Raw genomic sequence first — 72,089 nt, 5'->3', positions numbered from 1 at the left:
AGAAAGACAGATTTTTAAAATTTTTTCACCTTTACCTAGACATTTAATCCAATTATCTTTTTCACAAAATAGCTCTGTAAATAGATGTAAATATAGATTTCCATTTCAAAGGTTATTCCTTGAAGGGGCAGGTCTCCAATGGCTGAAAGGAAATGTGCTCATCAAATCTATGACATATAGGTCTTTCCTGATATCGCTGTAGGTTTTATATTCCAAACCTGGAGTATGTCCTTAGACTTAATTTACTACATGAGCATAGCTATCTTACTGTCAGTTTATTTATTAACAGCTACCTTTCAGTCATTTGGAATTTGGCACAAGTCTAGTTTAGACTGTTTTGCATAATTTTAAAAATAAATTAGTTTAATATTTACAGCCAATATCCTGCTTCTGAATCTGAAGTCTTAAACTAGGAACCCTAGTTAAGTCTCAGGTCTTAAGATAACGGTACTAAGCCAAGTCTAAAGTCTTTTATAGTTTTTTGCGGCTTAATTCAATCCAAGTCAAGTCTCAGGTCTTAATAGCACAATATTTACTCAGGTCTGAGTTCTTAAACTTTTTTCTGGCCTAAATGTAACTTGTGTGGAGTCTCGAATTTAAGTGACCTCTCTGTCATGTTACCATGGCAAGCTTTAGAATTACTTCCTTTAGTTTCACTCTTACTGTAGTTTTACATGTTTAAAAAAGATAGATTTTAAAATAGATTTTTTTTTAAATGAATGGAAGATAGATTTTTCTGTAGAGACAGGATATTTTTCAAACCTCATAGCCCTTTTTATTAGCCTCTGACCTAGATATAATGGGACCAAAATGTTTTCTGTCCGGCACAGGTATCACAAATACTTGAGTCGTGTCAGTTCTATATGACCTGCGCTAATAAAGCTCTATACTTGCCCTATCCAGTCTGCAGCCTGGACACGGCATGCCTAGTCTGGGAAAGTCAGGAAATCACAGGCAAATCAGCCCCTTAGCTGATGACTCTCACCAGGAGGGGACATCATGGCCCGATGAAACCTATTTCTTGGCAGAAGTTTTCATTCACCAACCCATCAAAGAATCCTTGTGCACTCAAATGTTGCAATTGAATGGTAAAACTGGCAGAAAAACACACAGAACAGTTTGCTTCTTTTCTTTTTTGTTATAGTTTATGTATGAGCTTTCTTGCAACAAATTTAATAATTTGTAAATTGCTATTTTAAAAGGCATAAGCAGAACTCTGAGGCAATGTTTTTAAAATTGAGAGCTTTCCTACGCTGCTTTGTGATTCATCCCAGGAAATCAGACTGGCTTTGTGGTTTGGTGTGGCATATTGGAGTCCCACTGCTTTCCTTTATCTGATAATATTCAGAGGGCACCAGGACAAGAGGTGTAGCATAGAAATTGACTGAAACACCTCATATGTTCAGAGGCTATTAGAAACAGTAAGGAGTCAAGATTCAATTTGATATTCATTACTTAACCCTTAAATTTTGTTTCCTAGTTTTGTAAAAGACTTAAAAATGTTTCAGGCTAAAAAATGATAGTTTTGATAAAAAAAAAACAACAACTTGTTTTTTCTATACTTATTGATCCTCACCTATCTGCATGTGGACCCGTTTGGTGTTAGGAGGAAAACAAGCTACAGCCGGCCATGTACTGTACACTATTTTCAGTTGTTTTATTAAGCTATAGTTCAAACTGTACAACGAAACTGCACAGTTTAAAAGTTCACAGCTCATGATATATGTTCTGCACGGCCCGATGTCTGATGCAATCTGCTTGCTAACTCTGCACGGCGCTGGTCTGACTCATCAATTTAGAAGAAGAACCCCCTTGTTTGGACATGCAAAGTGTGTGAGGTTCTGGTAAATTAGCCCATAGACACTTGTAGATCTGCTTCAACAGCAGTATTTGCCTACGAACACCTCACAAGGGCCGATATGCTTGATTTTGTCTTGACCACAATTCCGGATTGGGAATGTGTAATACACAATGCAGGACGATTAGGCTGGAGCTTGGTAGCCTGGGTGCCATTCCGAACTTAGTCCCGCCCACAACGTTTGAGGTCAGGAAGTTCGGTCTGGCATTGTTCAGTAGTAGTGCGACTATGCTCGCACAATATCTGGCGGGCCAATCAGATTGTCAGGGCGGGCTTTATACGATGATGGACAGATGATCAACAGTAACGTAATCAACCACGTGACCAAAGCTTGCATGGGTGACAACAACAATGGCTGCTGCTGGAGAGTTGAGATGTGTAGATTCTGCTATTAGGTCTGTTCTAGAAGATATCGACAGCAAATTAATTTTAAAAGAGGAACAGAGAAACGCAATCAAGGCTCATCTTCTTATTTTCTTATTACCTTTGATTTTTGTTGACAACAACTGTGCCTGGCTTAACATACCTCACGCACTCTGTCGCTCTTATTGGTTGTAGGTCTATCCAATTGAGTTTTTCCTGGTTCGTTCAAAACACACCCCATAATCACATCTCTATGGAGCAGTATCAGACTCATATTCTGACTAGAATTGAGTAGGACTACGTCAGGCTAGGAGCTTGGCCCAATTGAAAAAAAATTAGCGCACAACTGGAGAATTGACCCTAAAAGGGCAAAAAATCTTACAGTGTATGCCTGCCTTAAGAAAGTATATATCCTGTGGTTGGTTGCTTTCAAGGAAATCCTTCCTCTTGAGAAGGCCCAGTTTTCCACCGGGTTGTTACTGAAAACGATAGAAAAGCATCTTTAGCCTAATATCTTATATCTTCAAGAGTAGAATCCTAAGCTCATATGCAATAGCAATCTCTATAATTATATGTAAATTTTTTGAGGCAATTTTGACGCAAAATAAAACATGCTTAGCAGTAGCTGCAAACTATAAACAAGCTCATTTAAGCCTAACTTTTGCGTGATAAAATAAGTAATTTAGTGATGATTTCAGAAAAACAGAAAAAAAAATTGTGGGCTAATGAGAAAAATGTCAATCACAAAGCCAATTTCTGGCTAAATGTCAGGCTAGCATTCGGTGTGAACGCATCATTAGAAAAAAAAATCCTCTTTTTAAATTCGTAGATTTTTTTTTGTGGCTTTTCTGTTACAAAAAAAAATCACTGAAAATGATTATGTTTTTGGGATCCTCAGGCTTGCCCACCAGAGGGCGCCGAGGATCCCCTTCTGCTCTTTGCTATTTTCCCTTAGGGCTGGAGTTACTGTGGGGATCTGGAGATTACCCTCTGTCTCCAGCAGAGTGCGCCGTGGGTCTTCTGGAGCTGGAACCTTCCAGCACACCTGATTTCCATCTACTCATCAGGAGACCTCCCCTTTATAAGCTCCTGCCAGACCTTGCTTCCACGCCGCAGTGTTGATCTTAGTTGGTTAGCTTCCTGAGCCTTCTGTTACAGATTAAATCTTGGTAGTCTCTAGAGTGAGATCTGATTCTAATCTCTCCTTTGTCTGTGCCTCACAGGAAACCTGTCTCTGGTCTGAAGCTCAGGAAGAGCTGCCTCACTGGAAACCTGTCTCTGGTCTGAAGCTCTGGGAGAGCTGCATCACAGGAAACCAGTCTCAAGCCTGAAGCTCTAGGAGAGCTAACCTGCTAATCTGCCCTGGTGAGCCAACCCTAAGGTTCCTATGTGGAATCACCCTGAAGAATCCTATGTGGATTTTCCCTCTTGTTCTCTGCAGTGAGCTGGAAGCTCAGATCAAGGTCTGCCATGCTAAGCCTGAAGCTAGATGCTTAGCTTCTTATAAACTCTGCTAACCAACAGTCTCCAGTCCCAGTCAAGACTCTAGTGAACCAGCCCTGAACCTGTTCCAGATTAAGTTCTTTATCGTGTGTTTTGTGAACCATAATAAACTCTGTTGAACTTTTACCCCGTTTTCCGTGTGTGTTCTGCATTTTGGGCTTAACTCTAAGAACCCATCATGACAAATGTGGTGTTTAGTTTTTCTGGTTATAAAACATTTAAAAGTGAACTAAATAAAAATTCACAGCTTTGTAATTTCCCTTAAGCTATCTAAAACCAAAAGTAAATTTAGGGCCTTTGTTTTAATTTCTTGCGGTACCCTTTTTCTAACAACTTGGCACTGGGCAGTTTAAAATTCAACCAATCAAACAAAGTTAACAATAAAAACATTAGTTAGACTGGACACATCAAGCTTTGTCTTCCTGTTTAGAAAAATAAAATTGGAAATGAAGATAAAACTAATAGGGTTAAGATAATGTAATTTATAATAAGGTAAATAATAGTGCCAATAGAGGGGCAAAATTGGTGCACTTGCTCTTAGAAGATGTTGCAGCTGTTAGAAATTAGGCACTTCTAATGAGTTTTAGCAGAAAATCACTTTATTGACATATGATGGATCTCACTGTGGTTATGAGATTGAATGAATCATCAATTTCTGCAATGGCTGCTTTGAAATACATCAATTACCAAATTGTTTGACGATGGAAAACCTCTAAAATTCACTCTGCTTTGTATGTTTATGAAGCTCTTCATTAGGCTGCACAGTGGAGAAAGTTTTGCATCGGACATTTTACAATAAAGCAATCCTTTTTTAAGTTTATAGTGTTACCTGTATGCTTTTACTGTGAAGTCTTTATTCAAGATTTAAGACAGGAAATGCTGTGTGGTTCCTTGGGTAATGGAAGGAGAAATTGGAGAGCCTGATTTTGTAGCAGTGAATGTGTCCAGTTTGATATTGAGATAGGATACAATAGGACAATGGACAATGCTCATAAGCATGCCTGAGTAAAACAAAATTTTCTGAAGTTAATTTATTTTAAAAAAGGGTTAGCATTTCTTTGTAATGCCCTTAGTATCATATAAAGTTGTTGAGCTGATTCTGACCACAATGTGTTGACAGCTACAGAAGTCTTTGGAGGCTCAGCAGCCGTGCCCTTTTACTACGCAAGTGACTCAAGAGATAGATGGAGGCGAGTGAGTCCTGTTGCTAGGATACAGATCATGGCTCCTAAAAGGAGCTCCAAGGAAAATTAAGGAGAATGAAGTGGACGATTTTCCTTACAAACAAACTTGGCTTTTCAGGCATTTCAAATATGTACCAGCACAATACTGTTCAGTCGAAAATGATTTATTTCTTCATATCTGCGCTGCTGGTGCATTGGGATTATCGAGTTAACACAGTGTAATTAACAGAGAGAGAGAGAGATATATATAAGTAATCAAGTTAAAATTTAGAAAGTCATTATTGATATTGACAAATTAGGGCTATCAGAGCAGCAATCATTAATTATTAATTTAGTGTTTGTTAACAAAGCATCAAACTTTCATCTTGATCCATGTCAGGTGGTTAAAGTTCACATCACTTTGTTAAAGTGGCTTTCTCTTGCCATCAATCAGCAGAGGTACTGACCCTAAAACCCCACACTATAATTGCCTTTAGGATTAAAATAGATTGGAGCCTTGGCATGCATTTTCCATTAGTTTTCACAAGAAGAAGCTCTGCAGATACAGGCTGAAAGTAGGAGAGGGTAATAAAATTATGGAACTTGTTTTTTTATGTTTATTAAGATTGAAGAAAGGGAGCTCATGTGATCTCTGTCTCTTTCAGCGTCAGTGTAATTATTTTGCTTTACAAAAATGTGCAATGCCTCAATCGAGAGAAACAATCCTTTTAGGCTTGTGTTGTTTAATAGATGTAATTATATCAGACATTAGATTACACACCATTAGATTATAGCTTGGTGCATATTGTAGGTACAGAGAAGGTCAAATGACTCACCAGATTGCTTGTAATATGATTACATTTAAGTCAGTGGAGGATAAGTATTCAGGAAATAGAAAATTATGCTATCAAACGCATGTTGAAAAATGTGTGCGTTGCCATCAGCTGACCTTGTTGTTGAAAGCCAATTTGTTTGCATATTCACAATAAAAAGAGGTGTGTGGATATTGTTAACACATTTGGTGGGGCTGGTCTTACTTAACTATGCTTAGAAACACATAAATTATATGCAAAATAAAATTGTCAAACCTGTATATGCAGATATTTTTCATTTATGCTCAAATCTGAAGCATGGTGACAGCATGTCTACAGGTATCCAGTGACACACAGTTCACCCGTGAAGGTTCCAAAAAGACAGGCTGTGGTGCTGTGTGTTTTTACTTTGGGTGCAAACCCACAGAACATCGGACAGAGCTACAAACTAGCGTCCTGCACGGTGTCTGGAATATTATCCGAGGTGTTCCAGGCATTGTGAACGGGACTACAGCCAGTTTGTTCCATTACCCACACCAGCCATATGGGAAAACATTGCGGCTGACTACTGGAGATTGTGGAACTTCCCAATCTGTGTTAAAAGTACAAATGGCAAACAAGTTGTTTTCCATGACGGGGTTAAACAAACAAAACAAGCCAGTAAGGAACCAATCAGGAAATATGCATAGTGTAGAGTGGATGTAGATTTGACCAATGAGAGGCCCCCTTTCTCTCCTCCCTGCGACGCTATCTGTGGCACTGTATGCGGTCATCTACAACTTTTTGGTAGGTGCACCAGAGTGTCTGCTTTAAGGGGGTGGGGTGGGGCATATCTCCATTAACTGTGACACACACGCAGACAACCTGGTTCATAAACCAGGCTGAAGAGGAAAAGACTGGTGAGGCTCTTGGGAGTAAAAGCAGCCTTCTGCTATTAGTAGACATTTATAAGTGGGGCTGTGTTCATTTTTCAAATTATGCTGAAGCAAACCTTGCTTTTGGGCTTATCACAGTCAAAGAGGCATTAGCATTTTCCTTGCAAAAGTCTTGACATCACTGAACAGTAAAAAACAAACAAACATGTCTTTGTATTTTCTATGTGAGGATTGAGGATAACAGACAAAGACCTAGTGCATTATTTTATAGTAGAAAGAATATATAGGTCATAACAATAACTTTTTCATCAGTTTTTCTTCATTTTAATTTACAAAAACAGTGCATCCACTGAACATCTAGAGCAGTGGATAATAAAATTAAAAATTTACTGTAAGAAAGTATATTTTATATAAATATTTGCTTTATAAATATTGTTGTGTTCAGAATATATTAAAATATATTGTAAACGCTGCAACACCATGAATAGTAGATTAAAGTCATGTGAGACTTAGCTCAGGTATTGCCATACACTAGTAACTAAATAACTGAGCTGGGAAATGTCTTCATATTGGTTGCATTTTAAATACTTACAGGTATAGTGGAGGACTTTCACTAATTTTTGAAAAGACCTGCCCTCTCAAAAATGCACATGCACAACCCTGTTCCCGCTCCAGAGAGGGAATGCCCATTAAACAAGTGCAAAAGCTCTTTTTAAAAAAATGCTGTGTGCAATGCTCATACAAGCTTACTTTACAAAAGAAGATTTGCAATTTTTCTACTATGTCATACTCACCACCGGTAATGGAAAATGAGGGCGACCACGTAGGACCGCCTTACACAAACATATCACCAGAATGATCGACCTCTTATTTGGATGATCCACCCAGAAAAACAACATCCTCCAATATACCATTAAATTAAAAAAACAACAATATAAAAAGCTAAAATTAACATGCTAACCAAAAGGTTAGTGTTTGCATTAGCTGACATGACAAATAGTACAGCACGAGAGCAGGTGAGAACGAATATACCGTTTAGTGGCCAGAAGGAGTTAAACTTGTGTCACCTTAAAATTTGGCTTTGATATGAATGGATTTGAATAACTTGCTTTTGCAACTCAGTTCTGCTAATTAGTACACAAGGTCTAGCTTTGTGTAATAAAGATTCTGTATAAATACTGTTTTCCTGCCACGGCCTCAAGGATTGCAGAAAACCTAATTAGTCTTTAATCCATCCTGACCACCCCCAAAGTATTGTTGGCAGTATCAGTCTTTGTGGAGGGTGATCTGCTTCCACAGCTTCGCTTGAGTTAAATGCTGCAAACTGATGGCTGCTTTTTCTCCTTTTTCTTAGTGTAGAATTTTTTTTAAGGGAAGGCCAACGGGATCAGTTGTCGTGGGCCATGGTGGTAAGAGGGAGACCCAAAGTGGGACCTCCAAATGTCAACTTATTGACCAGAATATTTGGAGAGAAAATTGCATTTAATGCAGACCTAATGTTCAGATCACAAATGTACGAAATTACAATGGTAAAATATATGTTCTTTCTAATAGTTTTTTAAGTAGTTTTCAGCCTCATTCACACCCCCAACCCCCACCCCCTCTGGCCGCTGATGTAAATTCTGACATAGGGCCTGATCTTTTTGTAGGCATAGAGTGGATCTTCAAAGAAAGGGCAAACTTGAGTTATGTTTGCAATTCGTCAGACAGCTTTTGCAAAGCTTTTTGTGGGAATGTACCTTAATCAATATGCGGATCAAATTCTAAAGAACAAACCGCGCCATTTCATTGTTGTAGGATATACAAATGTAAACATCTATCAGGGGCCCACCACTCTTCCAAATAGGAGCCCTACTGCCTTTTTTAGTGCCTCTGATAGTGAATTGCAAACTTACATGCAAAGATATATGTCATTGTTGCCAAAAGCGAGGCATTGTGCGATGTCAGATATTGAGAGATATTTTGGTCGCATGCTTAGACCATCAAAAATAACTATAGTAAAAATAATATAAATTTAAAAAGCATCTACAGGCCAGCTAAAATTAATGCAGCAAGACTGGAGAAAATATTTACACATTTTAACCCCCGAAAAAAATGTTAAAACCCTTATCCGTAAGGTATGTTTATAAATAAATTGAATATCAAAAGAGGGAGACACAATGGGGTGTGTGGGGATGCATCCAGGATAGAATAGCCCAGCAGTGTATGAAGCATGGTTGTGTTTTATTTTCTTTTACCTTTACTCATATAGTTTAAATTTGGCCAAGAGGTGCAAAATATTATAGAAATATTGTATTTTTTTTTTCTAAGCGACTATCACCATTACCTCCTTCCTCATGGCTTTGAGCATCATCTTTCTTCTTACACTATCAAAGTGTCATTAGAACATGCAATGCTCATTTTGATGGTGAGAACCAAATTGGCATGCCCATCTTAGCAAGTGATCATCATACCAAAGGTGTTTTACACAGGTTGTCTTTATCTGATATAAAAATAACCCAGAAACCTAAGGAAAATTCAGAAGAAATTTACAGGGTGCCATCCGCCTTTTTGTTCCTCCCATGAGTCTTCTCATTCTAATGTGTGATTCGTCCATCAGTCTGAGATAATCAATATAAGACCAGAAGGTTCTGCAAGTCTTTGAAGAAAACAGTAAAGTATGCTCACAACCTGCTTGTTAGTCAAATGTTCCATTCTGCTGCTCTTTCCAGATGATTCAGTCGTGTTTGTGTGCCTGCCTTGCTCGTTGTCTCTTCTGTCTTGCAATAATTTCAACATGCCAGATCAATGCCTTTCTTTCAGAGACAGAGAAAGGAAGAAAAATGAGATAATATATCACATAACCATGAGGCAGCTCCACAATAAGATGTCTTGATTTCATTCCCCTAACTCAGGCTTGAAGGATTTTCCTGATAGCAAGGTACTTTAAAACATCCCCCCTTCACAGGAAAATGTTTAATCTAATACCCTTTTACCAAGACAAACAACAGTTTGATGTTTCCAGCCATTCCCCACCAGGCTGTTAGAGTTATATCAATACAATCTGTATGATGAATAACATTTATGTAAAGTGCATCTGCCAGAGTTGAGATGATCTGGTCTACTAACCTGAGCCTGCAGTCAAGTCTCTGCATATACACTGCTTGTTATATTATCACCACAGTCTAACAGCAAACCTGAAAAAACAACATTTTCTACATGCAATTCAGAAAACAAACTGATTACAATGCAAAGCCTTGGTATGTGCGTTCATTTTGTATGTTTTCGCCATTGCTTGCACACAGTTGAAGGGTGTGGTAAGGTGAGAGAAAGAAGCTGAAAAAGGCAATCTAATTCTTCTGTGGGTTAGCTTTATATTACTCCTGTGGGGGAAAAAATCCTGAAACAATTTGTTTTTTTTTTGTGTGGGTTATTGAGTGTCAGCCATAATGCTCCCATTTTTCTGTCGGAATGACAGCGAAATTTATGCTACGACATAAAAGAAGACAGCAGATCCAAGTGGGTTTGGTTCTTGTTTTAGGTAGAGCAACATTCATTATATTTGGAGTCAAAAGGAATAATAATTTTAATATTTTTATACCACGGATAAATTTAGCAAAAAGTCTTGTGCATTTTCATTTAAAGTTTGCAAAAATTGGTCCCCATTTTTAAGTTCATCTCTGATTACAGCTTAATTTCCCCCATTACTTTCCAGTGGATTTATAGGAACATTTTAACAACCTTTATTGCACCCTTAAAACTATCTTTAATTAGTTATGTGACTAAAAAGCTCAACAAAAGTACTTCATGTTCTTATTGGGTCTTTCCTTGTTCTTTTTGTGCTCCTACTTATTTTCACATTTGGATTTTTTAAACATTTATTTTTATCCTGTGCTTAAGGGCTTTCTTTTGTTAATTCTGGCACATTATAATATGTGTTTTGGCAGATCACCCTACCAGCAGGAAAGTTGTTTAAATGTGGGTGTAGCTGATCTTTCCAAAGACCCCCTAATGTTTGAAACAGACCCTACATACAGGATAAATACTGAAACTATAGAGCAGAGGCAAAGTAGAGAGAAATGAGGAGGAGGCTTATGTAATTTTTCTTCTTCGAATTGTTCATGACAAGTCATGGGTAATGAACCCAATAATATCTTGAGTTGATAAGGTCACCTTTTTTTTTTTTTTAGAAATGCAGTTGTTATTTCTATTAAACTGAGACATGGGTGAAAAAAACCCATTTACATTCAAATGCATCTCTGGAGACAGCCTGTAGTGTTTGAAGAAAACTAGATTGCTGCCCTTCTTTTCTGTGTTGTATGTAGACTAACAGTAAGTTACAGTCGGCTTATCAAGACACTAAAACACACCAATGAAATAGTAGTATCACCAAGTATAATGTTTGAGATCCGGTTCTCTCCAAAGCATAAATACTCTGTGTGTATGTAAGTACAGTATATGTGTATCCATAAAAATGTTAATAAATGGTCATGGTGGATCACTGCAACTGACAAGTGGGCAGAGGTGTTCTGGAGCAAGATTGGTTGATAACAAAGAGGGGTTGAATGATATGGATGAAGAGCATGAATTAGTTGCATGATCAAAGGCAGAGATTCATGTCTTTATGGTTTTATTTGTCAGTTTGTCTTCGCTCCATGTATTAGGTGAACAGGCAGGTGAACAATCCTCTTTGTGCTCTTGGACAACACTGTATGGGTTCCAGGTACATCTTTTGTAGAATTTGGCCATAAAACTATAGAGAGCTCCGATGGTACATTATTCAGATTCCAAGTTTGATGTCCAAAGCACAGATCAGAGTAATGGAGAACAGGGTTATAAATAAGTCTGACTATAGCAACATCCATCCATCTTGAAACACGCTTATCCCAAGTGGGGTCGCAAGGGGTGCTGGTGCCTATCTCCAGCTGACAACGGGCGAGAGGCGGGGTACACCCTGGACAGGTCGCCAGTCCATCGCAGGGCAACAGAGAGACAAACAGGACAAACAACCATTCACACACTCACTCACATCTAAGGAGAATTTAGAGAAGGCAATTAACCTAACAGGTTGGAGTACCCGGAGAGGGAACTCAGGGAGAACATGCAAAACTCCATGCAGGGAATCAAACCCAGACCCTTCTTGCTGCATGGCAGCAGTGCTACCCACTGTGCCACTGAGCAGGACTATAGCACCAGCAAACCAAAAAATAAAAAATAAAATAACAGCAATTTAGAAATGTCCTTCTAGCCCTCTTACAGAACCTGATGAGATGATTAATTAATTAATTAATATGTTCAATCATTGCACTCAGTTAGACTTCAAACTTTAAGAGGAAATTGCAGGGTTTAAAAGTTCACAGCTCATGTTGTATATATATGGCCCGACGCTCTGATTCGATCTACCTGCTCACACTGCACATCCAATACCAACATGTCGCACTCAGCGCTTAGAGATGCTGCATGTCGGACTCGTCAAGGTTGAAGTAAGAAGAAGAAGAACTCGCTTTTTTGCATATGCGTAGTGCGTAAGGTTAGGTAGATTGGCTGGTAGATGCTCGTAACCCCGCTTCAACAGAAGGATTTGTTCACGGACAGCTCAGAAGCTTTAACATATTTGAGGTTGCGCTTAATGGAGCCTGGGTGGAGGATTAACTGAAGAAACTGATTGCTCTCCTACATCCACCTGTGACACAGCCAATCAACTTTGAACCACACTTCCGTGAAAGCCAATCAGCATCCAAAGTTCATCTTAAAAGGCCTCTGATCTGTAACTTGTCTGCTCCTGGTGCGCAGGAGGTGGTTGCGCTCAGAGGCGCACCTTGTCAACAGGCAAACCAAGCAACTGCTTGGAGCCCCGAGCCGCTGGGGGGCCCCCGAGAGCCAGCTACTGTACACCCGGTAGATAAACAGCAACAGGCGAGCATGAAGTGGCAATGCTATAGTAACTGAGGAGATGCTCAACTGCATATAAAAATTCAGATTGGATGGAATGTTGATTGACATTGGCTTTGCCCAGTCAAAATCCAGCCCAGCCCAGGTGGATGACTTCCTTAATGAAAATGAACGTAGCCTAGCGAATGGGTGACGTTTTAGGCCTATCGTTCAGTAAATTGGAAAGCAATTATGTAACTAAGCTGAAGGAAAATGATTCATTTTCCATGTCTCAAGAGAGACTTTCAGGACTGGCGCTTATTTCCATAGAGTATAGTGTGTGAAGGTCTTTGGATCTGGAGGACTTATGTCTGCATTTGCACAAGCCAAGGCCCGTAAGCAGAAATTCTGGAAGCAGTATAGGACCCCAATAATTTCACTACACTTACTTTATATTTTGTACAAAGTTTATATTGGGTTTTTAAAGTAATTTACAGTTTTTTTTATTTTATTATACATTTATTTTAATTAATTAGTTTATTCTTTACTTTTATTCTTTTATATTCTCCAAAACAACAAGGTTGTTCATGTTTAGAACATTTGGAATAAAAAAAAGGTTTTATTTAATACATTTTTCATTGGTGTCAGATTATTTATAGCCTAACATAATAGTGATGAACACTGGTCAGTAGGGCCCCCTAGGATTTTTTGTTTGGGGCCCCCACAGACTCTAGAATCGCCTCTGGTTGCGCTGTCTGACTTCAATTAGATGACCCCGTCTCAACTCGAAGTGAGCTTTTGATCCTCTGCCCAGGCTGCTGCTCAGATCCGATCCTCTGACACACTTGTCAATCCATGCAATGCTGCAGAGATTCATGGCTCCGCCAACGCTGTGGGCAGTTGTGGTGCCCTTTTCCCATCGCTGCAGGTGCTCATGGTGCCTCTTCCTACTACTGCAGGTGCGCGTGGTGCCTTCCATCTTCACGGCGGGCACCTCATGGCACCTTCCATCTTCGCTGCAGGCGCCTCATGGCACCTATCAGTGTAGGTGTTTATGGCGTCAGCATCGCGGTGGGCATTCTATGTCATCTTCTATCATCGCGGTGGGTGCTCCATGGTGCCCATACCCATTGCAGCAGACGCATCCTACTTTTATCTTAATGCGGCGGCACTCATGGCCAGTGTTGGGCCCGTTACTTTGAAAAAGTAATTAGTTATAGTAACTATTTACTTCTCCCAAAAAGTAACTGAGATAGTAACTGAGTTACTCCATAATAAAAGTAACTAGTTACCAGCAGAGATGGCAAAAGTACTCACTTTCCGTACTTGAGTAAAAGTACAGATACTTGTGTTAAAAAATACTCTGGTAAAAGTGGAAGTACTGATTAAACTTCTTTACTCAAGTAAAAGTAACAAAGTGCAGGCTTGTAAATGTACTTAAAGTATAAAAGTAAAAGTAGAAACCACTTTTTTCATGCCGTTGCCTACATTTTAAATGGATTTTTTGCCAATAGGACTAGATCTCCGTTGTGTTCATTTTCAATCATCTCGTCGTCCATACTACTATGCTAACGCCACCGCCACCAAGCTGCAATGATTTGCCGCGAATGAATACCGCCGAATCTGTCGATTCATCTTGTAGTGGTGCGTCAAATGCAACGTAGATTCCCATCCAATTAGATTGAATTTGGTATTGATGACATGAAAAATAATAACGGTAACTCCATTGAAATGATTCAAAACTAAAGTAACAGCCAATTTTTTAAAATGTAAAGAGTAGAAAGTACAGATATTTGTGTAAAAATGTAAGGAGTAGAAGTAAAAAGTTGCAATAAAAATAAGTAGTAAAGTAAAGTAAAAATATCAGAAAAATCTACTTGAGTACAGTAACGAAGTATTTGTACTTCGTTACTTCCCATCTCTGGTTACCAGTAAAAGTAACTATTGCGTTACTTTTGCGTTTTTGCCCCCGTAAACCTCACCACCCGGCCCCCACCTTCTCGCCGTGTGTTTCAAAAGCCAGCTGAATAGAGCGGACGACAAAGACAAGTACCTGCAGAGAGTTTTGCATTTATTGCAACTCAACTTAAATGACATCAGGGGGGAACGGTATCTGATGGGCTTGGTCAGCAATTCTGTCATTGTGCATAATCCAAGCGTCACTCTTTCATTTCCAGGATGCTTGTTCTGGCAAAAGTATTTCCTTCCTCCTTGTCCAGGTTCACTGTTTAAAGGCTGCCTTCTGACTTTTCTTTTGGTCCAGACTGCTTCTCAATTGAATCTGAAATCTTTCTACTATCTCATCATTCCATCTGCAGCCATGCTTCAATTTTAGGGATGTGAAGCATCCATAGGCATCCAAAGTTTATCTTAAAAGGCCTCCGATTGTAACTTGTCTGCTCCTAGTGAGCAGGCGGTGGATGCGCTGTCTGACTTCATTCAGATGACCCCATTTCGACCCACCTCCAGCTTCTCCTCCACCATCGTAGCTAAAGCTTTATAAGGGTTTCATTACTCCCAGACTTATTGCATCCCGCGTCTCATTTCAACCGGTCCGGCAGAACACTGCCATTTTGAGCCTGGTTCTGCCAGAGGTTTCTTCCCAATTGGGAGTTTTTCCTCTCCACTGTCGCTTAATGCTTGCTCATCATGGTCAGGTTCTCTCAACCTGTTTTATCCAAACTGGACTTCTATCTTCCAGGTCCCTGAGTGAAGCTCTAGTATCAGCTCACGCAGTCCACTGGATGTCCCCATAAAGCTCAGCAGACCGTCTCGCTAACCAGCAGTCTACAGACTGACCAACTTCATCTATCTCCACTCCACCACCAGTTTCAGGCCTGGGGTGGAGACAGCCCTATTCTTTGCTCCTGTTCATGCATATCTATCAAAATTAAGTGCTTTATTTCCTGCCGAGGTCTGAGCGCCAAAGACAAAGACAAGTAATTGTGTCAATACATTTCTTCTAATTGTCTTTTCTCTTCCTGTGAGTTTTTCAGATTTAATTTATACGTTCGTTCCACCAACTGAACACTGACACATTTTTGTACATGTTCTTTATCATGCCAACACAAAGTACTGTTATTTAAAATAAAATGGAGGAGGTTTGTTTTTTATGAGGCATGAATGAAATGTTTCAGGGTTTGAGAATGTTAAACTGTCTGAAGTTAAAAAGCTAGGAGATCTTGAAATAATCAAATTATTTTGTCTTGTTCCATTTCTGTGCTTCTTCTTTTCTGTTCAGCAACAATGCAGTAAAAGCTACACTGTACATGTGGCATCATTTTTTTCCATCATATCATATATCCACATAACAATTGATTGGACAGATATCTAGGCCTTTAGGCCACAGAGAAACAGATTGGTTTTGCAAGCAACAAGCAAAGGACAGTAACTACAACAGTCAGCCTGACAGTATCTCCATCAAAATGCAGTAAATGTCCTTTATTGTGTACATGAACATGACACCACCTCTAACAGAGGCAGAAAGGAGCAAACCCCTTATTTTTTATCATTCTGCTGAGAATGTCTAATATTGTTTTTCATGGCTAACATAAAATCTCAAAATAAGAGAAAAAAAGGAGAATCTGTCATATTCTCCTGTGCAACATCTCCAATGCCCTTGGGGGCCCTTAAGGGTTCTTAGCAGCTCGTTTTGTTTTAGTTTCATGAAAGCATGAAGGTGTTTGGGAGGGGCGGAGCATCCTAGGGTTAGGAAGCAATAGTAGAAGTACATGAGGTCTCAAAACCCACAGCTTGAATTTGGTGATAATAATGAAATATTGCATCAAATAATAAAACAGAGTAGAAGGACATCAAATAGAACAAAACTGATTAGAACAGAACCAATGCTGTGCTTAAACATCAGCTGTGCTATTTTTTCAGCAACATTGTGTTTATTTGTAATAATCCATATTAAATTGTTTGTTTCAACAGAAAGACCAACAACAAAAATGCATTCATTGTTGTGTTTTAAAAAAAAAAAAAGGAAAAAAGAGGCACATCTATAAATAAATATTTTAAAATCCTTCCACATATTCTCCATCAATGCAGAACTGGACTTTGTCTGGGGCAGGGGTGTAAGTCTCAACTTAAACAGCTGGTATCTGGCAGTTGTTGAATGCGTCTGTTCTCCACCACACCTGGTGAAAGATGAACTTCACGTGTGTAACAAAAGTAATTTTCCTCTGCGATTATTAAAGTATTTCTGATTCTGATTTGCAGCCTTAAACATGGCTCCCTCGAGGTCTCCAAAACATGATGCTGCTACCATATTATTTCACACAAGTGTTATAGTTTTATCCTATCACTTCTATTTTGCACGTTTGCATAAAAAGTAATCTTTACTCTCATTTGACTACATAAGTTTTCAAATTTGTTAATGTCAAGATTGTTATCCTGAAGATTAGACTTCACAGATATATATAGATTTATCCACACCTTGATTACTCTTAATTACTCTGCTGCATTTTTTGGTCTTCATGTTGATATTTGTTTGCTAATGTTCTGTTACAAACCCCTAACATCCTCAAAGAAAAGCTGAATTTCTCATCAGGTTGAGCTAAACACAGGTGCACTTTGTTCAAGAATTTAATGAGATCTGAAAGCATTGATTGCATCGATTTAATTTTGGGGCATCAGAATAAGGCTACAAAATGCAAATGCAAAATACACTTTTCAGCTTTTTTTTACTATGAAGAAACATCTCCATCTCCACAATTGAAGGAACATTTCCACTTCCCTTTTGGAACTGCCTGCTAACATAAAATCACAATAAAATAAATTGAATTTTGAGTATGGAATGTGATAAAATGTGAAAAAGCTTCCAGGGGTATGATATTTAATGGACTAGTGTGTCCCTAATGTGAATATACCACATTAGGGCTTAGATCATTGCCATACTTTCCATAGACAGATTACCATCTTTTTGAGCCTCTCTTTAAGTCAAATTGCATGACACTGGATTTAGTATGGCAGGTGCCAATTCATTCATTCCTAGAAAATATAAAGGCAGGCAGCCAACGAGGCTGTAGTGATTTAATTGGAATAATGTATGAAATGAGTCAGCGTTGCAGGCAGGGAGCGTTAACTCTCAGTGGTGCCAGCTTCGACAGAGATCAATGCACCTAACCTCAATTCAAGAAAACATTCTTTAATGGATCCCCTCGGGATGTGCGCCAAGCCTCTTTCCTCTCCCCCACTTTATTTATTTATTTTAATCTTTCTTTTTCCCTTTTCCGACAGTGGCACACACTTTTTAATTATCCGCCCGAGGATTACCAGGCCGGTGAGAGATGATGATTTTTTATCCTGTCACACCAGACAATGCTGTTTTTCTCCTTTCATCCAGGAAGCTTTTTTTTTTTTTTTTTTTTACCTTTTTCTGAAGATTTAAATATGCAACATTTTTTTTCATCTGACAAAATGTGAAGGGTGCTGAACCTTTCCTTCATTTATCTTGACATTATGTTTTAGTCGACATGTAGCTCAAACATAAGCATAATTCTCTGTCAAATTTAGTTCTGAATATTTCCCTTTGTGCACATGTGCTTGAGTAGTTTCAAATTAAATGTTGATTGGATGTCTTTTGTTGGCTATTTTACTTTCTAACAACTGCACACTTGAGACATTGAAGAAATAAAATCTGTCACATAAAAAGCCATTCTGCTAGATTCACATTTCTATAATGCTAAATATGAAACATTTTCCCACCTGATAATTTCTGTGTGGAACCGAATTAGCTCTATTTGCTGGAAGTAAATGATACAATTACATTTGAGAGCTTCTACACACTGAAGCAGCAGGTGTATTTTTCTCCTTTTGGTGTCTACTTGTTAAAAAACACGTCTGAACAATGCAAGAGACGAGTAAATCTTTTGTGTAGAAATGATATAAACTGATTTGCCACCGCCTCAAAGAGAAACAAAAACAGAAAGAGTCAACTTCTTTATCCCAGTGGGATAAAGTATTTATTTATAAGTTCAATGTAGGTCCCAGGATAGGGATCTTAAAGAATACCAGGATCCCTTTTTTCCTCCTTTGTGATCCCTTCTGTATGTCCTTCACATCATTTTAATAAAAGCGCCACAGGAAAGTATCCATTCAAAGATTTCAATTTCTTTTTAATTCCCTCATCTGTTAAAACAAAAAGAAACAAATGGCTTTTAGCAACAGAGGAAAGCAACTTAACACTTTTGACATTTACAACAATTAGACCTCTCTGGCTGTCAGGAGGCTGGATGATGCTGTTTTAGAGTCTTAAAGATATGTCAGTTTCTTTACTGATGAATACAACTAGGGTGACCATATTTTCATTTGGGAAAACCAGGACACCTTGGAGCGGGTTGGGGGTGGGGGGGGTGGGGGGGGGGGGTTTGATTGAAAGAACAAATGTCTCATCATCGGGATTTGCTCCGTGATCAGAGGAAATGTTACTTGCCGCAGAACAGTGGTGAAAAAGGGAAGTTCAGTTTAATATAATACAACTCTGTGAATAGTTTCGTCTGAAATGAAGATATGCAGCACAGGATTATATATTAGACATAAGATCCCAGTGGTCACTGAACGGTAGTGCACCCTGAACTGATTGCAGATCTGTTTTGAGAAACACAAAAGACAAAGAAACAATCAGCCACGCACTTGCACTCTTTATATAACTTGTTAGCTTGTCGTTTGATTTTTGGGGGAAACCCGTTTTTCAACATTTTCTAATTTGCTAAATTGGTTTTGCATGAGCAAAAAAACTGAATTATTCAATTTAATTACTACAAAATTTGATCTAACCGTTACACGGCTTGAATTATATAACCAAAAATTAATTGTTTTTAATAACTCCTCCAGATAAAACATTATTTTATCTTTTAAAATTGCTCTCATGGCAGTTGTATAATTCAATATAAATGCAATAACTGCACCTACCAAGAGTTCAGCGAAAAGGACTGTTTAATGTTAAATTTAAGTACCATAAGAAACGACAGAACCTTTGTTTCAAGGTTCTCCGGTCACTTCCCAATCATCCATTTTTTGTCACACTTATCCCTGCTGGGGCCGCGAGGGGTGTTGGTGCCTTTCTCCAGTGGTCAATGGGCAAGGAGGGGGGTACAGACTGGACAGGTCACCAACCTATCGCAGGGCAACACTGAGACAAACAGAACAAACAAGCACTCATGCACACACTCACCCCTAAGGGAAATTTAAAGAAGCCAATTAACAGTAATGTTTTTAGACTGTGTTTTCCTTTTTGGTCACTTCCAAAAAGGAAAACAAAACCTAACTGCAGACCAACAGGTAAACAATGTTAAGTGTGATTTAAATTTCCAATAAAGAAGCATTTTTCTCTAAAGAACATATGACTGAACACATATGACTACAAACTCTTGGCATGTGCTACAGTTTATATGAGCAACTAAAACAGTTCATTTTTTCATGCAATAACAATCCATACTTGTATGGTTTGGATAGATCAGTGTTTGGTCGTAGCAAAGTGTACAACCAAAGTGATGTTCTTAGAACAAGGTAAGACATATACAACCACAAATAAATAATAGATAATATGTATAAAGCTGTATAAGTGGTATGGCAGGTGTAGAAAGTTGGACCCATGAGTAGCATCTATCCATGTAAACACAAGATTAAAACAATGGCTTAGGGTCATTTTTGGTCTTTCACAAGACTGGCTTTTTATTTAACAGATATTAAAAAAGGTTAAAAAGCTACAAACAAAAAAAAAGAGAGAAAATTTTAATCTCTTTAAATGCGGAAATTGCTGTGGAAACATAGGCATAGTGGAATTTGACCGCTTCTCGCACTTTCTTTTATTTCATTTTAAATTGGAGGTCAAACAAAACATTTTCCCACTTGCTTCAAAGTGCACTTTAGAGACATTTGATTTGTTGGACAGTGTAAAGGTATGTGTGACAGAAAGGCTTGCATAAAATGAGCTGAAAAAGTGTTAGTACTGTACAATAACAAGGGGGATGTTAGATGTTAGGAGAACAGGAAAAGTAAAAAATAAGACGCAGACCCATGTCATGCTCTAATCTGGTCCTTTTTCTTTTTGTGTAAAGGTTTTGATACTTTCTTTTGCAAATCCAATAAAAAGTTTTTAATAACTAAATATTGACCCTGCTTAAAGTTCAACAAAAAAGGGGCAATTGTAATGTATTCATCGTTTAAGAAAATGCCTGCATTTTTTATTTGTTCTTTATTGTGGTACTATTACTGAGGCACTTTATTACAGGAGACCTCAACTGTAACTGGTGACAAATTCGAACACTATCCTCTAAACAATTTTCAAGGTTGTATTAGTCTACCAAAAAAAAGGAAAGTTTCTACATTACAAATAAACACTTATACATTTCATGACATATAAGATGTTTTTTTTTTTTTTGCTTTTTAGATCTGATGTAATATTCAGACAATTAACTTTAGGTTCTCATAATCTTTAAGCCATAATCACCACATTTAATGCAAAAGGCTTGAAATATTTTACTCCACTTTCAATAAATCTAATGTAAGGTTTTTACTGCCTGTAATTGTCAAGGCTCAGAAAATAGAACCCATAATTCAAAAGTTAAATGATTTATTGAGTGCTTCTGAATTGCGAGGCTCGTCAGCTGGAACCGACTTTCTTGATTCTCTGTAGAGACAGACACACACGTGAGTCACTAACCTGGTTCTTAGTTCTGTCCATGTCCAGAGAAAGGAGTGGTAACCAGTCGGATGACTTATCCAGAGATTGCGGCGGGAGCCGCCCAGAGAGTTCCGGGCAGAGCAGACGAGCAGAATAGTCCAGAGGTAGAATCCAGAGCAGGTGACGAAGCAGATGTCTAGACCACAAGACCAGAAATACACAGAGGCACCTAAGGGAAAATCCAAGCCGGGTTCAGGGCAGAGGTCCAAGGTTGTTAACAAGCAAATTCCAACCAGAAGTCCGAACACAGGAGCAGGCAAAACAGACCAAACAGGGGCAGCCAAAACTTAGGAATCCAGAGGCAAAAACAGTTCAGGATCAGGCAGTCAAAACACAACATGGTACGCCAGATAACTCACACACTAGGCTCAAATAATCTGGCACTGATGGCTGGAAACAGGCAGCATAAAAGGAGCTGGAACAGGTGGATCAGATGAGGGCAGATGAAAACTGCGCGGAGCTAAGCCGGTGGAAGGAATGAACTAATAATCCTGTCTTCAGTACTAAAACCATGACAGTAGTGACAAGAAGATAAACCTTTTAACCATATTCTATTTTGCAAATGTGTTTTATAAGTAGGAGCTTCACTTGTTTAAAAAAATGACTACTGACTTTTATTTTTTTCTTTATGTAAAGCGGTAATTTACTTTGGATAGGTTAATAAAAATTAAACCATCTCCTCATCCTTATCTTCCATTAAAAAACATGTATTATTTTTTAACTTTCCTGCTACTTTTAATTTTTGCCCTAGCAACATAGATCAAAACTCCCAAACAAAATAGTAAGGAATTAAAGGCAATGTTATTGTGACATAGTTTGATCGCTAATATGTGATGGCTCCATTTCTTTTTTCTCATTGTCCTTCATGAAATATTATGTTTATGCTTAAGTTATACTTTTTAATCCATTGTGTTTTCTTCATTATGGTGTTTGCATTGTTTTGTGTGGTGCCTGTATTTATGGGAAATAATGGGATTTGGACCTCACTATTAATACGATGCATAGCCTCATTAACTCTCAAAGTAATCATTATTGTTATTACCAAGTTTAAAATGTGACTCTTCCAAAAAAGTGTGTATCCTAAATTATTGCTTAAGATTAGATATAAAATCAATCATAGAAGCTGTAACCACCTGGTATAATAAATACCTTTAAGATAAATTTCTGTGAGATGAAGTTCTCATGAGGTAATGATTATTGATCAGTAAAAGGGACAGGTATAAAATTACCCAATCAAAGGTTGATATGGCTCCCTTGCACCAGAAATTCAAACAACAGGCAGGGTATTTTCTTTTTAAACTGATTGAATTATTGCTTAAGCTGTCATGTTGACCAATCATTTGCCTGCTTCCCCTCACTGTATATAGTAGAGTAAGTAAAACTTGTTCAACTCACATTGGAAGAGATTTAGTAAATAATGACTTATCTTGTGAGGAGAAACAATAATGTTTAAGTTGTATTAGTTATATTACATTTAATTATTTGTTGATTACAGGTGAAAGGACATATTTAAGTTAATGTCTGTTGTTTACAAATGCTTCAGACTTTGTTTAAATTATTTGCCAACGATGTTAAAGTACAAAAACTGAAAATATATTGTTATCTACTCCTTGTGGTCTAATATGGTAATTAGGCTGATTTTTAAGCCCATCTGCTCCAGGACAAGATCAAATCCAACTGCTGAACAAAGTGTTCCGTTGCCTTAGGTTGTTTTTGCTATTCTTTTACTCAGAAAATTGTGTGAAAACTGAGAAAATTGACTAGTCGTTGCTGCTATGTTGGTCATAATGCCTAATGTCTGTTGCAGTTTTAGTTCTCGTCTCACAACACTGCGGTGTGAAAACCGTAAAAGCAGAAAATTGGTCCTTTTATTTTCGGAAAATATAATAAAGTTTTGTTATATCTCAAAATTATGTGTTTTGTCAAAATAAGTCATGTTGCCTTGAGAATCAAATAAAGGTTTAGCGAGTGAGTTCCCTATGCAAATCTATCATGTCAATTGATCTCTTCCAAGAAGATCTTGTTACAATCATGTTACTTAAAACTATCTTCAGTTTACTGTGAGGATATCTCTTTCTGGGAGCTCATAAACCAATTTATAGTTATACTTGGCACATACTGTTCCTTTAAACCTTTTTTTCACACCTTCTCTTTCTTGGCTTTCCAAAAACTAAGCACACATACCCCAGTTATGTATTTTGCTGCCATATCAATCTACATTACTGATCAGCAAATGTATTTAACCATTTATTTTCAAAGCTCTGCAAAAACTTTAAAACAATTAAGAAATAATGACTTAAATTTTATTTTTTTTGTCGCAGAGCTTATCTTCCCCCCTAAACAGGACAATGTCCTATAATATATTACATTTTCAATAATAAAGATAATCTATAATATAGATAATGTGACTCATGTCCTGTCATCTCTGGACTGGTTAACCTTAGGCATCAGCAAGAATATCAAGATAGCTTGTTTTCAATTCCTATAGTTGAGTGTTTTAAGCAGAACCATATTTGCCTCAGTTTTGTTAAACAACTACTGTGCCCACTGTGGCTTCAGCTGAATAATAAGCCTATAAATTTAAAGAGCTGTTTTTGATATATAAATCTTAGAGTCATTTTTCCATAGTTTTTTTCTTTTTTTTTTTTTTTTATAAATAACTTAATGGCCGAAGGACAGCCTTTGGGGCCATACTGCAGTGTGTGCTTTGGAACCTCACAGGTGTCCTTGGTCTTTTAACAGAAAACGGGTTGCATTTTTGAAAAAAAAAAAAAATAATTCTCCTGAACAGGAAAGCGTTAAAGAAGAAAAAAAGAATAGGATGAATTCAGCTCAATTACTTCTTCAAAAACCCTATAAACAGGATTTATACCCACTAAGCAAAAATTTGTTTAAAAGACATTGAAAAGATGGAATGATTTCCATCCAGAGAACATGTGCATTTGGTTTACAAAGTGCAAGGTGAAAAGCCGTAATTCTCAGATCGTTGAAAAGACGAAAACTTTTCAATGTCTATTATTGGACTAAAGTGGGACAAAATCAGACCGACCAAATACAGACCAATTTTCAGAAACTATTTCAGCCAAATTTTCAACAACTTTCTCTGGACTAAATCAAGATTATGATGGACCGACCAGATTTATCCTAAAGACTATCGTCTAAATGACGTCTGGTGCTTGGGGGATAAAAAACACCCCACCTTAAAAAATAATATGCACTCTCAACAAACAGGTTTATCCACAGAAACTGCTTCAGCAGTGGCTATATTTTTTCTCAGTGTCACATTGGTGTAGGTCATAAATGTGTGGTTCAAATGAATGAAACCTATGTGTGAACATGTTAGACTAAGACTCAATTTAATTTATCCCTTGGGATCACTCGTTTAGGGAAATTCTGGTTCCAGGAGCTTATATAGACTACAAAGGGCAGAGTTAAAGGAAGATCTCATTAAAGACACAGTATAGTACTAAAAGGCCCTATAAAAGCTGTGATGTTGTGAATATGTTTCTTTTAGATATAAAAATTTCTGCACATTAGAGAGCTATGGGAAGACTACACAGTAGTTGAATTGGATTATTGCTCTTGCACTGCAGAGATGTACTTACCTTATAAATAAGCAAAAAGCGCAAAATGTTTTGCACAAAATGGTAGACATGGAATGCCCTAAGTCTCCTCAGGAAGTACATCCTTCTCTGTGTCTTCCTGTGGAGGTGGGGGGTGTGTGTTGACTGGTCCAGTTTATTGTCCAGCCACACTCCAAGGTATTTATATGAATCCACAGCCTCCACCTCAGCCCCCTCCAGTAGTACTTAGGCCCAGTCAAATTCTCTCACTCGGTTCTGAGAACACTCCATTGAGTTCCCTTCACAGTAAAGTACACTCATTGAGGGAAGTGCAAGTGAAGATTTTCTCCCTAAGAAAAGGGACACCACTATCGGTAAAATTACATCCCAGCCCAGTAGATGGCGGTAATAAATAGCCTGTACCCTTCAGTGATGTGTTCACCTCGTCATGCATAAACACAACCTGAGTTGCATGGAAACTCTGCCATACTCATAACTTTTCACCAATCACATGCATAATATTGAACAACAAATGTATAACAAAACGTAAGAAGTCCATTTATGAGCCAGCATGGATAAATAAAGGTATCACAACCATCTCTAAATCAATAGACTATAATTGTAATATAATTAGCTATGACAACTTTTTGATGAAATATCAGTTTTCAATAAGATACAAGGAATACAAATCCATTATACAGTGCATCCCCACTGGACTCTAACAATTATTAAAATCATCACAATTTACTCCAACTTTTACCACCAAATTGATTGTCAATTGACTGCATTTTCTTTGCACTAAATGCAATAACAAAAACATACGCAACACATTTTAACAATCCAAATGCCTTCAACCAAGGGGAGTTCCACTGGAACTCCATTTTTAAAATCCTGGTCACTACCTCATCAATACCCCATTAACAATAAAATCTATAAAATTAATTTCAAAATCCTTTAAAACATCTGTCCTATAAATAATGAGCTAAATATCTTGAAATAAATCAAAAATATTGAACCTGAAATAACCTCTTACCTATTCTTCTTATGTCCTGTAACCAAATCCTTCATAAAAAGCAATAGAGCAGTACTTATCTCAAAAATGTAACTCTAGTATAACCCTCTCTGGCCTTAGCATTATCACTTTTTTACAGACCCAAACAAGGAACTGGTCAAACTAATTAATCTATTATGTATTTTGGAAATTTTGGGAAATTTTGCATTCATAGAAGTATATTCAATAAAATGAAACCCTCTTTAATCGCATTAGATACTGAATTAAAGAAATACATCCAATCTGTATCATATCAACAAAAGGCAAGCTAACTGCATAGTTAACACACAACTTTACTTGCCCTCAAATGCACTTATCATTATTGGTTTTGCAAATCTACTGCCTTTTTTTACTATGTACTTGAAATTACAGTAATATGATTGTCTATTCTTCTCTAAATATTGTAAAGATCATTTCCTGTATATTTTCCTGTATAAATTTCCTGTATATTTCCTCCCATGCTATTTTGCCTTATTAAACCATTTACTGTATGTTGAATCATTTATTAAGACAATAACTTGCATTCATGTTCTAGAATTCTTTTTTCTTTTTTTGTCACGTGGATTGGCCCAGGAACTGCAGAGATTTTAGTCATAAACCTGAAAAATCATGCCTTATGACAATTACCGTGTGTGCGCGCTGTGCAGTAAAAAAGCGCTTCATGATAGAAATGGTGATAACGTGACTTTGTTAAGAGCTCGTGCATAATCCTACCACGGTGAAGTTTATTAGAAGCCCGACACCAGACACTCAAGCCCCGCGCAGCCAGCTGGATCCAGCCCAGGGCTGATCCGACAGAGAGGGCCAGTGCCTCTATCAGCAGCTGAGAGACGCTGGCAGAAATCGGTGTACCTCTGACATCTGATCAACCGTGAGCTAGATCCCTCTGACCCCCGAACATCCAACCGCCAACCAACTCCACCACGGCCCTAATCATCTCACTTTACGTAAAAAAAAAAACTCTCGGTAGATTTGTGCATTACAAAAAATAGTGATTTTAAACACAACAGTAAGGAATTAATTTGTATCTACATCTAAGATATCCAAACCTTTTTTAAAATGCGTAGTTAATTGTAAAAATATATTTACTTTTGTGCAGTTCTTTTCAACAACCGGACGGCATTTTTACTTTCACTGGATGAGTTCTGGGAAGCCACTCCTTCCTGAAGTCTGCTCCTGACCTCACTCAGTCTGCAGGGATAATTTTAAAGGTTGAAGGGCACTTCCCCCTAGCTCTTAATATTATTAGGACACACTAACCTTACACAAGAACACAGAAAACCGAATGCTAGGGTCCAAAACGGGTGCAAGTGAGAAATGGGACTGGGCCTTAGTCTTTGGTCCATGCCTCTCAAAGTCTATGACCAGCTTCTTTGTCTTGGAGATGTTGAGCTCCAGGTGATTGGTGCAGCTTTTCCAAAAGAAACAGGGAAGTTCTGCAACAGGGAAGCTGATATGCAAGCTTTCAAGGTCATAAAAAAAAAAAAAATGAAACCCTGCGCTAGAACATCTACATGGATCTTACATGTTAGCACAAAGGAAAATCAAAATAAAATAGCAATTCCAATTTTGGTTTAAAACAAAACAAAACAAAAAAATCCCATTTTGGAGTTTTTGGTAAAATTATCCAGCCTTTGTTTGATCTGTTATTTTTTATTGGAGTTAGCTGGCTGAAAAGGGGAAATGAACGAAAATAAATGGAAACTGATGAGGCGCAGTATTGGGATATTTGAGTATTTCATGATTACTTTTTCCCCAACTGATATCCAACTAGAAAGGAAAAAAAGCCCAAATGCAAAATTTTAATGTGGGTATAATGGTTTGTTGATGGATACCAAATGGAAGTAGAATATTAGAAAATAGCTGTTCATGGGTACAAATTGGCATAGAGGAGAATTGTTGATCTCAGCTGGCTTTTAGGTAAGAATGGTTTTATTTTGTCTTTCACCTCTCTGGCTGCTGGTCGCAGAGGCCATGGCGTCAGCTTTTTTTAAAGTATGACAGAATTTGTTTTTTTGATGTTATTTGAACACGAGGCAGTGCTCAACAGACACAACAGACACTGGCAATAACTGCATATCCAAAGTTAGAAAAAGCAGCAGCTGTGAGCCATTAAACAAAACAAGTGAAATTATGTTTCCTGAATGGCCGTGTAAAGCTTCTTTATATTTTTCATCATTAAACGTCTTTAGAAAATGTTAACACTTGAAATCTCATATTATATCACATTCTATGTCATGTTTATAGCTGCAATGCAGTTTATAAATAAATGTCTTACAGGAAGTGATGATAACGGCGTGTGCATGCACAGGAGTACAGCTGGTGAACATCTCCATATGAGGGCTTTGAGTACCAGATGTGACAATGCTTCTCCCTGCTGTTTGTGTATGCATGGATCCCTTCCTGTCACTCGACTCACACATCATCAGCTGGCCACAAAGTGCCACTCTGAGATCCTATGATCAAAAGCCAACGCTGTCACCATATCCTGACATTCTGATTCCTGTTTCCTACATGCACAGTGCCTTGTCAGAAGGATACAAACCCTATAATAACCCCTTCCTACTGTTTGCATGAAGTAAATAATTAAAAGGTGGATTTGGAAAAATCTTGTCTTTTTTTTCTTTCACATAAACTCTGTTTATACTGTACTAAATGGAGGAAAAACCCAGCCAAGAATTTACATTAGTTCGGCAAAGGGTAACTTCATTTGAATTACACTACCAAAAATTGAATTCAGGTAGTGTCTCATTGCTCAAGTTAGATTCACCCTCCGTGGAACAAGGCATAAATGGTTGCTTTGTCCTCGAAAATTAAGGAGCTGAACTTCTCCCACTTCTCGCGTTTCAGGTGGCTGCCTCTATTGTTGCTCTATTGTCAGTTTATGAATACGCTGATTACACCAATCTTGACAGTCGAAGTATCTGCTCTCTGCATATCCATATGGGACTTTTTATTATAGCGTTCAGACTATATGCTACTTTCTTCTCCTCCTTCTTCCTCAAATGACATAATGGGAAGGGTTAGAGGGGAATTGCAATGACATCACATTGTGCAGCATTTTAGATTTATTTTAAAACTGAAATAAAACACATTACATTTAGAGATTAGACACAATCCAAGGTTAAAGGTTAAAGAACTGTGTTGTAAATTAATGATGAAAAACACCTTTGAGAAACATCCAGTACTGAAATTTGATTTTGATGTCACTTTCCCTTTCAAAGAAATAGCTTTAAATTCAATTCCCACAGATTAAGACTGAATATTTCATTTTCAGTGATCATCACTTAAAGATTTATAGCTAGATTTGCATTCCAGAAAAGAAGTTTCATAAAGTCATCTAAAATATTGTGTACAGTGTAGCAATATAATCGCATACAAAATTTGCAGTCTTAGTCTCCTACTATTCACATTTTTTATATCTTCTTATTTCCTTTGTTTACATTTAGTAAATTTATATTCAACTAAAATTAAAAAAAAAAACAGTACTTATTCTCTCCTATTTCTGTTATTGACAGCTGATTTAACATAAAACCTAATAATTTAAAGATAATGGGTGTGGAAACTATTATTTAGCTATACTTCTATGTGCAATCGCTATTTAAGAAAATAAGAAGCATTGCAGTTTCTTTAAACTAAAATCCGTTTTTAGAATCCCCGTTATAAATGCATGCAATATTTACTGCTAAATGATTAGCCATAACATTCTGATAAAATGATTGTGAATACATAGTCTGCTCATGTTGGCAACATTACTTACCAAATCCCTTTATTTTCGGATTTACAAGCAAAACATGGCTCAAACCAGCTGTGATATTACATCAAGCTTTCCGCTCTGTTGTCCATGAATAATTGAAAAAACAGCTTTAGTTGAATTTCAAACTAAAACTCCAGGTTTATCTGTCGAGTGCCACCGGGATCAGTAATAGGGCCAATTCTCTTAATTATATATATGTATTTAAACAGTCATAACACTCGTTACACTTAATTTCTAAGCAGCCAATCACCAATCACATGGCGGCAACTCAGTGCATTTAGGCATGTAGACATGGTCAAGACAATCTCCTGCAGTTCAAACCGAGCATCAGTATGGGGAAGAAAGGTGATTTGAGTGACTTTGAACGTGGCATGATTGTTGGTGCCAGAAGGGCTGGTCTGAGTATTTCAGAAACTGCTGATCTACTGGGATTTTCACGCACAACCATCTCTAGGGTTTACAGAGAATGGTCCGAAAAAGAAAAAACATCCAGTGAGCGGCAGTTCTGTGGGCGGAAATGCCTTGTTGATGCCAGAGGTCAGAGGAGAATGGCCAGACTGGTTCGAGCTGATAGAAGGGCAACAGTGACTCAAATAACCACCCGTTACAACCAAGGTGGGCAGAAGAGCACCTCTGAACCCACAGTACGTCGAACTTTGAGGCAGATGGGCTACAGCAGCAGAAGACCACACCGGGTGCCACTCCTTTCAGCTAAGAACAGGAAACTAAGGCTACAATTTGCACAAGCTCATCGAAATTGGACATTAGAAGATTGGAAAAACGTATCCTGGTCTGATGAGTCTCGATTTCTGCTGCGACATTCGGATGGTAGGGTCAAAATTTGGCGTCTACAACATGAAAGCATGGATCCATCCTGCCTTGTATCAACGGTTCAGGCTGGTGGTGGTGGTGTCATGGTGTGGGGAATATTTTCTTGGCACTCTTTGGGCCCCTTGGTACCAATTGAGCATCGTTGCAACGCCACAGCCTACCTGAGTATTGCTGCTGACCATGTCCATCCCTTTATGACCACAATGTACCCAACTTCTGATGGCTACTTTCAGCAGGATAATGCGCCATGTCATAAAGCTGGAATCATCTCAGACTGGTTTCTTGAACATAACAATGAGTTCACTGTACTCAAATGGCCTCCACAGTCACCAGATCTCAATCCAATAGAGCATCTTTGGGATGTGGTGGAACGGAAGATTCGCATCATGGATGTGCAGCCGACAAATCTGCGGCAACTGTGTGATGCCATCATGTCAATATGGACCAAACTCCCTGAGGAATGCTTCCAGCACCTTGTTGAATCTATGCCACGAAGAATTGAGGCAGTTCTGAAGGCAAAAGGGGGTCCAAAAGGGGAGCACTTTTTTTTTTTTTTTTCCCCAACATAAAGTCATCTAAAATATCTGAGCTGATGGCTCAGTTCGAATGTGTAATCTTTAAAGTAAATTTAAGGCTGCCTTCTTGACTCTTTAAACAACAAATGTTGTTTGTTTGTTGATTCCCTTTAGAGAGCAGTAGTAACATAGATCTTCATTAGTTAGGTTGACCAGACGGTCGACTACAGCCCAGCACTGACTGGACTGGACCGGGCATTCGAACCGAGCTGTGAGCTCCAGAAGCCATATTATAAATCCAATCTTCAATTGTTTTCACTCCATTCATCCAGACGGGTCCAAAGATTAATAGTTAACCAGCTTATTCATAATAAAAACGTTGATGAAAATCACCACATAATGTCTGTTTTTGACATCAAAAAAGTTAGCTGGTCATAGCTAATGCTTAGCATCTTGCCAATAAGAGTTACTTCCTGCCTGTAATGTTGTTTTTTTTTTTTTTTTTTTTTTTTTTTACATCTTCTTCCTACCTACAAGACAAAAGTATCTGCATGTTTGTATGACTCTATTTGATTCAGGGACAGCTGATGAGTTCTCACAAGCTTTTTTTTTTGTTCTTAAAAGCCCAATGAACAAATTATTTAGCTAAAAGAAAAAAAGTGGAAAAATACTTGCTTCATAAATGTTTTGCGGCCATCAAAATTTGATTGCATCCATTTGGGTATGCAAAATAGGTGAGGATTACTTAAAATTAGGTGGGTTTTAAGAGTCTAAGTTAGTTTGGTTGAACGTTTTATTTCCCCTTTAAGGGCTTTATTTTCACTTTTAGAGCATTAAACCACAATGCTCTCAAAGTGGATTGCTAGCAAAATGACATTGTGTTCAAACTTTACTTATAATTATATATTATTTATTCATCTTTTTTATACAACCTAGCACAGAATTAGAAAAATAACAACGATATGTGGGTGAACCTATGTCAAACTGCTAAAGCAGAGTAAACTTTATTATTTAGGCAGTATTATTCTGGATTTCCCCTTATATTAGCATTCACATAGCTGATTAGGAATATCTCATTCTGATTTCTTTCCTTCCAAAGAACCTTAACAAGCTGGACCACCACAGGCCCTCATAGCATCCATGGCTGCTCAATAGTGTATTAAAGAAGAAAAGAGAATAATATGCATCTTGGACACCAAGTGCCTTCAGTAAAAAAAAAATGGTAAGAGTTTCATATAAAGAACTGTAAATTGTGTATGTGTGATTACTTTTTTAGAGGATGCACAGATAATTTTGTAAACTGCTTTAGGTTTTGATAAAATATAGCTTTCTCTGTGCTGTTTCTGATTTATGTGGGAGGTCTGATTCAGTTAGTGATGATACAAACCAACAGCTAGATATAAAACTGAAAAAAAAAAAAAATAGATAAATATATTAATCTCTGTGACGGTGGCTTTCATTTTTGAAGTGCTGCCTGTGTGACACATCTTGCTTACAGCAGTGTTACTTGATGCATCTCATAAAAAACAACTGTTTAGACGGATGCGCGGGATGATGGGGCAGAGTGCCGCATCGTCTTCTCCATTTATGTGTGAATGTGCATCATATAAATCACTGCTACAAACATTATCCTTTGTCTCTTGGGTATCACACAGGTCAGAGATAAACTAATTATTATGGACAACAATGAATCATGCTGTCAGTCAGCAGCTTTTTTAACAGGTGCCACAGGCCAGATCATCCTGAGGTCAAAATACAGTAGGGGAGAGAGAATGAAAGAGGGCACCAAGGTGTGACTAACTGCTTATTATGTCAAAATACTGTGTGGTAGCTAAGGTGAGGCCAACTGGTCACCATTCATTTTATACATTCACCATAAACCATTAACAGGATCTTCACTGCAGAGGTAAAAAAACAACATATAAGATATAAACACAGAGCATGTTAAAGTGGGAGCATCAACAAGCTCAGAGTTAATTGTGCTGTTATCACAGGGTTCATTATGGCACCATAAAAATGAAATGTATCTTTAGTGGTTATTGTTCTATTTGTGATTTTCTCTTTTATAGGTAGCTTATTATTCCCTAAGAGGTATCCTGTAAAAAGTTGCTATCAGCACGAAATGACCTGTAAACATTCTCTTTTAATGTCATGTCACATACCAGCCCAGCAGCCAAGCAAGCAGAAAATGTTAGTAATCAGTCTCTTTCCCTCTGCCCAGGAAACATCCCTCTGTAATGAACAGAAACCAGGCCCAATTTCCTTTCCATTTTAGTGAGCATGCTGACTTTCCAAACTTCAAAACAATAAATATCACGCATGCATATACATCTATAAGAAAATTAATTATTACTCATTTTACATAGCTGTATGCATTTAAATCCTACAGACAGAAATAGTACACTATATTGCCAAAAGTATTTGCTCACCCATCCAAATTATTGGAATCAGGTGTTCCAATCACTTCCATGGCCACAGGTGTATAAATTCAAGCACCTAGGCATGCAGACTGTTTTTACAAACATTTGTGAAAGAATGGGTCGCTCTCAGGAGCTCAGTGAATTCCAGCGTGGAACTGTGATAGGATGCCACCTGTGCAACAAATCCAGTCGTGAAATTTCCTCGCTCCTAAATATTCCACAGTCAACTGTCAGCTGTATTATAAGAAAATGGAAGTGTTTGGGAACGACAGCAACTCAGCCACGAAGTGGTAGGCCACGTAAACTGACGGAGCGGGGTCAGCGGATGCTGACGCGCATAGTGCGAAGAGGTCGCCAACTTTCTGCAGAGTCAATCACTACAGACCTCCAAACTTCATGTGGCCTTCAGATTAGCTCAAGAACAGTGCGCAGAGAGCTTCATGGAATGGGTTTCCATGGTCGAGCAGCTGCATCCAAGCCATACATCACCAAGTGCAATGCAAAGCGTCGGATGCGGTGGTGTAAAGCACGCCGCCACTGGACTCTAGAGCAGTGGAGACGCGTTCTCTGGAGTGACGAATCGCGCTTCTCCATCTGGCAATCTGATGGACGGGTCTGGGTTTGGCGGTTGCCAGGAGAACGGTACTTGTCTGACTGCATTGTGCCAAGTGTAAAGTTTGGTGGAGGGGGGATTATGGTGTGAGGTTGTTTTTCAGGAGCTGGGCTTGGCCCCTTAGTTCCAGTGAAAGGAACTCTGAATGCTTCAGCATACCAAGACATTTTGGACAATTCCATGCTCCCAACTTTGTGGGAACAGTTTGGAGCTGGCCCCTTCCTCTTCCAACATGACTGTGCACCAGTGCACAAAGCAAGGTCCATAAAGACATGGATGACAGAGTCTGGTGTGGATGAACTTGACTGGCCTGCACAGAGTCCTGACCTCAACCCGATAGAACACCTTTGGGATGAATTAGAGTGGAGACTGAGAGCCAGGCCTTCTCGTCCAACATCAGTGTGCGACCTCACAAATGCGCTTCTGGAAGAATGGTCAAAAATTCCCATAAACACACTCCTAAACCTTGTGGACAGCCTTCCCAGAAGAGTTGAAGCTGTTCTAGCTGCAAAGGGTGGACCGACGTCATATTGAACCCTATGGATTAGGAACGGGATGTCACTTAAGCTCATATGTGAGTCAAGGCAGGTGAGCAAATACTTTTGGCAATATAGTGTATTTTGGTCCATCTTTTACGCTGGCAGAAGTTACCGAACATCTAGTCTCCATAAGCTCCCTTCTGAGACGACATTCCACACCTATATTTGTACATTTCTATGACACATATAATTTAATCAAGTACTTAGAAGGGTTTCTGATAGGTGGATGGTGTAATAACTGGTGTGGAACACACAATGACCAAGCATTTAGATTTATGTTATAATTTTGGTATTCTTGAGCTACAAAAATACTGAGAAAAGAAAAATGGCAGATTCATTTGATTGTTATTCTGATTTTGTTGACTTTATTCAGCATTTCTAGTGCAAGGTCTGTGATGTAGTAGTTGACAAATGTGACCCAATTGTTAGGCATTCTGTTTCTGTGATGTTTTTCTTTTTAGTGTTCAGTTGTGCTTTACTCCTTGTTTTCTAGTGTTAGTGGTTTTATTTTAATTTTTGCTGTGTTCTCTGGTTTATTCTTAGTTACTGACTTGGTTCTGTTATGTTTTCTTTTGAGTGTTTAGTTTTACTTTGCCCCATGTTTTATGTTCTTAGTGGTGTAATTATTATTTTGTTGTGTTTTCTAGTTATTTCCGGTCTTCCAGGTTTTTCATTTGTTCCCCTCTGCTGCCCTCTTGTGTTCTCCTTTTTCCCTAGCTCCTGTTTTGTTTCTGCTCTGTGCTCACCTGTTCCCAATCTGCTAATTAGCCCTCCCTTTGTCTCAGTCTCCTTTAAAGGAGAATTCCGGTTTTTAACACTTTTAGCCCATTTTCTGTAGTGTCCAGGATGAAATCGAATGATCGACACCAAAATTTTGACAATTGGTCCTGTCTCTGCTTTTTGGCTCATGCAGAATCCCCCCCTGGCTGCTTCAGAATGGCTTCCATTGTGCCTGTCCGAGAATGTCCTTAAAACAACCTTAAACGTTCTTTTTTTAAAATATGCTACTCACCGGGTCGTCAGCGCTGTTCAATGACGTTCCAAAAAAAGTTTCGTAAAGAAAAAACGTTCCTGTAGTGTTTTATTTAGCATTTTGTAAATCCCATTGAGTTCTGTTGGAATAGTCAATATCCCTCCGCCACCGGAAACGGAAATGGGGCCTGTTTACACTTAGTTGTAGTCTTTTCGCAAGGCCCAAGTGTTTTTGCTTCACTCTGTGTACTCCGACGTCGAGGTGCTAACGTCTCTGTTAAACACTTTAAAAAACTCTGAAAATGGAATACAAAAGGTGGATTCTTGAGGAGGACATATTGGACTTTGAGTTTGACGGTAGAGGATACCGTCGCCAACTAGTGGTCTGGAGTGTGCAACGCTTCAGATTCAAACGGGAAGCGGAAGTTTATAAGCGGTTGTGATGTATCGGAAAAAATAGTTCTGGGATTTACAAAATGCTAAATAAAGCAAGACAGGAACGGTTTTTCTTTACGAAACTTTTTTTGGAACGTCATTGAACAGCGCTGACGACCCGGTGAGTAGCATATTTTAAAAAAAGAACGTTTAAGGTTGTTTTAAGGACATTATCGGACATGCACAATGGAAGCTAGGGATGGGAATCGAAAACCGGTTCCTGTTCAGAACCGGTTCCGTATTTTCCGATTCCATGGCATCGTTTGGCAGCTCGCTGAACGATTCTTTTTTCGATTCCCGCAGCAACAGAGCCTAGAGCGTCGGCTCTGGGGAGCACGACTTACGTCACGTTTTTTACGTAAGTTACGCAAGTTGGAAGAACTATTCGAGGAGGAAGACAACGAGCTGTGGTCACTTTGTGAATCAAAGCCCCGTCTTTCCTTAGCCCAGAGGTTAGATCAGGAAATCCAGCTCTATAAAAGCTTGCCCTCCATCCCCTGCAGGGATAGCGCCACACTGTGGTGGTGGAACAAGCAAGATACGCTGCCCTTGCAATCTGGACTGGCTGAAAACTACCTCTGTGTGCAGGCTTCCTCCACCCCATCTGAGAGGGTGTTCTCCACGGCTGGAGACACCTTAAGCACTGAAAGATCCTGTATCCTTCCAGAAAAAGCAGATATGCTCGTCTTTCTGAAAAAGAACTGTTAATTTTCCCTACTACTGTTTTATAATTAGTATTTTTTGTTATTTAAAATAGGTTATTATCCAATCATTTGTTATTAGACATTGTTGGTTATTAAGTTTGTTCTTGTATTCATTTTTCATTTAAACACAGATGTTACTCCAGTTTCACATTTCCTGTGGACATCTTGATCTTGTTGAGTTTGTAACATTGTGCAATAGTTAAATAAACAAAGTTGATGCTGATAATCAAACTGTTTGTTCTCCTTTTCCCCCCAAATTGGAATCGAAAAAAGAATCGATAAAGAATCGAATCGTTTCATAGAATCGAAAAGGGAATCGGAATCGTGAAAATCTTTTCAATTCCCAACCCTAATGGAAGCCATTCTGAAGCAGCCAGGGGGGGATTCTGCATGAGCCAAAAAGCAGAGACAGGACCAATTGTCAAAATTTTGGTGTCGATCATTCGATTTCATCCTGGACACTACAGAAAATGGGCTAAAAGTGTTAAAAACCGGAATTCTCCTTTAAAAGCCCTTTCTCTTCAGGTCCTCTTTCCTGGGTCCTCGTCTAACCTCATCAGTCTACCTCCTTCTCGTCTCTCTGAGCCTTCCTCCTGGTTACAGTTATTCCCCTGATGACTCCATCGTTTTTTACTTGTGTTTTCATGTTTTTTTAGGTTGCCTGTTGTTTTTTGGACTTTGTTTTCAGTACTCATTATTAAATCTACTATGAATTCACCTCTGCGTTCCTGCCTCTGCTTTTGGGTCAACAATTCACAAACAAATCCTGACACCAGTGAAGACAACTGAACATACTGAGGATTATGACTCTCAACAACAAAAACCTGGTGGGACTATATTTAATGTTCGTGAACTTTTAGAGACTCGGTACACACAAAAAACGTACTTACAAACTAAAAGAAGTGGATTTTGCATTATATGTCCCTTTTAGTGCTTCTTATTAGATAAAGGGGCATTATATGGTAGTGTTTCACAAAGTTTAAAAGCCTAATAACCTTTTTTGTTTAGATATTCTGTAACAAATTCAAAAATTCAAATTCAATAGTGCCAATTCACAACACATGTCAGCTCAAGGCACTTTACATTTCAACCAGATCATACAGTCAAATTGATTCAAAGTTTTCTATCTAAGAAAAACCAGTTAATTGCATCAAATCATTGACTCAAAGGCAATCCCTCACACCAATCAGGGTTGTAGTGACAGTGGAGAGGAAAAACTCCCTTTTAACAGGAAGAAACCTCCAACAGAACCAGGCTCAGTGTGAGTGGCCATCTGCCGAGGCCGACTGGGGTTCAAGGAGACAGAAGTAGAGATGCAGAAATAAGCAGAGATGCAAAAGGAACTTGTCAACCAGCTCCACAGGTGGCCCTGTTCAGGAAAGACACAGCCAAGCAGACGAGCTTCAAGCCAGCCCCCACGTCAGAGGACGAAAAGAGCTCATCCAGTTGTAGTGGCAGTTTTATTGTCTTATATCAGAAATCAGAATCAGAATATCATGGCCCTATACTTACTTAGCAACAAAACAGTACATCTTGAAGTTCAAGTATGAGTCTTAGCAATAATAAAGTCTCTAATGCTGGCTGGCTTGCCAAACAAGGAGGCAGTTGTACTGCGTTATGTAGTCCTGTTTCTGACCTTATGCTCACTTAGCAACACAGAGATTGCAACATGTAAACAGGGAGTCTGCAAGCTGGGAGTCACGTACGAATCTTGGCAAAAACAGGCTTCTTACTGGCTGACTCGCACGCAATCGGGTCACAGGCCAAGAACTTCCAGAAAGGTTCTTCAGAGCGTCCAGTCGTGCGCGTGCATCCACACAGTGCATTGTGGAGCCTATAAAAGGCCGCCCTCAATGGATTGAAGGTGGGGGAAAACTACAGATGTGAGGACATAGCGCTGAATGTATGAAGTGTTTAAGACAGCTGTATGAATTCGGTTTTGTAAATAAATGTTTCCCCCCTCCGGAGACAATGGAGTGAATCGTCAGCCTTCTTTCTGTCATAAGAGAATTCTACCAATGAGCTTCCACAATTGGTGCATTTTGGCCGGATTGAATTGAATCAGGACCTCCCGGGTGAAAACAAGAAAAAAACGAAGGAAAAGGAGAGGTGAGTTAAATTTACCCTCCTATTTATTAATTAGTATAGGCAGAAAGCTCTTACTGGCCACTGAATTAATTTAAGCGATTCACCTTTCTGTCACCGGATGTGCTGCAGCATAAATTGGCATCTTGAGATAAAAGTAGCTGTCAAGAACTGGCTCGGATTATTTTTTTTGGATGATTAATAGTAATCTGCTGAAGCGAGATTGCACCATAACTTTATAGAAATTGGTGGAAACTGGCGGTCACGGATTATAAGTGATGTATCATTATGAATGATGCAAATAATATGTATATCTCATTCTAGTGAGGAATTCTATTTCCTAGAACATGTCGCCGAGTTGCAGTTCGACTGAGCCGAAGGGCTGTTGTTGTTGAAAAATAGGCCTGAGTCCAGAGGGACTGTATTGAGATCTCGTATGTTGCTGTTGTTTATCTCCGGAGAAAGAAGCAACAGAGAGCAGTTTGGCTCTGTGTTGATGATGTTAGACCAAAAGTTGTTAAAAAGAGTTAAAAGTGCATGCAAATCAGTTTATATTGGCTGCTTGGGTCTTTGAAGTTAAAGAATTATGTGCACAAATAATTAATTGCCATGGCATTTAATGGTATGAATGTCTAAAGAACTCTGTGTGATTCTGTCTGACCGGTGCCGTTTGAAATGTGTGTGTTTGAAATCTAAGTGTACACTAAAAACATCTGTTTAAATTCAAAACTCCTTCCAGATCTGTAATCAGATCTGCTTAATCACTGTAATTTAATCAGACTGAAAACAGTGTAAAGTAAGATCTAGTCCCTACAAAATGTAGAGATGTTTAATAACCTCTCCTAAGTGTCCCAGAGGACATAAGAGGTCAAAATAAAAGGAGGTAATAAAAGTCATTAAATAAGGAAACAAAACATAAAAAGTGAAAATAATTATACAAATAAGTCTAAAAACATAAAAGACTAAACAAAAGAAAGAAAGTGATCACTTTATGTCTGCAAAAGACGTCTGCTTTCACTTCAATTGTAACTGCGTCACATTTTCTAATAGCTGACCTGCATGAAAAATAGGTGTCCAGTTGTTTGTTCTAACAGAAAAGGCTTAACTGTGCCCAATGTTTAAACATACTTGGCCGAAAAGTTGTTAATTATTACAAAACAATTTGTTACGTAAACAGTGGATATAAGAGAAGTTTCAAAATTTGTAAGACAACATCTAAAAGTTTCAAAACAAGTTTTTCTTAGCAAAAGCCCCCTCCCTTCTTTTCTTCTCTCCTTGTCCTATGAGCCTGTCTGTGTGTGCGCTGACACACACATGCGCTGGAAGCTTAAAAATGCCACGACGTTCTGTATCTGTTAAATAGGACTATATATTAATATAAACAAAACTATGTTAGAAGCCGGCATGTGTCTGTCTGTCTTTATGGTCTTTGTCTGTCTGTCTGTTCTATGTTGTTTGTTCAATGTCAACTGTCTTTCTGGGGTATAAAATATTAGTTCTATTATGTTTCAATATAAACAGATCAATAGGATAATTAAAAAGCAGATAATTAGATTACAGTTATGTTAAACCACAGATTAATATGGCAATAAGCATAAAATCCCATGAAGAACTGGATTCTCTCTATGCATCCACGTCCGGACATATGATAAGAAAGGTATGCAGGAAACCTGTTGCTGAAAAAGTCGAATTTCTGCACGTTCTATTTGGATGCGTTTTGAGTAATTCAGTAATGAGTGGGACCAAAGTCATCAGAAAATACTACAAGACAAACAATGACAAAACTTTCTAAAAAAGAAAATACAAAATGAGCACAAGAAATATGATCTGGTCTAGACAACTTCTATTATAAAGTGTTTGGTTTTAGTTATATTTTGTTTATGCTGTTTTGCAAATGCTATCGATGTTGCTGTGATTTCTGGAGGTGAACCTTTAGAGGAGCTGAAATTTATGCAAAGTGTTGATCCTCTTTTTCAAATGTTTATAAAAAGTGAAAAACTATGGTCGATTTTATAAGAAATATATTGATTAATACATTTACATCTTACTATGTCTTGAAATTAACATGTTAAAGGTTAGAAAATCAATTTGTACTAAAAGTGCTGTAAACTCCCCCCCTCCCACCTCCCGCCCAAAAGTAAGGTCCAAAAATGGTTCTGAGGTCTGTCCCTAGGCAAACGGAAACTCAACACACACACATTTTTTACACACAGACATTATGCCTGACACACACACATTATGCCTGACTCACACACAGCTGCTTGTTTTCGCTGAGAGGCAGAAGGAGGACAGCACAGTTACCAGAGTGCACACAGGGGCGATCATCATAGAAATGGGGCCCGAGGGTTTCGAAGCATTTTTAACTGAAAACAATGTACAGATTGTTACACTAGAATGATATTGTGTACGGCATGTAAAGTGACTGATTCTGCAGCTTATATTTGATTATGATAAACCCCACATGATTAGACAAATCCTTCCTTTGCACATAGATTACAGAATTAGAGCACTCCTGAGTTATGTTGATCTTACTGTAGCAAAGTGAATAAGTGAAACACTAATTATTAAGAATACTTAAAGGTGAATTTTCAAAAAGAGCAAGTTACATTTATGCTAAGGATTTCTTAATGTAATTAACTTTTGATGAAACTTGATAGAACAAATACAACTCAACAATTATTAGGGGTAAGAGATAAATAAAATGAAGTCCATTTAACACTTTGAAGCAAAAGTTGGAAAGTTGTTTTGCTATGGGAAAATTATGATTTATAAATAGTTTTTTCATAAAACAATTAACAAGGCAAATTATTTTCCATGAATATAATTAAACTTACCTAACAGTATTGTGGTTGTCTTAAACATAAAATGTCATAAAAAACATGCATTATTATTTACAGAGTAATGAAAAATGGTATGTAGACATAGGAGTTGGATGAGTTTGGCTGAAAGGTTAGGATACGGTGCCCTGAGCCCAGGGGGGCTCGGAGCTGCATGAGAGTCGTCCAGAGTTGTGACCAGCTGATTACTAAATGCCGAGGTAAGCCTGTTGAACTAAAGCCGTGCAGCCGAGACCGAATGAGGCGGAGACTGGATGAATCACGGTCATCCAGCCGAAGCGGCTCGAGCAAAGAACACTGGCAGAACTAGAAAGTGCTGCAGCTGACATGAAAAGCTTGGAGGGAAGTGCTGGCCTAGTGGTTGGGGCATAGAGCTTGGAATCCTGAGGTTGCGAGTTCGAAACCCTTTTCCACAGACTGCCACTCTGGGTCTCTGAGCAAGACCCTTAACCCTGATTGCTCTCTGGTGCCCAACAATGGCAGCCACTGCTGAGATCAATAAAAACTTAAATTAATTATTAAGCTCGGCCAAAATAGGAGATGGTTTCTGTCGCTGGTTGCTGGACGTGAAGAAAATACTGCAAAAAGCCAAACACATCAGATACTCAAATTAACACAGCTTTATGGTCAGAGTAAGTGAATTATGGTTTATTTATGTACAACAGCAGAGATCAGCAAAACATTTACATTTACATGGTGTCTAAAATAATTTCTATTCTGTCTTACAAAACAACCTATAGGTTTAACTGTACTTCTAATTCTAAAGCATCTATTGCAAACTAAATACAATCAAAATTTGTAATCAACGTCTTAGAGCAGTTGTGATTATCTTAATATAAAATTACATTCCAAACCTTGTCATGATTTTCTTTATAGCAAAACTATTTTGTAACATCATAATGCATTACGTTCTGGTTCAGATACTTTCCAAAACAAATGCTTAACAAAATATGGTCAGTATTTAATATAGAGTGATGTGAAGTTTGTTGAGCACATTATGAGACTTAGAACCAGCATGAGGAAGAATATCTCATATCACATTTAGCAGAGACATTTTAGGACTTAGAGAAAACATGCTGATCAGCTCATGCAATTAGAATTAAGTAACACTGAGATTTAGATAAGTTAATAACATTAGAGTAAGATTTTGTCTTTTCTTTTCTTTTTTTTCTGTTCATCTTAGAAAAACTTGTTTCCAGCTTTGGGGGACAGAACTCACACTGACATTCTGTGTAAACCTGCTGATGTTTACTTTACAAAGACTGAATTAGTATTGGGAAAACTAAAAGCAGTAATTAATAAGCTTCAAAATGTTCAGAATATGTTACTAATTGCCACTATGTGAATCATTACAACGGTTACATCCTGAATCCTATGGGATGTTGTTTGAACCTTGTTTTACTTTTAGTTTGTTTTTGGAACAGTTAAGTTGAAAAACCACCAGCTATGATTTGTAAAAATTCAGCCAAGAGTGGATCTACAGATGTTATTTCAAAATATTAGAAATCAGTTTTCTTCATTATGACTATATTCTCTGTTAAGGTTGATAAATATGATGTATTAATTAATCAAAGGTTTGAATGGAAAAGATCAAACATTTCCAGACCAGTTTTATTTTAAGTACAAAGGCTCAGCCTCCTTAATGCAGGACACAATGTGGACCAGGTTTTAATCGCACATTCTGCATTAACAACGTACTAATTATTCTGCTTTAAGTTTCTCTTCACAGACGCTGCTAAACCTGAAACCTTTTCTGAAGGAAGACTCACGGTTTGTGCCAAATGTCATAGTAAGGTAGGAAAACTATTAATGGATATTACATAGAGCTCAGCTGCTGATACTTTAGATTTGCTCCCAAATTCAGTGATTTAAAACAAACAGTCTATAGTATTAAGAACTAAATCAGAAGATAGAGACATGTGAAAATTATGTTACTATGTTAGAATAGGTCATGATTCAAATTAATTAAATAGAAACCTTCAATATGAACCTCCTAGTGATAATCTAGGCACAAAGTACAAGTACCTGTAAACTATATGGAATATAAATATTAGAGAATGCAAAAGAAGCTGCTAAAAGTAAATAAATCAGGAAAACTAAAATTAAGACTGTCTACAACATAAAAATAAATAAATAAATAAACCAGCAGAAGCCTATGAAGTATTTAAAGACAATGAATTTCCATAAATTAGATGATTCTATGACTCCTTAAATAATGCACTAGATGTACCTCTGAAAAAACTTTAAGTAAAACTAAGAAATCAACATTCGGACGAGTTTCACAATAATAATCCAAGATGTTTATTGAAGATAGACTTTCTCTCCCTCAGCATCAGAACTAGCTGGTTACTCAATAAGTTACAGAAATAGAGAATAATGTTTGAAATGTTTTTCTACAAAATGTTACTTGGATTTTGAATAAAACTCGTACATCCTAAAGTGAGAGCAACATGTATTTACTTCAATATATGAGGAAGTTATCCTTTTGAGGAAACTAACAAATAATGCTGGAAACAGAACAAAGACTGAGATGTGGTTCAAGAAGTGAAGAACCGATTATATTAATAGATGTAAGAGGTTAGTTATGCTTTAGATTACATTAGATGATTCTACGTGAAGTGTAGAATGAAAACTGTTTACTTCACTAAAGATTAATATAGAGACAGATCAGAATCCTAAATGCAGATGACAAAAGACTTAAAACAGATTATAGGCTAAAACAGACTAAATACAGTTCTAGCTCAAAGCCGAATAAAGTATGTTAATACTTACTCAAATTTCTTTGTGTTTCGAAATACATTTTTTTTCTGTCCGCCTCTCTCTTGGTTGTTTCATGGAGAGAGGAAAAAGTCACTCTGCATTCCAGTCTGATTAAGCAACTTCTGTGCACTGCTGCACACACTCATTCTAAATCCACAGGAAAAAAACCTTTTATTTTTTGTAGCTTGGCAGAGAACTACAAGAGTGATTAAGGTTAAAGTGGACACATTAACTTGTTTATGAATATCCAAGGCGAAACGTACAATCTTGAAAAGGTTACATTCCTGGTTATCTGCACTGAGCCAACTAATATCTAACAGAATAAACATTATAAATAAGTAAAAGTAAAAATGTATCTCTGCAGAGTTTGCAAGATCAAGGATTAGTTTCGTTTAGAAATCAGACTTTACACAAATAAGTTGAAAAGTTAATCATAATTTCTGTCTCCATTACGTAACGCAGATTGTCACACATGTTCTTAATACATTTCTAACAGTAGAATACTGAATAAAACAGGCGTTACAACTGGAAAAGCACCTTAAGATTTGAATTCAGGAATATTATGTAAAAGTGAGATTATGTGATCCAAGTGTATAAACTGTCCAATAAATCCTAGATCTAGATGTCTTTACAAATGTTGTTATAAAGCACAGAAAGTCAGAATGAAGATTGTATTTAAAAATAATGTAGGATGGCACTCAACTTGCTTCCAGAGTAAAAAGGATTTTTGCTTTTATTCTCATTATTACTGTGCTGCTAAAATCTTTAGTACTTCTTACTACTCTTGTGCATGAAAACCCTGGTTAACAAAATTGGAACAGAAGGCTAAGATAATAAGGAACAATATTTTCAGTGTTTAAATTTTTTAGAGCAAGGATCACCAAATTGCCCCGAGATGATGCCTCCACCCTGTGACAAAATGGCTGAGCCTAGGTACGCTATGGAGCCTGAGAAGAACACCTGAGAGCTGAGAGCGGTTTGACTATATTATTTCTTGTATTTTCTTCTACAATCTAATTCCCATGAAAGAGGAACCTGTTTAAGGGTCGCATTGTAAATTGAAATTATTATTTTACTCATGTTTTTTTCTTTCCTTGTGTCATTAACATATAATTGGGGATTGATGCATTTCGAGGAAAAGGACCCAGGAACTCTGTGATGAGAAGGACCTTACAGAGGAATAGAAAAGGTGATGAATTTTGACTGTATTTATCTCATACTTAGCTGTGTTAACTAGTATTTAAATTACAAGATTCCTGAAATAATTGTGGAGCGATTTGAAGATGTAACACCGATTGCATAGTAGGATTGGACTGCCATTTTCTTTGAGTAAAGTTTTCTCCTGTTTTTGTTATCTTAGGAAGGTAAGATGATTGTAATTTATTTCATGTTTCTTTACACAGGTAAGGTGATCCAACAAAAGATAGACTTTTTGTTTGTTGTTTTGGCCTGAGGTCCAATCTGAAGTCCTACAATCGTGTTACATGATTTATTTCATTATTATCAGAAAGGTTAATTCTCTGAGATTTAAATTTTACAGTTTATTGGAGGATATTTGGAAATATTAATAATGGCAGATAAGAGAGAAGATACACCAAGAGACAATGGGACTTTACTGCAACAATCAAAAGTTCTCTTATTTTAATTTGAACATTAATTACAGAAAATGGACTCATGAAAAAAAGGATGTGTTACATCTCTAGATTTCGTTTCAAGATACTGGTCAGTTTTTCTTTCCTCTCAGGATCACATCTGAAAGTGAGATTTAAGGACACTGGGAAAATGACTGCCCTTACTCTGGATCCGCATCAGCCATGGACACATGAACGATATGCGAGGCCCAGGGGACCAGGACAACCAAGGAGCAGACTGACTGAACTCAAATATTAAGGAAGGTACATCAAAGAGTAATGAAAGGACAAGAGGACCAGCGAACTCTAGCTACACGTCGAAAGAATGCCACACCAAGGAGCGACCAGCAGATGGATGACCGAGAGGACCAGATGTGATGAAAGCATCACAGGGGGGAATGGGATCCCTCTCCAAGTGAATTAGATAAGTCAAACACTATGTACTACAATAGGATTGGAATAATATGAATAATATTTTCTATGATTAGTTGATATTTGCTGATAAGAACACTAATTGTGGTTTTTCTGTCTTACTCATTTTGAGGGGATGGATTGTAAAGACCGGTGACCCCAGGCATAAGACTGCAAACCTTCGACTTCCGCCTGCAAAATACTAAAGGCGGGAACCACTGATCCTGTGTTCATGCCTTTAAAAGCCAAGGACAGAGCCCTGAAGTGAAAGAACTATATTTTTGATTTTTTCAACAGGAAAGAAGACAACACAATTATTGAATATTCTTGTATTCTGTAAATATAAACCTGATGATTGTAACATGCCATTGCTTTGCATTATAACCTGTATTACTGTTTTATTATTTCACATTGTAAACCATCCATAGCAGGCTGTTTAGAGGAGTACTGACTGACTGACTTCTAACTGACTTTTATTATTAATTATGATATTTAGTAATGGTTAGTTAATGGTTTCATTTAAAGGTTTGTATCCCCCAACTTCCATCCATATCAGGCTGTGTCCGTAACGTTAATATTTAGTTTTTTTTTCATTTAAACTTCACACACATGTAAGTGCACTTAGTCGCGTAGTATTCACATCACCATGTAACGTCAGAAAGTATTTCATCTGCAATGAACTACAGGGGGGAATGTAGTGGCAGTTTTATTGTCTTATATCAGAAATCAGAATCAGAATATCATGGCCCTATACTTACTTAGCAACAAAACAGTACATCTTGAAGTTCAAGTATGAGTCTTAGCAATAATAAAGTCTCTAATGCTGGCTGGCTTGCCAAACAAGGAAGCAGTTGTACTGCGTTATGTAGTCCTGTTTCTGACCTTATGCTCACTTAGCAACACAGAGATTGCAACATGTAAACAGGGAGTCTGCAAGCTGGGAGTCACGTACGAATCTTGGCAAAAACAGGCTTCTTACTGGCTGACTCGCACGCAATCGGGTCACAGGCCAAGAACTTCCACGAAGGTTCTTCAGAGGGTCCAGTCGTGCGCGTGCATCCACACAGTGCGTTGTGGAGCCTATAAAAGGCCGCCCTCAATGGATTGAAGGTGGGGGAAAACTACAGATGTGAGGACATAGCGCTGAATGTATGAAGTGTTTAAGACAGCTGTATGAATTCGGTTTTGTAAATAAATGTTTCCCCCCTCCGGAGACAATGGAGTGAATCGTCAGCCTTCTTTCTGTCATAAGAGAATTCTACCAATGAGCTTCCACACAGTTAGTCTCAGTCAGAGAAACAGGACTACAGTGGAAAATAGGCTGAGCTCAAACATCTATAAAGCACAGTTGATATTTCTTTCTAGGATGGTGTCACAGCCAAATAGGAGCAGAACAAATAAAGCTATTACGAGAAAAAGCAGAGAGAGCATAACATATTCTGCAGAGTGGGATAAAAGAATGATGAAAAATTGTCCCTATGTCCTCCAGCAGTCTAAGCCTATAGCAGCATAACTATAGAGATAGCACTTGATAGCCTGAGTCACTAACTATAAGCTTTATCAAAAAGGAAAACTTTAAGCCTACTCTTAAAAGTAGTCTGCCTCATGGACTAAAACTGGTAGTTGGTTCCGCAGGAGAGGAGCCTGATAACTAAAAGATCTGCCTTCCATTCTACTTTTAGAAATTCTAGGAACCACTAGTAAACCTGCAGATTGAGAGTGAAGTGCTCTGTTAGGAACACAAGGAACAATCAGATCTCTGATATAAGATGGAGCTTGGCCATTTAAGGCTTTATATGGGAGGAGGATTTCAAATTCTATTCTTGATTTAACAGGAAGCCAATGAAGAGAAGCTAGGATAAGAGAGATATGATCTCTCTTTTTAATTTTCATCAGAACTCTGGCTGCAGTATTTTGGATCAGCTGAAGGCGTTTAACTACAATTTGTGGACTTCTTGAAAGTAAAGAATTACAATAGTCCAGCCTTGAAGTAACAAATGCATGGACTAGTTTCTCAGCATCCTCCCTGGACAGGGTATTTCTAATTTTTGCAATATTCTGCAGATAAAAGAAGGAAATTCTAGAAACCTCTTTGATATGGGATTTAAATGACAGGTCCTGATAAAAAAATAACACCAAGATTTTTTTCTTTATTATCTTAGATAAGTTTAATCCCATCCAAATGAAGAAAAATTAGCTTATTTTTCAAAGACTCTGGTCCAAGACTATAAACTCTGTTTAGTCTACTGTACATTCAGGAGCAGGAAGTTAAGAGTCCTCCATGTTTTTATGTCTTCAAGACGTGCCTTTAATCTATGTAATGGGTTGGTTTCATCTGGATTTATAGACAGATATAGCTGAGTAAATTGAAAATTAATCCCATGCTGTCTAATAATTCTACCGATTGGCACATATATAGTAAAGATAATTGGTCCTAGCACTGATCCCTGATACCTGTGGTACTCCACAGGTAACCCTGGAGCATGAGGAAGATTTGTCACTATAGTGAACAAACTGGAATCGGATAGATAGATACAATTAAAACCAGTCTAGTGCTGCTCCTTTAATTTCTACAAAAATATTCAAGTCTTTCTAAAAAAATATTATGATGAACTGTATCAAATGCAGCACAGAGATTTAACAGGACAAGTACAGGTACAAGTCCATTATCTGAGGTCATGAGAATATCATTAGCAATTTTTACCAGAGCTGTTTCAGTTCTATGATGAGCTCTAAAGCCAGACTGAAACTGTTCTAAAAGTTCTTTATAGTGTAACTGATTACACACTTGTTTGGAAAGAAAGATAAGAAAGCAAGATTGGATAAAAGTCTATAATTGACCAAGTCACCTGGGTCAAGATACAGTTTCTTAAGTAAAAGTTTAATTACAGCTACCTTAAAAGCCTTTTGTACACATTAATCACACCTAAAATGGAGGATGAAATCAAAGGGAATTGGGAGCAAAAAACAAAAAATGGGAAATCCATTTGAGCCCTCCTTTTTTTCAACATTATTGAGTCATTATATATTTGGACAATAACACTGATCCTCCTTCCCTGGCAGAGGGTGGAGGAAAGGGTGCCTATTGTGGTCAGTGGGGGATCGGGTTTCCAGGGAAAAAAAACACACCTGTTCCCTATTCCTTTACTCATTCCCAGACACTTCCCCTCACCTGCCCTATTACACAAACACACAAGTAGGACTGTGGGACGTAGAACATCCATGGGGGGCACTCAAAATGCACACTGAAAACATCATTAAAAAATAGACCTCTCTGTAAAGAGAATATCATTATCCTGAGCTCATAAATCAGGCACTCGAGAAAAACTTGTATTTCGAATCATTAACAATGAGCTATCTCTGTCTTATGATAGTTTCTATTATCTTATGACATATTGTGAGAGATATCTACAAAGAATAAGGGAACCAGCTATCATAACACTGCCTCTGAAAAACTTACAAATTACAAAAGTAATTTCTCATAATATAATTAGAAGTGATAAAACAAAGTAATATTTAATGTTGCTATGATCACAATACTTGATTTAATTAGCTGTTATTGCTTCCACAAACATCACTTCAGTAGCACATAATCTAGACTCTGCAAAGTGACTTAAGTTTGTCCTTAATTTCATCCTGTCCTTGCCCCTTTTTAGACTTTATTGTTAATAAATATTTTTTTTTTTTTCCAGAAGAACCCTAACCCTTTTAATTTTCCAGGTTGCACATCCTCAGGGAGCATTTGCCAATACTGCCAATTTATCAGATAATAAAATAATGATAACAATAATTAGATTATTTCTCTTGTTGATGACTCATGTTCTTTGAATGCTGGTTGCTGTGTAAACACTCTCACACTCTGAGATTTTCCAGGCCAATAGCTATGAACCTTAATCATGGTGTTACACTTTGTCTCACGGTATAATGAAATAATAACTTTAACTGCTCAGCCATAGTCTGATTTTACCTCCTCTGCCCAAAAACAGGTCTTCTGTCTGCCATGAAACATTGGCTACCAATTATGTTGTAATTAAGAAATATATAAGCCTTGGCACACATGACTACATTACAAATTCTCCACAGCTGACCAGTTTCACGGTATTGAAAAGCAAATGCAAATAGGTTTTCACTTTGGGAAGTGGACATAGGCTAATTGAGTTGACCTTAAATGGCTATTTTATTTTAAAATAACACCTGAATATGCCACATACAGTTAAAACAGATTTTTTTGTGTATACACAGTAAAAAAAAATAGTGCTTTTCTCACCCTCATCATTTGACACCTAATCAGAGTAAAGTTTCATCAATTTTCTTTTTTTTGTATATGCCAGAATAATCAGTGACACTTAAAGATTTTTTTAATCTTTCTTTTAAATCAGAACTTGGTATACATTCTCTTAGTATTTAAGATAATTCCTGTTTGATTTGAGTGAAATATTTAAGAGTGTCTTTAAAAGTTGAATGAATTTTTGCCATTTCTTTATGACAAAAAGAGTGTTAATGAGTTGGAATTGTAGGCTGGATTACACCACACACACCTTTAATGCACAAATTTTTGGTGGGATTAAGATCAAGGTTTTTTCAAAACAGTGACTTTAAGATCTTGAAGCTGTATTAATTTAGCGGTATGCTTTGAATCCTTGTCACTTTGGAGGATCCTTCTCACCCAAGGTTTCTAAAGTCTTGAGACATTCCTTCCATATTTTCAAAAATTATGTTATGTCCAGTGTATTCCTTTTGCCATTTATTTACAAAGTGTGCCAATCTCACCTGCAACAAAACATTCCAAAATATAATTCTTCCCTCCCTGTGCCTCACAGTTTGAGAAAGAAATGACCAGAAACATTTTGGTTTATTTAGATCAGATAGCATCTCTTCAGAATCAAGACTTTTGCCCCCCAAAAGTTGATCCAAACCTCCAGTTTGAATCCCCAGTTCGGTTTGAAGCTCAGACGATCCTTCCAGGGGGAGAAGGTCCAAATCATCCAGTTTGCAGGATGACTTCCTGCCGAGGAGCAAAGACAAAAAAACAACAAGGTTAAGACTCAGGTTGACAAAAACTCAGTTTGACTAGAGTACCCAAAACTGGCAAACACTCTGGCGTCGAGGTAGTGACAGTCCACAGCTTACTGTAAGTACTCCTCCAGATAATGATCCAAAGAGCCGCAGGTATGCATTGAGGACCAACAAGGACAGGGCACCACCTGGTGGTGGGGGGAGAGACAGGCACAAAACAAACCACACAAACTGGATTCCTGACAACCAAAATATTTAAGACAAATAAAATAATTTAATTGACTAATGATCTACATCATGTCACAGACTGTGCATCAAACTGACAACACCAAACCAAAACACTGCATAATTGCACCATATATATTTTAATGCTCCGAACTTCCATATCAATGCGTTCTTTTGCACCATGTCTTTTTTTCTCCCCCACACTGTTTACACTGCTGCACTTTAAGAAATGGAAATGTCATGAAATCTGTACAAAAAAAAAAAATTTGTTTTGAATGCGCTCTGTGTATAAGATGATATCAAAATGGTATACAAAATGATAATGAAGCTTTTTTCATTAAAAAAACAAGATGATGATGAAATAAGCATAGCTCTTTGATGATGATTTAGCAGTATCACTAGAGGTGTGAGTTTTGTATCTGTCAACATGTAGAAATGTGATTCTTCAGTTAGCCAAAAGCTGTGGGTTCAGCAATGCAGAAACCATGTTCTTGTTTGGCCCCACCCACCATCACCTCAGGGATTGTGGCATTTAAGATTTGAGCTTGGTGGTCGGAGGCCATGAAGAAACATTAGGACATACTTTAAATGTATTCCATCTAAAAAAAAATGCATTTTAGGGAGAGACAGTGGTTAATGAAATATAAACTGGGGGCATTTTTTTATTCAATGTAATGTTAACCTCTTGCTCAGCTATGTTTATTTTCAGTGGCGGTGTTATCACTTACTTCTTTGTTGTGTCATCATGTTATGAGGTGATTACCAGGTTGAGGTTATATGTGCTTCACTCTCGCACACAGAGTCTGCTAAAAGCTATATACATATGGTAATCACTCTCTTGATTTGCAGGGACGATCCCTATTTTGGATAACCTGTACTTGGCTGAAGTTGTCTCAGATTTTTTAAAATCTTTAATGTATGTTTTCAAAGTTAGCTCTGTTGTTTTGATAATGTATTACTATGATGTACATTTCTTTTTTGCATTTAACGTTAGCTCCAAGTAGCCCATACAGTTATTCATTTTGGTTGTTTGGTAGTTAAGGCCTTTCTGTTGCTTAAACTGTTGTCTTATCATTTTTGTCAAATGTGAATGACTCAATGCAATCAGCTGGTTTTCCTTAGAACATTTTAACCATTCTGACTGAATGATCTGGTTGAATTGTCTCTGTAAAGTGCCTTGAGATTACATGTTTTGTGAATTGGCACTATATAAATAGACTGAATTAAATTGATCTGGAAATATTAATATTACATCCACCGGGTTCTGTCAATAGAAATATTACTGATAATCCTGAACTAAAATAGGAAAGGTTTAGTCTGATTATTTGTGAGAATACAAGAAAAAGTGGTTCTACCTCTTCATGCAGATTATGCAAATATCTTGTTTCAACAATTAATAGCACTTTCCCTTTTATTTTTCACGTAAATCCAGCCATTTCTAATTATTTCATAGTTAATAAAAACATTGAGTTGACCAGAACTGACATAATATTTGTAGCTCTGTCAGTTTATGTTTTTCTCTTACACTTCTTTCCCTAATGACTGGAAAATATCAACCTGAACAATTTTCTATATGCAAATGCTCATTTGTACCAATACAGATTTCAAGTAGTGTTTGTATTATAGAAGTTGACAGCAGGCTCACAAATGCATCACTGGCTCGAGGAGCTCTCAGCAGTCTCAGTGGCAGAAGCTGGAGAAGCATCACACCCATTATGTCGGACGAAAAGCTCCTCAACCACACAACAAGCAGGTGTGTGCACGCATGATTTCACACCGAGCTCTACTGCATTAGCCTTTTTATGCATTTAATACCAGTCATAGCTATATATTGCGGTAGTTCATGAATCACTCACTGGGGTTTAGGGAACCTTTTTATTGGTGTAAGTCATTTAGGTTATGTTTTTAAAGCAGGATAGTTATTTATCCACTTTTGAAGGGGACACCCGCAACTTAAGGCACTTGTCACTGACAAGTTTGAAGAGAATTCATAACAAAATGACAAGCAAGGATGAAATGCATGACAAGTACAAAGATGACTTTAAAGCTTGAATCTCCATTACCATAAAGCTATGCGGTTGTGTGCAGATATAACGGATTTAGATTGTGCTCTAAACCCTTGTCTTTTGCTCTAAAGCTGCCCTTGTAAATTATCACCTGTCAGATCTGTAAGATTTCAGCAGACACTTGATATGATCACTGGAGGAGGAGTTGTTAAGAAGTTTTACACCTACTGTGGCAGCATCTTATATTTCTCACCTTTATCATTCTATCTTGGGGAGACAGATCAAAGTGAAGAGCTGTGGCAGTGTTTTACCTGAATAGACATTGGAGTCAGAATGACCTGTCTGAAATTCTCCATTTCTAATCAGCATCAGGTGAGATATGGGTGCTGAGAGCTGTGCTGCTTCAATCCATATGTTGATAAAAGGATTCATGCAGACCTTGTGTAAAATTCACTAACTGAATTATTTTTCTCTTTATTGGCAGAACCTTGAGAGCATTCCTTCGACTCTGGTTCTCAATTATGAGAACGCACCTGTACTTCCTTGGAAATGTCAGGTTATGTGACAAATTAAGTGAATCTAGCTCTGTGTTGCAAACAGCAAAGTGTAACAGCTGCTATGAAAGCCTGTCTGTGTTAGAGTTGCATGGTGAGTCATTTTCTGTTGCAGGTTGCTTTACTAATCGGCTTGTTTTTCTGTTGAAAGTTTCTCCTTGGGGACAGTTCTGTGATGGAGATGACAGAGGCGGAGGACACGCTTTTTCCCACATGAGGCCTTTCCGTCTGTGTGCAAAGATAGCAGGGAACCTTTTGGCTCCAAATGTTTCTGCAACATGCACAGAAAAAAAAGATACATTTACTGTGTGAAGAAAGCCTTTACCAAAGAGGTGCAGAACATGTGGAATCCATGAATTTTGAACGCAAGGATTTATAATGAAAAGGCAGCACATGCAGGAACTTTAAACAAACAACAGAACCTCTTTCCTCAAAATGTCACCATTGAAAAGCAGCTTTGCTCACGAACAGGGTTGAATATCATATATCTGAGACAGTATATCCGTTCAGACATGACTCACCAGCCAAAAGTCATCTTGGAAACACCTTCAGGTTGCTATTTAGGGTTAACAGGAACAGGTTGAAAAAATGATGATGGTTAGGCCTGTCTTACATTTTAATGGTCACCCAGTTCTTTAGGCCTACATAAATAAAATAAGCAGTTGGTACATAGACATCTTTAATAATTTCTAACCCAAAGAGGTATAAAACTACAATTTTTACCACAAATATGTTTGGTGAAAATGTGTAACTTGATGAAAATTGCTTAATTTACAGGGTTACAAAATGCTCACTCTGCTTTATTCATGTCATTCTTCTAATCGATGTCATGATTGTCTCAGCTGAGAGAAAAATTAAACATTGTGCAGATTTCAAATATATCTCAGAAGATGCATCAAATGCACTAACAAACCGCTAGTGAGCATTTGATAAAAATCAAATAATATTGGTAATTAAAAAAAAAAGATGACACATGGTGTCGTACATGGTGACATAAAAACAATATGTCAAAGCATTGTGTAGGCTACAAACACAAGAGGAAAGAAAGCTTAACAATGCGGTATTAACCATACAAATTTGTTTTGCTGCTCTCCGCCATGTTGAAAGGACATAGTTTTCCTCTTTTCGTCAACTCCGATATCATCAAATTTTCCCAGCTTTCCTGTGAAAATTACAACTTTAGTTGGTGTTTGTGTGCAATTTCTATATCATGTCGGCTTTTCGTATTTACCATAATTATGATACCACATAAATGCACCACAATTCATGTCTGTAATGGTTCAGGCATTGAAACATGTGATCTATGCATGAAGGTCCTGGTCTTCAAGATAGTTGTTCCAGGTTAAAATCCTTGCCTGTCAACCTTTGTTGCAAGTTGTTGCAGAAAGTACCTAGGAACGTTTGTAACTACAGTACGTGGATGAAACTGCACTGAAAACATGGTGAGCGAGCTGCAGCTCCTGTTGGTGTGGGTTCACCAATGTAAACATGTGGAGACATCCCGTGATTCAGCTCATATACAGTATATTGACACATTGTGGAAAAAAAATGGTCGGAGTACATTGTTCTAATACGCGTGTACGACAGAGAATTATTCCCACATTTAATTTTAGCAGTGTACCGACTAGCAAAAGCATGTTTATTTTAACTTTTAACAAAGAAAATCAGCTTTGATTACACTGTTATTTCTTTGATGAAGAAATAGCCAGATATTAAGAAAACAGCCTCTATAGCTAAAATATGAATCAATATGAATTTAAAATAAGTTACTTTAGTACTAAAAAAGTGTGTGCTGGAATTTACATTTTAGTAGATTTTGTTTTCCTGTTTAAAATCCTAGAAACCATTGGCTGTGGCTTATATTGTGACTCTGGTGGCTCCTAACAGCTCCTTCGGCGAACAGCGATTGTGCGCGGCGTTGTTCGGCAGTTAGATTTAGGTTAGCAGAACTAGATTAACTCTTCTCTGTTTCTGCCATGAAGCAGGCTTTAGGGAACATTACGTTCAACTTTGTTTGAATTGCAGAAATAATAAAATCACTGCGTTCAACTCCTTCTGAATCGGCGGAAAAAGATAATCTGACACGATCCAGTAAGCGCAGACCTCTCCGGAATGATTTGGTAATTACTTAGCATAGCCTTCAGCTAGAAGCGCTTTAGCATCTAGCCTTTAGCAGCTGCTTGCTGTAGGCAAATAAGAAGTTTAACAGGAGCAGACTATTATGAGATCTCTGTTTATTCCACTTCTCAGGTATCGCTCAAATGGTTTGCTCATTTCAACCCTCTTATGTTTTGGGGATGTGTTGTCTCTTTTTAGATGTTCTCTTGTTGCCAAAGGAGAAATAATCTAGAAACAAATGATCACAGATTGATATGAATATGAGGAGCTTAAACTGTTATTAAGAGATTAAATTGAGCAACAAATGAACAAGATAAATTGTTTGCGTACTTTTGGTAGATATGCCACCAAAAGTCATGAAAATGAAGAAATCTGAAAATGATGCATTTTCACAGAAAGCAGTGAATATCTTCCACTTTATTATTATTTTTTTTATTTTATTTTTTACAGAAAAGCCTGAAAGTTTGGTGACTTTTTTGCAATCCAACATAAATTAATTGGCTGATTTAAATGTAAGACTGAACCATAACCTAAAGCCAAACTGTAACAATGTGGCTTTCCTTTTTGTGCTAACACTCGTATGACATGGTTCTCAGTGAGACTAAGTTCCCTGGGCCCATGCCAAGTCCTATTGGATAATCCAGCTTTGCTTACAATAGAGTTTCAATTATGAGAGGAAAAATCCGGTATGAATTTGCTGGATTAAACTGATGTCTTTCTTCATTCTGGTAGAAGAACATGAAGTTTTGCACTAATTTTACATAAATAGACCAAACATCCTTTATTTCAAAAGGAAAAACAGCCAAACTGTGGAGACTATGAAAGCAACTCCTGCCCTCTTTCATTTAAATGAGCAACATCTTATATGTAAGATCATTCTGTCAGTACCAGAGTTGGTAAAAATGTGCACGTACTAACGATATGGATCTGCATGCCCATTTGGCATGACACTGCAGAAACAGAGGTTACTGTATATTTAAATTCCCAGTGGTGTGTGTGCTCCCTTAAACTGAGGAAGATAACTAATTTCCCTAGAGATTTGAAAATATTATTTTTTGTCTTTTGGTCAGTTTGCAGAAGTATTGTCTACCCTATAAAATGTAAGCACATGCAGAGTTCTAGAATGTAAGGCCCTTATTTGATAAATGGAAAAAAAGAATTGTCTCTGTATTTGTTAAATCATAAAATAAAGATTCTGAAATGTGTCAAATCTATCAGTGTTTTGATACAGCTTTAAAATGTGGCTCCAGTTCTCTAAGGATTCAGATAAAAAAAAAATGTGCTTAATTGTTTTTATGTCTCACGGACAGCTATTATATTGGAAAAACCATTTAGGCAGTGTGGATAAAAGCAAGTGATCGATGCATTGATTTTCCAAATGAACCAAACACAATATACTTTCAAGGCCTTTCTGTTCAACATCTGGTATGTTTTTTTTTTATCTATCTAAACAGCAGTTATAAACTGTGTCCAGAATCTAGTTATGACACACAATAAATGTGTAGATTATTTTCTTCGTGGTCATACGCATATGATATTCCATGTCCACCCACTTGTGGGCTGCAATACTTTTTTGGGAGAAAAGTACATGTATATTCTACTATAGTCGTACTGTATGTATGTTTAAGGCTGTACAAAACAGCGGCGTAAAAAGAATAGTATTTCTCCTGAAGTGTGATAGTGGAGAAAGACGCAGGCACAAATTGGAATGTGGGATGAAAAAAATATATACTTTTAAAAAAGAAAGAACATTTACAGCAAACACTGGGAAACAGAACAAAGAAAGTTGCAGTCACATGAAAGAAAAACAGGAATATCAACAACAGAATCCAGCTGAAAACAATAAGAAAAAAGTAAGCTTGTATAATGGGAAGATGTAGAATCGACATTGGAGGCTGGTATATTAAACTGAACAAGGAGCAACTCCAAAGCAAGGTGAGCAGGGTGCTGAGAGAGGTAAACTAGTGAACCTGGCAGGAGTTAAACAGAGATGTTATAACTTTATAAATATCACAAGAATAATGATTCAACAAGAATATGAAATGTCAGAACTAATGAACTGCAAAATGTAATGTAATGTAAAAATTAAATGATCTGGAAACAAAGATTAACACCTCATGGCCAAAGTAGTAGTAACTCAAAAGGTTACTTAAATTCTGAGTACTATTTTTACTCTTTTTTTTTATTTTGTTAATAAAATGCAACTAATGTAAACAGACAAAGAAACACAAATATTTGGATGTTTCAGTATACTTAGCGTAATATATTGAATTTTAACAAACCAAACCAAGGACCGAATATTCAACCAGACACCAACAATAATGTTCAACAACTCTATTAAAAGCAATAGAGCGAACAGGAACTCAAGCAAACACTGGGTACGATGTAGGGATTGGCCATGGACAAGTGGAATGTTGGTTGAATCCCCATGGTGCAAGGAGACAGGGGGCCTACTTGCTGTTCTCCATTCAGAGTATGAGGTCCTTGGTGGACAGCCAGACTTTGGACCTACCTGGTAATCAGAAGCAGGAAGCCCATGTATATTAGTATTTCTGACCTGCATTCCAGGCCTCTTAATGATGGTTTCTGCCTTTCTCAAAACTTGTTGACATCTTATTGCTGCAGCATTGGTGGATAGTAACACCAGTGACAGGAGAGCTTCTTTAGGGGAGGCACACAAATGTATTGTTGGAGATGAGTGCTGAGCTTCCTCTGAAAAGGAATTAGTGAATTTTAATCAGAATTTATAAAATTTGACAAGACTATACATAATAAAATTAAGCATTCACATATGCAAATTCACTAATCTATTTATCAATTTCTTTGGAAATTTGTTTGTGGGCTTATTTGTAATAATAGAAACTTAAAGAGCTCTTTCTCCATCATTTTAGGCAGGTGGTGCTGGAGAATGTGGCATCTGTGCAGCTCCCCCTGCTGAAAATAGCACGGTGCTTCTCCAGTAACACAGGAAAAAAAAAAAAAAGTTAGATTCTTAGTATCTTTATTTCTTTTTAAAGGAGCCACTAAAGGGGTCTGCACCGTTGCTTAATATAGTGGCTTCTGTAAGTTGTCACCAACATTGATAAGCATAGAAGCAAACACAGATGAAAAAACCTGACCGTTATGCATGTTAATCATGCTTACTTCTTTCTCGTGGCACTTTTGTAAAAGCTAGCTAAGCTTTTACCTATGTCTTTCACATACAAAAAAGGAGGCATTCACTGACTAACCTCAATATGTTTTTTCTTTTTTTTTTAAATGTATTTCAGGCTTAGTTTTTGAAAGCTAGAAGCTCATGATTTTGGTCGAGACAGAGGTGGCACTGGAATCTGCAGGAGTCATTTTTGCTTCAATTAAAGGGAAGAAGTCTTTCAAATAAAGCCAAGGATGAACAATTCTGTTGGTGGACTCTCTCCATACTGGAATACATTTTAGATGCGTGTTGCTCTGAAATGAGACTCACTAATGATCAGCTTGCTCTTCTTGGGAGAGGCGGGTCCACTGTTACCTGCTCACTTTGCAGTTGTTCAGTGGACCAATCCCCATCTATCCAACATCTCTCAAACAGAACTAAACATATAAATGAAAAACACAAGTTGACGTGAATAAAACGAGTAATGAAAAGCATTCGAATTTGTAGTCGAGTTAAAAGTACAAGTACTTGATGTAAATTGTAGTAGAGTAAAAGTAGAAAGTATCCATGGTTAAATCTATTTAAGTAAAGTATAGTACACATCTAACCAGTGGCTGGTGTATGATGGCCACAGTCGCTGTCAGAGCTTGGACCGCTACCATGGTGACAGGTTCCTGTTACGGTAGTGGGAGAAAAGACCATCTCAATAGGGGACTGACAAAAGGAAAAAGGCCCTTGGTCTTGGTAGCAAGTTAGTCTCTGTGACAAGTTGGTAGAGCAAGCAGAAATTGAAGGAAGCATTACCTCTAAATAATCCACTGAAGTAGAACTCAAAAGTATGGTGCTATATATCTGTGTTTAAAGAGCTTAAATAATTTCACCTGAAATGTAACCAGGAAAACGTGTCACTCTTAGAATTTCTGAAGCCAACATAATAAAAGTCGTTTTGCAGCAGACTATGATCACTTACAGAGAACTTAAACAAAAAATACATTAAAAACAGGCATTTATCCATAAAAAATAGTAGTTCTGCCAAACAGAGTTATAGCTATTTTTCTGATTTCACGATCAAATTAAGCACTAGTTGTTGTAAAGTGAGGACATTTTCCTGGTCCTCATATTTTGCTAATATTTAGGTTAAGGCTAAGATGTGAACTGAGTTTTGTTTAGGGGTAGGCAAGGTATGCACTGCCAATGGTTAAGTTTACATTACAGCAGAGTGTGTTTGCCAAACAGCTGTAATGTAAAAAGAAAAGTAAACATGTCAGGCAAAGGAGTTATCTCAGCAGGACACTGTTTGACAAGATCCCTCTGTGTTTTTTCTCAGACCAATAAGCTAGCAACATTCCACTTAGTTCAACTTATTTAGAAATCTGAATTCTTGCTGAAGATGTACAATGTCTGAGCTAGAGTGAGGGTGCTATTTTATTATTCTTTAATCTCTGGTGTTTATGAGAGATTATACATCACTGTCAAGGAAATCCACAGCAGCATGAACCGTGAGTGGAAGCAGTGGTTCTTATAAGCCCAGTGAGTTCAATTTAAATCTACAATATAAATCTAAAAACAAAGTATACTGAACATTACAGATATTATTTTGGTCAAGTGGCCTCTCTTCTATTTATGGTGATATTAAATGAAGCATAGAATCTGTATGTATGCACAGCCAGGGTTTGTCTAATGAATTCTTCTCAGGAGCTGCCAGTTTATGGGAAACTGTGACAGTCTTTGACAGTTTTGACGGTATTCAGCGAAGTCCAACCAGCAGCTGCTGAAAACCAAAATGAAACCTGATTAGTGACAGCTCTGTAGGGATGCTGTTTTCTCCTGTGGTGCAGTTGCACAAAAAACATGTTTTTTCTGGGATTTATGTTGTTTTGGTAAAATTATCTTTATGGGTCTGTTCATGCTTGGAAAGTCCACTTGCTTGGTCAGGACCAAAGATATAGAAACATTGCTTGAAACTATTTCTACTCCTTTTGTGGACAGAAATTACTAGAAGCAAAGGTTCAAAAGTGGACAACAATGATCAAAGAACTCTTTGAGTGATGCATTTCTCTTTTTCATATTTGTGTTTGCATCAACAGTTTCACTCTTGGAACGCTCTTGGAACATTGTCAGCGAATACCTGAAAATGATGAGGTGTTCTACTTGTTCTGTCCCATGGTATGCCACCTGGTCTTGGAAAAGAGATTAATGGTAGTATCAGGTCTGGCAGTGACATGGAAGGTGTTTCCAGCTAAATGATTTAGGTTTATGATTATATGTTCCCTCCTGACTTGCAGCAGTTCTATATTTCAATGAACTGTTCAAAAACAAGCTGGTTGATTTCTGGTCATCAAATGTAGCTTAACAAATGTAAAAGAAAAAAGGATCCACTGATTGTAATGGCATTCCATGATGATATGGCAACGGTCAAAAGTTATTGATGTAATTGATAAACTTCTGACTCATTTCTGTAACTTATTTTTCATTTAGGTACATTTTCAAACTAAATGAAACTGTAAAAATTATACTGTTATACATAAATGAAGACGGACACCACATCACAAACTATAGGCCTATATTGTGACTTCGACTGTTCTACAAAATTTTGAAAATCTCTTTTAGCTTGGGAACTTCTTTGAGAAGCACAAACTACTTTCTTAAAGTCACTACAGCTTTCGATTACAGAGATTCAAAGCTTTAGTTGTTACATTTGTTGATTTAAAAACGGCACTGGCATAATTCATCAAAATATATTAGGAAAGCATTATGGTGTACATGGGGTGGTTCTGGATTAAGAGCTGGTTAGGTGGAAGGCAACATGGGAAAAAGTAATTAAAGGAAAAGTCCGGTCACCAAGGAATGATCAGTAGATCATTATTTATACCAAAAAAAAATAACTACGTTCGCGGTGATTTAATGAATTTAGCATTAATAAGAAAAAAAAATATATAATCATTTTTCTAGCCATCACTGAGTCCAGGACTGGCCATTTTTGCCTAAATATAGAAACACCTCACTCTTGACATCTTCCGGCAGTAACGTCACGGTGCGGTAAGCCTAGCGCCATTCTCCCCTCTTTACAAGCAAGATCAATGGGAACTATGAAACACATCTGCAATCAGCAACAAATTATTTAAGAACTTAACTAAGATTAAAGAAGGAAATAGAAATTAGGTAAATATAATAGTGTTAAATAATGCTCGCAATTTATTCACCTAAAATGATGGGTAATGCCCAACTAAACAGGCAAAAAGACAAAAGCCCAGTTTTATTTATTAAAATAAAAAATACAAACGTGTATCTCATTTTGAACTGTATCAGATTCAAATTTTTAAAAGTGCCATATTTTATTTTTGAGGAGAAAAGACCAGAGAGTGACAAGCTGCTGGTCAGAATCTCATCCCAGTCACAATTACTGTAGTTCCTTTGACAGCTATAATAGCGCTAATAGTTACTCTGTGTCATAGACACACCTCAACTAAAGGACAGGATAACTACTGGAAAAGTACAGAGGCTTACAGAATCAGGGGAAGAACAATGACATAATTTCATGTGTAAAATATGCAGTGAAATACATAGTTTAAAATAACATATATCTTCTGAATGAGTCACTTCTTTTAAGAATGATCCTTGCACTGTTACTATCACAATGATACTGAAACTGTTATAAAACAATCTGATAGCACAAGGCCAATTTGAACATAAAGGAAGTTTCATCATGTTGTACATCACCTTTTATTGGAAGGAGAATTGTTTAAGAGGTTTTTGAAGGTTCCTGCTTAAAGGACCCCCTGGTTTATTATTTTTTTAAGCTTAGTTACTCAACATAGTTGATCTTAACTAGGACGAGATAAAAGATTGGTTTAAAAGCAAAACTTTCTGCTGCTCTTTTTTTTCTCTAAGTTTATGAGTATGTAAGACTAATTATCCAAGATAAAAAGGACCTCTCAAACACACTTTCACCATTAAAAACCCTGTTCAACATCGCTGAGTCACCTTGGCCTTATAAAATATGACTCTTGTCACACTGCTGGTAAAGAAAGAGCAGAGGATATATTTTGATTTCAGAGGTCTTAGTCATTTGCCATGTTCATTGGGTCATTAATTCACTTCCATGTCTGTTTGTTTCTGCAACATCTGCCTTCATTAAAATCTTTAAAAAGGCACCATGTAGCTCCCAAATGTCAGTATGCACTTAGGTCCTGAACAACCATTTGTGACAGACAGCAGACTACTTTGTATCAGCAAATTAAGAACTCATCAAGCTACTTCGACAAGGCCACTATCACCCCCTCTAGATTAAATCCTACAACAGAGAACCAAACTGGCTATGTATTATATCTGTTTTGTTGTCTGATGACAACTATAAGTTTAGTTAGCTCTTGTGTTGACAATGAGTTCAGACTACATTAGGAAACATCCTAAGTCACATTGTTAACCTACTCTGAGAGAGAAAATATGAAGAGAATGTTCTTTTGAGTGATTGTTCCTTACTTTCTAGGAGCCCTAAGGTTGTGAATAAAAATCTGATTGAAGAATAAGCATATACAGTATATGGTTTGGAGTCTAACAACATGACCCATTCAGCAATGGATTTAACCCTCTTAAGTTACAGCAGGTAAAATAAGTATTGAACATGCTGCCATTTTTCTAAGTAAATATATTTCTTCAGGTGCTGTTGACATGACATTTTCATCAGATGTCGGCAACAATCCAAGCAATCCACACATACAAAAAATCTAAACACAAATGTCCTGAAACTAAGCCATGCCGCAAACCACAAAACGCGTAAAACCATCATTTAAATAGGGCGTCTCCAACAGTTTTGCACCTGCCGCCAGTTACGCAATCGCTCTTGTTAAATCACCCGCAAACCATGGTTCAGCCCCTCGCGCAAAATTCCAGTTACTGCACGCAAAATTGGATCTTGATAAATCCGGCCCCCAGTATGTTTTATGTCATATTTCATGAAACAGCTAACCTTTACAATTTTCTTATTGCAACCATATTACTTATTGGACTGACAGCTCTTGTTTAGATACTACAATTGCTAGAGATAATATGCTGCCATGCAGTTCATCATTAATCTTGGCAAGAAACCTTTTGTTTCTAGAATTCAAATAAACTTTTTTTTTTTTATTAATGCCGCTTTATACAAAAGTGTCACACAGAAGTTTAAAAAATCTTGATATAGTTCAACATATCACATTGGTTAAAATAGCAGATAGGCAAGCTAACAAAATTTAGAGAAAATGTTTCAATGACAATACAACAAAATATTTTGTATCAGATTTAAGTAGACTGAAAAAAGAACTAAGTGTGAGAAATATCCAAAGATCTCTGTATCTTTTAGCCTGAGCCTTTATCTACACATAAACAATATGCAAATACACACTTGCTCTGGAAATAATTTAGGGATTGCTTTTGGTATAAATTTTTATTATAGTAAGATCAAATGATTTATTTTTACACTTGACAGAGGAAGATCAGCCACATATAATTTATTAAGTAGCGGGGGCAGGGAGAGCCATACTGCTAAGTGTGAGGATTGTGTGTTCTGTGCTCTGCTGATTCTCTTCCACAGGTGGCTGTTGTTGACAGGTGGGCGTGGCCCAGCACCTGATGCTCATTGGGGCTGCTCTGGCTGGAGCTTAAAAGGAGTTTTCAGACAGCTAGACAACAGCAGAGTGTTAGACCGTTGTGGTACGCCTGGGCCACTGTCCAGTGAGCAGTGAGTCACAGAATCCCATCTTCCACTCACCCTCCCCGAAAAGGTTATTGGTACCTAGCGGTAATTGAAGTGACATCAGCGCAGATCTGCTTTACTCTACTCTTTTTAATCAGATTCCTCTTTTCTCCCGCAGTGCTCCTAACTCTGACGTTCCCAGCCTTGCCTGCAGCTCAAGTAGCGAGCTATTCATATCTGTGTATAGCCTAAATAAACATCTTTAACTGCTCCTTGTTCTCCGACTGTGTCTGCATGTTGGCCAAACACATTAAAACTATGACAGAAGAGCACTCTGGCCAAACTGACCCAGCAGACACTTTCGGTGGGCAGCTTGATGCCCAGCAGGAGCAGTTACAGACTCTTGGCTTTGCGGTAAATGCAGCGCAAGGACAAAAGCAGGTTTTGACAGTTCGGCTTAACCAACTTACTGCCACGTTAATCTCACCTGATCATTCTCCCCGTTGTTCTGAAGGTTTGTCTCCAAGCCCAGAGAAATACTCTGGAGACAGCGTTGACTGCGGAGATTTCCTTTGTTTTATGGTTATTAACCGGAAGAGCTCTCAGATGGGCTGAAGCTCACTTCCCAGACTGCCAATCTTTTGGTTGCACCTTCGAAACTTTATTTAATGAATTCAAGACGGTGTTTTCAGCAGATACGGATTTTGTACAGCAGTCTCGCCAGTTGCTGGCGCTTAAACAACGTGGTACGTGTGTAGAAATGGAGGTGATGATTGTTTATTCCTTATCAATTATTGTTGTTGTAGGCATTTTTATTAATATAATAATAGTAGTGTAATGTTAATGATTATTATTCTAAACTGATGACGGGTGTTGCTATTGTTATTATTAGTAGAATTAACGGTCCTATTATCACTATTGGCATCTAACCTATCACTATTGGGTATTGTTGACTGCATTATGTAATCATAAATATGTATAGTGTAATTTTTTATTTTGTTCAGCCAAAGTGTGGGATTAAATGAGCATTGTCTTCTCCTCCTTTAGAAAAAATACCTTATCTTTTCAGTGGTGTATTTCTCCTTTCCTTTCGTATTTTTTTTTTCTTATAATGATCTTATGTTTAAATTAAACTTTTAAATAAAAAGAAAAAAACCACAAGACTTTAAGAGGTTTTTTATCCTGGGACTGTGAAGTCTCATTGTAACTCATTTGCCCTTGCCTATCCTTGTCCAACACACAGTCACCTCCAAACAACATAGTTACACAAAATACACTCCAACCCCACATGTGTTAACACAACACCAATTGTTACACTCACCTACCTATGAAACCCTCACCCTGCCACTTCACCTTTTCTGCTTGAACTGACAGTTATAGTCATGCTGCTGCATGTCTGGCAATCCACTCCCTAAAGGGAAGTATGCTGAAAAGCATACAGCTAAGGCTGAAACATGCAAGATTACGGTAATGATTATTCAGTTACTTACATAATCAACTTATTTAAGAGGCCTGTGTTAGCTTTTAAACGTGTTCAATACAGGGAAGAACTGTTAATTTCTGAGATTGCAAAATTTTATCATTTTTTGTCACTTAACTTAGCAAGATTATTTTTTTTACTAAAGTCAGAATTAAATACTAATTAAAACCAGTGTGTGTCTAAAGCCATGACTAAGATTTCCAGACTAAACTTATTAAACAAGAAAGGCATTTCTCATTAAATAAAAGACAGGTTAAAAAACTGTATAACCTTCTCCATTGTCAGTAAATTTGCCTTCAGAACCCTGACCAATGCTGTGAACATTTCCATTGGACTAAACTACAAATGTGGTATTCTGTTGAATATGAAATGAATTAATATCCAACCCCTCTGACATTTTATCACTATTGTGTAAATTTCTATTATATATTAACATTAATGGCAATAATACTGCCCTTTCAAAATTTGGAAAATTACTTGTAGCGCAATGTAAAAATAAGGAGGGGAGGGAATATTCAGCAACTTCCAGGTTCCAAGTTTAACAAATAAAGTGTCAAAAAATATCTAGAAAGGTGTTGATAACAAAATCTAAAATTTGCATCCACTGAGCAGAGAATTTATTCATTGCACACTAACTGTAGCACATTGACTGAAACATGTCTCCATGAAAGTAAAATCCTATTAATTCAAATTTATCTCTCCACCAAAACTATCAATTTTAAGGCATCCATGTTTAAGAAATATGAAAAAATTAAGAATATGTTTAAAATGTCCCTTTTTATTAATATTTTAATCTGTTTTCTCATCAATGGGTGGGAGTTTAGGGCGATGCGCGCTCCGGCAACAGGCGAGGTAAATCTTTGCAGGCAGGTACTTCTCTTCACAACAGATGAAACCCGAATCAAATGTTGTAAAAATGCATTTTAATTAAGCAATTTAAGACACTTGTTAAGATTATTATATTGAACGAAATGCCAAATGTGATGTTTATGCCTGGTGAATGGTCATAAATGAATTGAATGTTGACATCTGACTGCAAGGTCCCTCGTGTGACTTACAGAATGCTTGTCATCCAATCAATGATAAATATAGTTCCATGGACTCATTCTTTGCCAGCATGTAGCCTAGTTAGTTTAAATTAGCCAATAGAAGCAATACTGATTTTCTGATAAACAGTCTATTTTTAAAAATACATGCTCTAAAATAATATTTGAAAGGTGAGTAAAATTAGTAGATTTTTATACAGGCCTATTTTATTTTTATATATTATTATATGTTATTAACCTGGGCAGAGATTTTTGCAGATCTCTGAAAATGAGATCCAGATCCTAACGGGGTTTGCCAGGTCAAATAAGAAAAATGAAAAAAATGAAATGGCATTTTCAGGCTGATTTGAATGTATTTGAATTTGTAAGCAGTTTTCTTAAGATTTTGAAAATTATTTCAGCTGTTTCAATTTAATTGATTTAATTTGAATAAAACAATACTTGACTTAAAAAGATTCAGATATTCATTTGCAATTTTTTTGTTCCAAATCTTTAATAGATTCATTGTCACTCAAAGAAGAGGCTGACCATGACTATGAAGCTGATTCCAGTGGGGAATTTGTCCTCTGCATTTGTCTGCATTAGTGATAGCCATGCCAGTCCAGGGATTGACTGGAGTTCTACTAAAAAGTGCCTTGGTCAAGGACAATGACTGGCGTAACTGACATGTAACAACCATACCATGCATATTGCTTTAGGTTAACAGAACATATTAATTAGGTTGTGTATGTTTTTTTTTTTTTTTTTTTTACAACTCGACTACTGTCTGTAACCTCCCAATTGGTATAATAATGAAACAAAGTGGGATACATTTCCAATATTACTCCAATATTATTCCAATATTGACCAATTTTAGAGGCAGGCCTTGAATAAATAAAAACCTGTATGATTAAAGCTTTCTGCTTTTTAAATCTGCCAAAACAGACATTATGTTAGAACCATGGACTATGAGAAAGATGGTCACCAAATCTGGATGGCATTTAGTTGGACTTGCCATTCAAATCACATATTAAACAGATTTCTAGAATGTCCTTTCATATATGGAATATCACAAAAAAATTGAAATATCTTGCCCAGCAGGCGCTGAGAAACTACTCATTTGTAATATAGAAGCAATTGTACTGCCCTATATAGTCTTATTCGGGGTCTTATACTTAGTTAGCAACATAGAGAATGCAGTTGACAAGGTGTTTGAATCCTAGCAGTACATGCTGAAGGTCAAGTATGAATCTTGGCACAGACAAGGTTCCTAATCAGATTATAGGCAAAGAGGTTTTCGTATACACAGAACATCTGTATAAACATCTTTGTTCCAGTGTCAGAGCAACCTCTGGCTTTCACCAGCACATGTGCATTCCAGCAAGATTTCAACTGAACATTCCGTCGTGCATGAGCACCTACATAGTGAACTTATGAAGTGTTTAAGACAGCTGTAAGAATTTGAATTGTGAATAAATGTTTCCCCCTCCGGAGGACAAAATGGTGGGAATATTGTTCAAGTGTCCTTTCTGTCATAAGAAAATTCAAATCTAACAACATATTCAGACAAAAACTTGTTCATCCTAAGGACCAAACACCCAAACCTAGGCTGAGTGGCTTATTTTTGAGATCCATTGTAATGAGGGTTATACAGCCATTGTTGTTTATATTTATTTTAGCTGATGAGTCATACAAGATGGCCGCAAAAACTGGAAACAAACATCTAGTCACAAGCCTTATTTATAATTATATCTTAAAAATTAAAGCGACACAAGTAACAGTATTATTGGCACAATTCTGCACCAACAAAGCACTAAAGAAGTAGACCACTTTGGTTCAATTCTGAGTTTAATGGGAGGGTGACCTTAACAGAATCATTGCGATGTACTTGCCATATGTTGACATATGCCAGCATGTATGCCAGCACTTTTGCCAGATTTTTTTTGTACGTCAACTGTATGCTGTCTAAATCATCAAGGTGTCACAGGGACTTAAGCGACAATTATAATCTGACAAAGGATGATTATTCATGTGAGTCACTTACCTGTTTGACAGTTCAGTCCACCTCCTTAGAATGTGGTAGGATCAGGCTGGAGGGCTGCCAATTAGATGCGGCAGGCAACGGCCCAAGTGAGGCAGATGCTCCAGTCCAGAATGAGTCAGAGCCAGGTCAGTGAAACAGATCAGAACAGGAAGACTCAGAGATCCAGGAGTCTGTAGCCCGGTCAGATGTTCCAAACAGAACAGGAACAGGCTGGTTAAGGGTTACAGGAGTCCAACAGAGAGTTCAGGCAGAACGTTCAGATGGGAACAGGCAAGCTCAGTGGTAGAGAGGCGGAACTGGGCAGGATATTAGGAACACTACGGTGCTAAAACCTGAATGTCTCCACTGGGCCAAGACAGGCACAGCTATATTCACTGGATAACAGACAGAACATGATCAGGAAAAATGGAACACAATGAAACACCAAAAACCTCTCACACCATTTGCCTACAAAAACGAGAAACATGAACCTAGGAATCAGCAATGATCTCGATAATCTCCCCCAATAGCTAGGACTGAGCTGTATATAATGAAATAGGAGCAGGTGGGTTAGATGAGTGGTAATTGGAAACCGGCAGAGTTAAGCAGGTGAATGAAATTAGCAATTAGGCCAGCTCTCAGGGTCATGATCATGACATCAGGAGTTTGTTTTAAATGTAGGAATGTTACCTAAATGTTCCTACAGATTTGAATACCTTTTTAAAAAAAGTAAAACAAGTATTGGAGAAATATAAAATAAATATATTTACCTTAGCTAATGAAGAAAAACAATCTTAATCTAACAACATTCTCTGATATATAGATTTTGTCAAGCGTTTGTGTCCTTTTCATCTCAAAGAAAATCAAACAAAAGGCTTTTGTCAAATCCTTATTTTATCCTTGAATGAAGATTTTGAATATATGGCTATCAAGCCACACAGGATTGGTGTTTAGCAGCAGTATATGGAAAAAAAGCTGCAGACATATTTAAAAAAAAAACAATATAAATAAACCCTTAAAACTCAGCTTCACATATTTTAAGGGGTCTAATAACTACGATGTGGTCCATGTACATTTGTATTAGACTTAAGAGAAATACAATAGCAGGAGAGCTGTGCTTTTGTAATAAAATTCTGTGCAAAGTCTAACATTTAGTTCTCATGAAACCCACTTTTAGGGACAGAAGAGTCAATATGTTCTGAGGGATAAATCCCTGCTTCTCAGCTTTAAAACTCACTTTTTTTTTTTTACAACTACTGTAAATAGTCACTAAAAGAAAGATTATTAATATAACTTTGAAATGCTCAAAAATGTAAATGTGTTTGTATCAAGCCATATCAGTTACCAAAATTGTTTTGAGGAAGATCTTAGTTTCCCAGTAAGACTAACTGACAGGCATTAGATTTCTTACACTCATTTACTGAAAGAAGGACAAAACTCTTTTGATATCTGAAAATCAGTTTCGAATAAATACAATTAAACCTTCAATGTCACAGCTTAAGAAGTAAGCCACAGTTAGCTCCAAACATACATTCACAACATGCCTTTACTTCTGGAAAACTTTTGTGCTGTCATCTAAAACCAGACTGAGATCATGCTGAGATAATACCTCAGAGTTGACATTTTATGTGGGCAGAAAAAACATGATACAAATTGTTAAGTGTGTCATTAAATATGGAAACATTTGCAGTAAGATTTCACACTGACACATGTATAGTCTTTTGGAGAAATGGTATAAAACATTTGGATGTAGATTTAAGCATTCCTTATCTAAAGGAAAAATTCTGGGTAAAGATTTCTGCAATGCTAGAATATTAAATGAGTGCTTTCTTATTCTAGAAACACTTTAAACCTCTAATCATTGCAAGAATTTATATTGCACTTTATGAATATGGACCCCAGGGCCCACGACTCAGAATATATTTCTATGAATAACACAATTTGTTTCATAGATGTGTAATATGGTGTATAGCACTTTGGAGCAAAAGGCAGATTCAGGGTGAAGCTGCAAGAGTATGCATTATCAGGCTTGTCAGCACAGTCTGTCTAAAATAAACACCATTTGCATCTCTCTTCAATTCATCATGTGTTGCATTATGCCTGCTGTCCTCTCTTGTTGCTGATTAAATTTCCATTAGCCATGCTTACTTGTTGTGCAGAGGAGCGAGCTCCTAAGCAATGCTTAGTCCATGTGATCACTCAGGGAGAGTGTAGGTTGGGTAATGACATGTTGGCATTATTTTTTTTTTTCGGAGGAGGGATATACACCTTGTGACAGCATGTCTTTTCCAGAGCATTTCTGGCGGCTATTCTGTAGGTTGGCAGTGAGAGATGTGGCAAATGCAAAGAAACCAGACAGGAAGGAAGAGGTGGAGATGATGAACATTTGAATTGATATAAAAAATGTAATGTGTCTACTATTGTGTATTGCGAACTAAAGCTTTAATGATAAGATAGCCTTTGATAAATGTGATACTTTTAATAATATTTATGAATATGCTGTTAGAATATAGTTTTCTGTTCTAAAGTACTTGTATTTCAAATTAGCAATGTCCTTTAAGATTAAAGATTTGGTTAGCAAACTTAAAATGATACCAA

This window comes from Cyprinodon tularosa, unplaced genomic scaffold, assembly GCF_016077235.1.
Source record: "Cyprinodon tularosa strain WSP-4 unplaced genomic scaffold, ASM1607723v1 ctg471, whole genome shotgun sequence".
In the NCBI taxonomy this organism is placed as follows: Eukaryota; Metazoa; Chordata; class Actinopteri; order Cyprinodontiformes; family Cyprinodontidae; genus Cyprinodon; species Cyprinodon tularosa.
Note: the sequence above shows the minus strand (reverse complement) of the source record.